Consider the following 72,089-nt stretch of genomic DNA (forward strand, 5'->3'; position numbering starts at 1 on the left):
GCACCAGGCCTCTAGTGTACATATATTTGAAGAAAGTCATCTGTGGCTAATAATAATAATCATCTAAGTGAACAGTTCAAGCTAAAGAAAAGTGAGCCCAGGGAGGAGGGGAGGGACAAGGTAAGAGATGGACCAAAGGACTTGTATGCATGAACATAAGCACTGTACAATGGCACTAGGGCAGTGATGGTGAACCTTTTGAGCTCAGCGTGTCAGCATTTTGAAAAACCCTAACTTAACTCTGGTGCCATGTCACATATAGAAATTTTTTTATATTTGCAACCATAGTAAAACAAAGACTTATAGTTTTGATATTTATTTTATATATTTAAATGCCATTTAACAAAGAAAAATCAACCAAAAAAATGAGTTCGCGTGTTACCTCTGACACACATGTCATAGGTTCGCCATCACTGCATTAGGGGGATGCAGGCATGTGCTGGGGGCGTGGGAGTGGCCAAGGGGAGGTCAATGGGGGGGGGGGAGGGGAAGGAGACATATGTGATACTTTAAGCAATAAAGAATTTTTTTTAAAAATGAGCCCAAAGGAAAACACTAAAATTCCAGAAGGGAGAAAAAAGAATGAAAAGAGTAAATATATAGATGGATACAAATTAACATTGACTGCAAAAAAACAATAATCATATGTCTTGTGAGTTTTAAAGCAGAAAATTAAGAGCAAAATATTTAAATGGAAATAACTTTTAAGTTTCTATCACTATCAATGGAGTGGTAAAAGCAATAATTAACATTAGAATCTAAGTAGTTATAATACATGTCATGATGTTAAAGGCAGCCAATAAAATATTATGTAAAATGTATTCTTGCCCTGGCCGGTGTGGCTCAGATGGTTGGGGAACATCCTGTGCACCAAAAGGTTTCCATTTCGATTCTAGTTAGGGCCCATGACCAGGTTGTGGGCTTGATCCCTGGTGTGGAGCATGCAAGAGGCAGCCGATTGATGTTTTGCTTTCACATCAATGTTTCTCTCTCTCCCTCTCCCTTCCTCTCTCTCTAAAAAATAAAAGAATATATATATTTTTAAAGTATTCTTACTAAGCTAATCCTATATAATACAGAGGTAATAAGCAAATTGACCATCACTCCAACACACAAGATGGCCGCCCCCATGTGGACACAAAATGGCCAGCAGGGGAGGGCAGTAGTGAGCGATCAGGTCAGCAGGGGAGGGCAGTTGGGGGCAACCAGGCCTGGATGGGAGGACAGTTTGGGGGGGGGGGGCAGGCCTGCAGGGGAGGGCAGTTGGGGCAACCAGGATGGCAGGGGAGCAGTTAGGCATCGATCAGGCTGGCAGGGGAGTGGTTAGGGGGTAATCAGGCTGGCAGGCAGAAGCGGTTAGGGGCAATCAGGCGGGCAGGCAGGCAAGCAGTTGGGAGTCAGCAGTCCTGGATTGTGAGAGGGATGTCCGACTGCCCATTTGACATCCCTCGAGGGGTCCTAGATTGGAGAGGGTGCAGGCTGGGCTGAGGGACACCCCCCATGCATGAATTTTGTGCACTGGGCCGCTAGTATGTGAATAAAAATAATAGCAATAACATGTATTAATCCTATAGAAAGCAATGTGATAGTGAAAACAACTATCTAATGCCAATAGAGTCCAATCTTTTCATATAAAGTATTTAAATTAACACATAGTTACTTTGAATTATAGAATATGCATGCACTGTGAGAGTAGTCACACAAACACATGCCATTATCTGATTCATGCAAAGACAGTGATATAGTGCTTCATCCTTAAAGTGCACCAGTCCCTCCACACCAAAAAGAATGGCCCTTGGGATATGCCATGAGTTCCTTAAGGTTCTCAAACACAATCTTCTCCAACGCCTCTACAGGCCCCTTATCCACGTGGGCAGGACACTTCTTGACTGTATTCAACATGACCCCAAGGAACAGAGAAGGCCAACATTACTCCTCATGTTTGCTACCAGAGTGGACCACACATCCTATCTGCTTCCACTCCGACTTGCCTCTGAGAAGCATCCTATGAGAGCACCGAAGGAGACCTCCAAGCGCTAGGGAGTCAGTGGCACATCAGATCTCTGTGTACAAACTCAAGATGTACAGCCCATGCCCGTCCACGTTTATTGTTTGACATTATGATTACACTTTCTGACCATAAGTTACGGTTCTCTACATAGAGAACAAATAAGTTAATTCAGTAGAGGGAATATCCCATTAGTTAGTATTTCTATTAATCCTACTGAATAAATTCAAGCAAGTTCTGACTGACCTTGAAAAATTATTCTTTTTCTCCTGGGGTGGCATTATTTTCTACTTGTTTGTTTAATTATAATTCCTGGGTCGTTTCAAATACAAAGGACTTTATCTCCAAGCATTTTGCTATTTGTCATGTGGTTTCCGTTACTGACCACACATTTAAACCAGATTAATCCCTATAAAAAGATAACTTTTTCAATCTTAATGAGCGTCATAAACTGGAAGCAGGGACTACAGAGCCAGATGATTTATTCATACAGCCCACACAATCTACACTGACATAATAAAAAGTATGTATTTGTTGGAGAGGCTGAGTTTGTCCTCATGCAGCTCCAACCCAACCCCCATAGGCACAAGTGCTAGTTGATCCCTGGTGCTCACCACCCTCAGAAGGAACCAGAGGTGGGAAATACAACTGACTAGAAAGGATGAATGGGGAGATAAACCAAAGAACTTATATGATTAGAGGCATAGCCCATGGACATAGGCAATAGGGTAGTAAAGGGGGGAGAGGGAAGATATCTGTAATACTATCAACAATAAAAAGTATATTTAAGAAAAAAGAATGAATGGGATGGAGGACAGGTTCCTAGAGAAGAAACTATATAGAAAAGGCATCTATGAGAAGGGGTAAGAAAGAGAAGACATGACTATCCACTTGTCGTCAACCAAGCTGTTCTTCCTTGGAAGTTCCTGAATTCAGATTTTAGTTTCCTCAACGCCTTGATAATACAAGCACTCTGTGCCACCTTAAGCTGCTTTATTATTGGCTTGTTCTTTTCCTGCCCTACACAGGTTAAGAATTCAGCAAATGCCTCAATAGAAAAAGCAAGTGTCCAACTTCTCTACCTCTCAGCAGCCATGCTGTTCAGGAAATGTCTCGCTCCCTACCTCCCCACCCCTTTCCCACTCTGCTCAGCAAATGGCCTATGAAGGGAAGCCCACAGAATGTTGGATTCGTGCTCAAAGAGCCCTCTTTTGTCTGGATCCTGTTCCGAAGCCTGGCTGTCTCAGAGGCACTTTGGTGCCCTCAAAGAGATGGATTTTTGTAATTTATTCAGCTTTTATAGTTGTTCTCAGAAGGACCATTGGTACGTTATTTGCTACTCTATCATAGCTGAAAGTGAAAGCCTCCATCATATTTAAATTGTGCTTTACTCATGAAAATAGCTTTTCCTTGGTGGGTGACATGAGCAAATGAACAAGTTTGGATTTTTTTCCCCACTCTCCACTGAATTTGAAAAGAGAAAGGAAAAAGATACTTTATCACTACATAAGTGAAACAATCCTTGCACTCTATCTTGTTGGAGAAAAGTTGCATAAAAGGTTGCCCTTTTGAAATGTGGATCTCCATGGGATGAGAGACGGGAGCAAACCTCCTGCATCTCTCTCCATCCAAAAATGCTCCAGATTGTACCATCACCACCCGCCTTATATACACTAAATGTCACTACAGCAAATTGGGATTTGCCTTTTTACTCTTTGCCAGTTTTAAAATCTTTTCTGATTGGACTAAATATTGAGATCCATGGTAATATGTTTTATTATCAGAGTGACTTTGCATCATTCCTTGTTTGCAAGCCAGACTAAGTATATTTGGTAGTTGCTTACACACACACACACACACACACACACACACACACACACACACACACACCACTGTGCAGGACTCATCCATGATTTATTTAGAATTAGGCAGTCTGCCTAGTTCATTCTCAGACCAAGCAGAGGGCTTGCAGTACAAATACATGTCTCTGGTAACTAGAGTGAAATAAGACCTAAGCATCAGAATTCCTAACTGTGAGTACAGAAATAAAAAGAACGCATCTGTATTTATATTATGTTCTCTTGAGAATGTCAGATCATGGTTTCTACGTAATTAACCTGGTTTTACCTGTGTTTACAGATATATATTGTATGGTCCAATTAGTCTGTGCCTGAATAGTTTTGTAAAAATCAAAACACATTTCAAATTCTTCATTCTATCTAAAGGAGCCATGTGTTAAATCATTTTCTAAACTGGGGAAGCTCTCAAATTGCCATTCAGACATATATATTGCAAATGGTGTGTTAGATATTAGTCGCATCTTTGAGTTCTGTGCTTTACTTTTCATTTCCTTATTTTTTAGGATTTAATTAAAAGGCTTGGCTAATTTCTTATTAGTATATTAAACCAAGGCTGATTGATAACACTCCAGAGAAACCTTTTGGCAAGTTTTATTCACTAAATTACACCTTGCCTGACGACCCCTTTCTCGAGACAACCCTCCCACTGGTCAGCATTAATTCAAGAATGCACAGGAGAGTAGGACACACGCAGGCCGGAAAGGCTGACCAGCCAGATCCATGTCTAGGCTCTGTCCTTACAAGCTGTGTGGCGTTAGGGATGTTCCTTAATCTCCAAGATCTCAAATTCCTCACTACCAAAATATCATACACATTACAGAGATTTTGAGAATTACTTTAAAATACTCTAAGGATCTATTTATAAGCTGCAAATAATGTAAAAATGTAAAGAATGGTATTTTGTTAATATTATGTTTGCAAGCTTAATATAAAAGTACTAGAGGCCCAGTGCATGAAATTAGTGCACAGGTAGGCTCTCTAGGCCTGGCCGGCTATCAGGGCCGATCAGGGCCTTTCAGCTGCTGGCTGGGGCATCCCTTTGTTCTGCACCATCCCCTGCTGGTCAACTGACGTCATAGCGAGCGATCGAACTCCGTCTCCCGGTCGAACTCCTGAGGGGAACACTTCACATATTAGCTTTTTATAGAGAGAGATTGCTAGTTATCTAAAGAGTTATATATTGTAGCTACATCAACTACCACCATCTACCAATTTCTTTCAAGAAATATGCTGCAAAATAGTTCCTTGCAACAAAATAATTCAATTCCTATAAACTTTATAAGAGGTATATTTCTATTTTATGAGTCCTATTTAAATCCAGTTGCATAAAAGTGTGGTTGATTACATTCTAGGAAATAGCCACTTTGAAAAGAGGTAGGTGTTCATTAAGGAAACAAAATTCCATTTACCTCACCATCACACCTACACTGATTTCTCCTCGGTGTTCAAAGGAGGTTAACATGGTAAAAATATGCTAGAAAATGAGAATTGAATGACTTAAGTTCCATGACCCAATCCATGCCTCTAACTGTGGTTAGAGGTAACTTTTGCTCCCTAAGTAAACTCTAGGTTCAAAAACTAGTACCAAATCACACGTTCTATTTAAGACCAACCTCTAAATGCTGAATGCCTTCTTCTCTCAATGCCTCTTCTTTCTTCCTTTCTTCTTTTCTTTCTTTCTTCGTCTTCTTTCCTTCCTCCCTCCCTCCCTCCCTCCCTCCCTCCCTCCCTTCCTTCCTTCCTTCCTTCCTTCCTTCCTTCCTTCCTTCCTTCCTTCCTTTATTCTCTCTCTCTTTTCCAACTTTTATTTCTTGGATCAACTATTCAGGATCTGACAGTGATCTGTAAAGTCCTGCTTGACCCCAGGGGTCCCAGGGCTCTCTGTTCCAGGAACCTGAGTCTGCACAGGGATTCCTTAAGTGACAGTGACAGACAACAGACTCCAGGAGACCAGCCATTGGTCAAAACATCTGCGTGGAGTGCGTTCACTCACAAAACACATCAAACCCCTCCAGTGTGTGAGAAAATGTGAAAGTAGGAGAGTGTCTAAGAATAAAGAAAGTATTGCTACAAGTTAGAAATGTCAAAAACAAAAAACTGATTATCTCCAAGGCTGGTGATGTCATTAACATCAGATCATAGGTTGTTAATCAAAGTTAAGCAACATATCATCTGAGAGAAGTCGCTCAGTATCTTTGAGCCTCAGTAGCCCTCTCAGTAAAAGTTTCTGAAATCTATCCCATGTCAATAGCATCCTGGGTGCCTTATCTGATCTGATAGCCCTCAATTTAGATTTTTTTGTGAGAGTTAAATGAATATGTTGTTATATATTCTTAACTGTGAACTATTCCAAATATAAGTAGTAAGTAGTACGAATGGGGATGGAAAGAGTTTACCAGCTACTAAAATATTGATGAAATAACCATGTTTTTCTATTTTGGCTTAACCAAGATATAAAAATTAGTATAGTGCCTACAATAGAGTAGATACGAGACAAATATCTATGAAAATCAATTAATGTATTGATTAATAAGAAAATAATTCTTGGTCAAAACCCTTCTGTAGTAACTAAGAATAGCACCCCATTTAATTTTTTTTTAATTATCCAACAGGTTGCTTCGAATATTGACGAATGCTCTTCGACAATGAGTCACAGATACTATCATTCATATTTATAGTCACAGGAAACATTTCTGAAACCTGTAAAATATTCTTAGCAGTCAATGGTAAAAATATTCACATGCTCGTTTTACATAGGGTTCAGTATGTAGCTGTTAAGATGCTGGGAGGTCAGGGATTAAAGAACTTGGAATCTTTTTCTCTCCCTGCCCCTATATTTTTCCTACCTGCTAGCTAAATACTGTATGTCAGTTATATTTAGTAAAGATGAAGCTTTTAATTCCACAGTAAAAAAAAAAAATAGGGTTTAAGACAAAAACATCACTAATAGTAGTATTATGGAATTCATTCCACAAGTCAAATTACTAAATCAAGTGTATTTACAAAATTATAATATGGGAAATTTTCTGCCACAGATTACAAAAGTAGCCCGGCTGGTGTGGCTCAGTGGTTGAGCTTTGACTATGAACCAGGAGGTCAAAGTTTGATTCCTGATCAGGGCACATGCCCAGGTTGTGGGCTCAATCCCCAGTAAGGGGTGTGCAGGAGGCACCCCATCAGTGATTCTCTCTCAGCATTGATGTTTCTATCACTCTCTCCCTCTCTCTTCCTCTCTGAAAGCAATGAAAATATTTATTTTTATTAGAGTTCTGAAAATTAGAGTTCTGAAACCTAAAGAAACACCAAGGAGCAATACAAGCGAAATGATGAAAGCAACGCCCTAACTAACTGTATTTGCTTTGAGTGCTCAGAGTGCCAGGGAGGTTTGCAAGAATCAGCCTGAAAATCTGCCCTTGTCCCAGAAATCCACACTGACAAAGGAAAGGTTTCTAAGCTCCAATTTGAAGAATTTAATATTTAAAGACTAACTGCTCTATTTGTCCCCTTTGTTTGGCCTTCATTTCTTTTACTTCTGGTGGTCCTTTTTTAAAAAATGTCAAAATGCTGGTTGTTCTTATATTCTTTTCAACTCAGACATATTCTTTTCTTCCTTTCCCTTTCTTTCCACTTCTCTTTTTTCTCTTCTCTCCTGTCTTCTTCTTCTTCTTTTCCTTTCCACTTTCTTTTTTCCCATCTCCCTCTTCGTCCTTCTCCTGCTTCTTCATATTAATCTCTCTCTCTCTCCCCACCGTCTCTCTAAAAATAAAATAGGACCAAAACCACCCATATTGGTGTGGAAAGGTCATGTTAATGGTAAGCTTTTGGCTGAGAGTTGTCATTTCTGGCAAGATCCCTCAGGGTGCGCTTGAATTGCATCTAGGATAATAGCACTCCAACTTAAGAAAGCAGAATAAAGCTTTGTTCCTGGGCAAGCCCACCTGAGCACAGCGTCTGCAACATCAGATCATGCCATTCCAATTCTTCTGGGAAGGAACCCAAGTCACAAACAGGAAGATTTACAAACTCTAGTGTTGGAAGTTTAACTGTTTTTCCTTTAGTGACGTTTTTTTCAACACAAAGTCACCATGAACATTAGGAAATATTATATGCAAATAGTATTCAAGAAGAAACAGTGTTCTTTATTATTCAACTTCTAAATTTATTATTCAGAGGAAAGAAAAAGGAAAAGTGATTGCAAATGAAGCTGCCAGTTACACTTAGAATATATCTTTTAAATATTCCTACGATGACAGAGACATACGATTTTTTTTCTATCTAATTTACCAGATTCTGAACACAATAGAGGCCACGTTACAGAGAAGCATCAGGAAATAGCATAGAGGAAAGACCCAGAAAGTTATGGCTCTTAAAAATCAATCTATTGGGTTTTTGAATTTTTATTGAATTTATTGGGGTGATGTTGGTTAAATAAAATTATATAGGTTTCAGGTGTACAGTTCTATAATACATCATCTGTATATTGTATTGTGTGTTCCACCCAAAGTCAAGTCTCCTTACATCATCATTTGTCCCTCCTTTACTCCCTCCTACCTGCCCCCACCCTCTTTCCCTCTGGTAATCACTATACTGTTATCTGTGTCTACCATTGTTGTTGCTGTTGTCGTTAATCTCTTCACCTATTTTACCAGCCCCTAAGTTTTTTCAGTGTATGGTGGTTTCCTTAATGTACATGCTGGAAAGAAAAATACATTTACAGTGAGCTAACAGTATTACCTGTGTTTGGTATGAAATGACAATATCACATATTTTAAAATTAGAATGAAAAAGAAAACTAGGGTGCTTACGATGATAATCAAATCATGTGCCCAAACTCTAGCTGGAAAGTTGTTCCTAGCATTTACTAAAGGAGCTCTTCCTCTGGACACGGGTGCCAGTCATTTTTAAGTTTATTTCCAAGATTGAACCCCTTTTGGCTTTTTAATCCTAGACCAATAGTGGAAATGTTAGCACTAGGACAGTTAATGCCGATTTTCTCGCCTTAAACTAACAAGATTTCTGGATTGCACTGGCAAGCAATTCAATTGAAATTTAGAAAGGATATTTTAAGAGCAGGAAATCCCTCATCAGAGAAGAAAAAAAAAACAAAACCAGAGGCAGACAATTCTCATGTCCAACGACTTCTACATTAAAAACAAATGTTTCATACTATTGAAATCATTTCATTACCCAGCTCATTCCTCTTATCTGGAGGTAATTTTAAACAGATTCCAGCCTACTTTGCAAACACAAATTTCCAGCCACTCTCCTGCATCCCTCAAGAGGCCATTTCATAAGCAAGCTAACATCAATTCAAACAAGATTCATTTTTTCCATCACTTTACACCCTAGAAAACTGATACAGACTTCTCCAGATGAAGTTTAATACAGAACATAGGGTTATGAAGTGTGTAACCTCATTTCAAATGTACACATAATATATTGATATAGACTTTGGGAACATTTTCAAAGAATACATCCGTGATGGGTCCAAGGTTTAAGTGGTCCTTTTTGCTGAAATGAAGCTCATAAAAGATTTCAGAAGGCCAGAAAACTTTAAAATATAGTGCCTTTTTAAAGATTTCCCAGAATGTTCTAATTTAGGAACTAAATTGTATATCCACATTATAATGTATAGTATAAGCAATTCATTATACAAAACAAATTTGACAATTGAGGACCTGATTATTAATTTCAAAGCTTGAGTGCTTAGAGAAAAGTCACATAAGTGAAAACCAAGATGACAATAAATAACACACAATGGTTTGTGCACAATAAAATGTCCCCCAAACTTAAGAATGCGCTTAGTCTAAGTTAGTATAAATGCCTTCAGGTCCATGGTCATTCCAGTTTATATACTAACAAATGTCACTACGGGATCTAATGTAATACATAGATAGAATTGTTTCCTGCATTACATCTTTCTCAAAAGCTTGTGATGCTGCTGTAATTAACCTAGTTATTAATTAATAACAGGAAAGAGGCAAAGGGAAGGCTAAATATTATAGGCATGTCATTTGGGCAACTTCATCAGGAAGCAACAACTTTACACTCCCCCAGGGTCCAACAGAGGGGAGATAGATGCATGCCCAGTCAAGTTGGAGAGACTAGTGAGGGTGCTTGCTGTCAGTCACACCTGGGTACAGATCACTGGCCAGAATGGGTGTGGCCACTGCAAGCATGGGAAGATTTGGGATATTTAATCCCCTGAACAAAGAAACTCCCTCTCGTGTGCTCTTGTGCTCTTGGCTCCTCTTGGCTCTCTTGGGATACTTGTTATAGGGGCACACGCTCTCTTGGCTGCCCTGCATTTGCCCACACGGCCCATTCAGACCCCACACACAGTGGACCAATGGACTGCAACCAGCCTGAGACGGAACTGGACCTGGCTGAAAAATGGGACAAAAACTCTGGACTACGGGCTTTGCTTCTAGCTCTGCACTTCTTCTATAACAGGACTAAGGGAAATGGGACTTTGAAAACAGGGAAGTACCTACACACAAATAAAAGTCACTCATTTTCCCAAGTGAGTCTCAGGAAATTCTTTCCCTTGAGATATAATAAGGACTCCATCCCCAGTATTCAGTGGGGGAAGGAATACTTCAATGTCCCCAAGAACACTCGGAGATATACCCTCAATCACATCCAACGTTCTTTATAGGCATGATATCTATTACTGTACCCTTCCCATATGAATGTACTAGGATATCTTATCCTGAGTAATGAGTTCCATAATTAGACTATGCAAAACTACTATATCTTCTTACTTTGCCCAAACTGCATTTTTCTGTTTGATAATTTTCTCCCTTCAAGGTATGCATTCCACTTCATTCCCTGGAATCTAAGCTATACGATCGCTTGGTTAATAGAATAGTGTACAAATGATGATCCAGGACATAAGGAATGCACAGCTTCCATTTCCTGCTTCTAGAAAAAATCAGTCTCAGAACCCAGCCACCATGCAGTTAGAGAAAGCCCAGCTTGCCAGCCATGTACTAGTAAGTTGAGCCATCTTGGGAGAGGATCCTCCAGTTCCCAGGCAAGCTATCACAAGAGATGACACTCGGAACAAAGACAAATTACCTCTATCAAGCCCTACTCAGACTGTAAATTAATAAACAGTAGAATTGATCATTATAGTTTTGGGCCACAAAGTTGTGGGGTGGTTTGCAATGGATAACAAGGACACACTATATTTTTACTCCTACCTAATTAAACATTTCACACATAATCTTGAACTATTGAAAATTATTATAAAAGTAACTTATTTTAGTTTCTGCTGCCCCTCTATTCCTCAGTGCTTTTTAATGTAGGATCTACAACATGAAAGAGACTGATTTTTAATGATTTTTAATAGTTTTATTCATTAGAGAGAGAGAAAGATCCATGTGAGAGTGAAACTCCCATCCCTGAGTATGTAACCTGGGTATGTGCCCTGACCAGGAATCAAACCAGTGACCCTTCAGTACATGGGCCTATGCTCAACCAACTGAGCAACACCGGCAAGGGCAGAAAAAAGGCAAAATGTAAGGATACCAAGTCCGATGCAAAGCCTGGAAAATCCACAAACTGGTTAATCAATGTTGTGTCGTTGAAATATAAAGTATAGTGAGTCTGAAAGGCAGTATGTGAAGAATTAAAAGCATACATTATGGCAGCATATGATTTTTTGGTAAGATTTAGAATTAAATTGTGCTTTTAGTGTTGTCAGATTACTGAAAAGCTGGATAGTGGAGATTAGTCATCAAAACTCAAGATACTAACAAGCTGAAACCTTAACTCTTACTGGGTCACAGAACTAAGGTTTTGATTCCTGTAAAATATACTAAAGCATGTTATGGTATGTGTCAGTTATCAGATCACACGTTTTCACAGACATCTTTCTCATATCATTTTCTTACGATACTGTGTCACCTCATACGATCTTTTCTCAGAGAGAAATGTTTTCCTTCTTGCCTTGAAATTTCCCTGCATAAACATGAAAAAATCTAAGGACAATGTAAATATCACCCAAACCAAGATTACTGTCTTTTTCAATTTGGAATAAAGTTTTGTTTTAACAGTTACTTTACTATGACAATCATTCTGCCAACAAGTTACATTTGATCATCAGTTTTTAAATAGTAATAATCATAAGAGATGGACTTCAGAAGGGAAAGTTCCTTTAGAAAAATGTTGCTTTAAGACAACCTCTCATTGCAAAATATGGTGCTATTGTTTTCTGCAAGATACCACCGGGAGAGAGATAATGACAGCAGCAAAGGTAGTAGTGATAGTAAAAGTTAATGATTTATTCATAGACATAAGAAGTAAATACTTAAATAGCAAACCTATTTCTCTTAAAGTAAATTATACACACTTATTAAAAGTTTTCAAATAAAGTCAATAGTTAATATAAACTAAGGCCACATATTGAAAGAGACTGTATTTAGGAATTTACATAAGCCAATTACATTTTATTCCTAAGAACATGTACAAAACCTCAAAAGACAGGATTTATGCATCTGAGCTCAGAAATCTAATGGTCAGCAAGTGCTGATAAAAGCAACATGGCCTTTGATACAGAGTCTATTGAAATTAATAAATAATATAGAGGAAGTTATGACGGTCCCATATGCATTCTTTTTTGAGTCTTTATTTAAAGACTGCCATTTAAAAAAAAATGCCCAAATTGTATCTCATTTTCCTCAAGTTCTCATGAATTATATGACTTCTAGTCATTATATATCACCAACTGCTTTAGTTATTTTTAAAAGACCTCCAAGTTCAAAACAACAGCATTTGAAAATATTTGATTCAGCGGCTTTCGTGATGAGGCAGCTGGAAAAATAAAAGATGATTGATGAAGCGGTGACACTCATTTAAGCCACTGGTAAATCTCATGTTATCCCTTGAGATAAGTAGCAGTACCACCTTTCTCATATGTATGCACAGTCACACATACACATGTGAGCAACTAATAACATGTGTTAAAAAAAATAACTAATGTCCTATGGATGTTATTAAGTAAAAAAAAAAAAAAAGACTATTATATCACAAAGCAGAAAAAATTCTGTTACAAGTAAGGTTTTAACCAGCAAGGTATGAGTCTGGTTAATGTCATTTAAAGTGAAAATTAATTAGAGAAGCCATTTATCAATGACAAATTTTGAATGTGTATCAAAATATTTATGAAATAAAAAAGCATAAGTAAATGTGCTTAATTTGAAAATAGCTTCATGATAATAAAATTGGTGGTGTCAATTATAATTTTTAAGTATTTAGTTTCTGGCTTATTTTTTGATAATTTAGTTGCCCGGTTGATTTTTGTTTTTCTTGATGTCATTCAATGGAGTCAAATTTTAGTGCTTTATAGCTTCCCTTCTTAAAACTGTTAGTTTAGTTTTGCCCCTTTGTAGATCAATGGATTACTATGTTTTTTGAGTATTAACATCCCCAATACATTATTCTCTATCCAGAGCCCACAATAGGTTACTGGAACAGAGCATGTGCGGACTGAAACTCGAGAGGCACTGTGGGATGTGGGCAAGGACAGAGGCCTGAGAATCAGAGAGAACAGAATGAATTCCAGTTTTTCATGAATTAGCTTTGAGACATTGGGAAGATTTCATCTCCCTAATTTCTTCTTCCTTGTCTCCAAAATGGGCTTCAAATACCTACTTTGGTGGTTTTAAAATTAATTAAGTGGGATAAAGTTTGCTAAAAACTGAATTTGGAGCCTGGCACATGTAGTTGATGGATACATTATGCTACCATTTTAATAATTAAGGTATCAGTACTACTTTCATAGTACTCCTAACAATAAGCCGGTATAATATCAGTTAAGAACAGAGATTCTGCAGCTAAACTGCCTGGGTTGAAATCCTGGATCACCTACTTACCACCTGTGCAACCTCGAGAAAGTTACTCTTTCCTTACCTGTAAAATGACAACAAGAATAGATACTTTATAGGCTTGCTTCAAGGATTAAGTGCTTAATATAAGAAGAATGTCTTAGGTAATGTCTATTACATAGTAATCCCTAATAGCTGATTTCTAGTATTTAAATAACTAAGGCTATCTTAAATTATGATGTTTTAGAATGTCAAAACACCAACTGGGTTTGAATCTCAACTCTTTCTTCCACTTACTAAGTGGGTGACCCCTTGGGCAATATATATGTACTAAGATAATTCCTGGGAACTAGAGGAGTTAAATAAATGTTACCTAATATTATGAAAATAAAGACATGATTTCATTAGTAAAAATATTAAATTCATAATATATCTAAAGTGAACCTCTCCCCCAGACTTAAAGAAAAGGAATTGCTTTATTAATGGTAATTATAACAATGAGGTAGATCATTTGGCTCGTCATTGTTTGAGGCAGGCCTTAGCTTCCATATTTTTCACCGGGGGAAAATGTGTTTGAAATTAAAATACGAATTTATGTTCAAATAATTCCTTATGTTCAGGAGCAAATCTTTTCCAAGACTCTTGACAGGTATTAATTAAGACTACAGGACAAAAATGATTTATTTAGGCTTAGCCCATGTTTAAGTTCTGCCTGATTACAGCACTGAGAATTTAATCCACCTGCTCAGGTTGGAAATCCAGTGTAAGTGTTGGGATTAGAAAACCAGATTAACTTACTAACTACCCAGGCTGCCTGCAAAGCCCTATCCTCAGGGAACATTTTTCCCCCAGGTTGGTGAGAAATACCATATGCCTATAGAGCCATTAGCATACAAAATGCTGGATCAAATTCCATTGCTCCTATGAGATTCTAGAAGGCCTTTCTGAACATCAGTGGAAACCATGACCCCAGGGTTTAGGATACAACTCTGAACTAGACAGCAAAGAATAAGCAGAAAATACAAACCAGAACTCTGGAATTCAAGCCCAAATGCTCATTCCATGACACAGGAGGTGGAAAGCAACCACCATGCCCAGCCTCCCTTCATGAATTCAGTCTGAGAATTTGAAGGGCTCAAATCTAAAAATGGGTGGGTTTCTTTCATTGCTTTCTGTGAGTAAACATTTTAATCTTCCTTTCTTTAGCTTTTTAATATTTTATCTGAATTCTTATTTGGGGAACTCTAAGCAGTTTCAGAAACAGTTATTTCTGGGAATGAGAACCTAAGAATAAAGGAAATCAAAGTCCCTGGAGCATGGTTACTACCTGGAGTGCAAATTATACTTGTGGATACTTTAAAACATACATTGACATATATATGTACTCCTTTTGCGTAATTGGTTTACTTGAGTAATTTTAAAATGCATGCTATTTGCTTCCCAGACCTATTGAGCCTTTTATGTTTTACTGTGACAACATAAATTGCTATAATGAAATTAATTTTTAAATCCTAATATGTAATCATCATCAAGAAGAATATATTCCAACAACTAAACAGCTCAGTGGGTTTCATTCCTTTCAAAACTAATTTAATGCTTTCTTTTTTAACCTCTTGATTCATTTCATCATCATTTTTTTCTGAAAAGTTCTCCTCAAGCATATTAGACTCGGTAGGTGTCTGGAAGCTTCAATTTGGAAGTAGAATTTACTAACATTTTTTTAATGGTGAATTATGATGAAAGATACAAAATAAAAAATATCTCAGCCTAAAAAGCTAAGAAACCATAATAATGTCCTGGATGCTGCCCTAAAAATGATCAAATGTTTTCATTTCCAACAGCACCAGAAAGAACTCAGAGTTATAGGTTAAGGTTTTAAAAGCGTAACTCCCCCAAATCCATACATGATGCCAGTGATAAATCATATCCATACATAGATGATAGGCAGATGGACAGGACAGACAGAAGATGGATAGATGATAGAGAGATGATAGGTGACTGATAGTTAGATATAGGTAGATAGATGATAGATGATAGATAGATAGATGATAGATGAAATATAGATAATAGATAGGTAGATAAATTAGATTTACTGACAACAGGCTGCACCAGGGAACATCTGCAGCAGCTCTGATTCTGAGAAATGGTTTGCAGGACAGACCTTCCCCAGTTCCCCCATGTGAAGGACTGGCACATGGAAGACTTCTCCCACGAGTCCCTGGGCTCCAGGAGGGTTACAAACACTGAGATGGTACGAATCCTGGGCTCCAGGAGGGTTACAAACACTGAGATGGTACGAATCGGCTCTGGGTTGTCCGATTCACGTTGGTTTGTACTTCTATGTGGTAATTATGGGAAACAGTGAGTGAGGACAGAAAAGCTGGCCTTCAGCATTCAGGTTAGCAGATCAGGTCAGGGGAGGAAATGGGGAAGCTCTGCAGTCTGCATCTGGGTGCTGGAGCGGAAGAGCACAGGCCCACAGTGATAGATGGAGAAGCTGGCCGGGAGAAAGCAGACAAGGACTACAGCTCTGCACACGCGCAGACAGGGAATGTTCGATGCAGGCATTTCTCTCTGAACACAAGCTATTTGCCTGGTGGCACCATATGGCCAAGCAGAACTACTGCTGCTTCACACCGGGGACGCCAGCTCTCCTGGACCGGCGGGAAACAGAGCAGAAGATCCGCTTCTCTCTCTGCAAGCTTTTACACAGTCATGTGACTCGGTCCCCTGATCTGAAGGTTAGCAAAGGTAGGTGAGGAGCATTTACCAGACAAAGTGTAGGACTTGAAAAAAAGGTTTATGAGTGGACACATCTTCCAGATTAGATATACAAGTTAGTACTTTTTTTTTTTCTCCAGAACGCAGCAGGGTTTAGGCAGTGATCTGGATTTTCTGCAAGCTTAAATTTGCCCTTAATCTTATTTTCTGGTAAAAGGATATGTTTTCATCTACCTGCATCAGAACATATCCATTCCCCCTACTGAAATTTCTAGAAGAGGTACATTCAAATCTATGAAACTCTCCCTCTACAATGAGAGCTTTCCGGAGGTGAGTTAACCATCTCAGAAATTTTGGTATTTCAGAGCAGGGCCTTTGATCCTTTTTTCGTGTCAATGGTATTTCCTAGGAGAAATGAGAACAAACTTTAGGAAAGGCTGTTGAGTCCTTGCAACCCAATAGAAACACTCAAACAGAGGGAAGATAAAATCTGATCCAACATCTGGGTGGTAAAAACAAAGACTTTGAGTTGTACTTTTTGTTTATTTTCTAAGGGTCCTTAAAACATAATAGAGTTAACAACTAGGAAAATTAATTTACAATTACGGAGAAAACATACATTGGGTCTCATTTCTCCATGCATATGTATCACTATATTTGCATTTTTCTCTGTGTTACTACCAGGTTGCCTTGAAATCTATACATGGCCATATATATCCCAAATGGAATCATCTCTATGTGGTATGCATACTTGCCACTTTCACAAAACATTTGATGCTGCATCTTCATGTACATTGAGATTTCCCTCATAATCTGTTGTATGAATTATTCATCTTTATAAAGGAAGAAAATCTGATGGATCTGGTGGAGTGGACAATCATTAAGAGAAACAAAAGGATTTGGTTCCTTTTACCTCATACCATCACAATCCTCCATGTAGCGTAAGGTTCTCCTGGCTTTCAACTCCTCAGCCAACAGCACCCGTGCTCAAAAACATAACCTCACCACCATGTGTCAGGGAAAACGACGCCATGCCTACGTGAAAAAAGCTGTCAAACTACTGCTGACATCCCATCAGCAAGCCAGGCAGAGAGCACCGCGTGGCTTTCTGTCTCAGCCCAAATGAAGTCCCCTTGGTACAGCGGATGCCCACTAAAAATCTGAGTCAGCATGCGCTGTTTCCGCTCTTTTACTGAACTCTCTTGGGAATCTCTCCTTTGTTTTATGTAGAAGATAGGAAACATTTGGGTGGGAAGAACCCTGTTTGCACCAGCTGACACGTAAGCCTTCTGTGCAACATTGACAAGCTTCCTAACCTCATATCTGAAAAAGGTAGTTATAATTTGACGGAGGACATCTATCACATTGCCTGCTCAGCACCCCTCGCTCTCTCTTCCGAGTCGAGCTTCTCCCACTTTGAGTCTTTGTAGGTTGGGGGCTGACCTTCACACCTGACCAACAGGAGTTCATCATGCCCCCGGCCACAGGGACTAATGAGTCACACCTTGGACCTTTGCTGCAGCCCTCAGAGAAGTGTTTTCTTTCCATCTCCAAGCTAGGTTTGCCAAGTGAGAGAGTGGGTTACCATGCTTGCTACCACATGGAGTGCATAACTGAGAATAAATGCAGGGAAGAGAAAACAGAAGCAAGAAAAAGAGAGAGAGAGGCTATATCCTGGTGGTATTATTTAGCCTCTGAATCCACCTCTGTCTGAAATGAGGAACTCTAAGATACTTATATAATTACATAAATTTCCATTTATTTGAGCTGGATTTTCTTTCATTTGCAATCCAATCATCTTAGGCCTAAAAGCGAAATCTACCAAAACATATCATCGCAAATGTAAATGATCTTTATAAACTCTAAAGTGCCATATAAAAGTGAGGGATCGTTTCTCTAAAACAGAATGTTCTTCCTGCACCAGTCTGTAAATCCTGCCCCAGATACATGTGCCTGGCAGTATCTCACAGTGGTGAAATCTAGCCTTGCATACAAATGAGCAATATTTTGTGTGTTTTTCCTGAAACACTACCTAATACACAATCCTAGTACAATGGCAACTGGCAGGTTTCTGTAGTTGTAAAGTTGCAATCACTGTTTCCTGGAATGCTTCAACACAGGTTTTGTTGTTTTTTATTTTATTTTTTTTTTACAAAACTGACTCTTGTCAATCTCAGCTCTTATGTCTCCTTCATAAAAAGCCCTTCAAAGGGTCCCCTCCTGACGAGTCTCTCCCACATGACAGCACTATAAGTGTCCTTAGCACATGTTTCTACCTGAAATCCCCACATGTATCTATTGACCTGCCCATTGTCTCCAACGTACAAAAGCCCCATGAAAGCAGAAACTTGGTCTCTCATCTTTACCACTGGGTCCCTAGTGACTAGAATCAGTCCTGGCACATACTAGATCCTTAACAAATATTTGTGAACTAAATGAATATACTCTCAGACATGCTGTTACCTCCACATAGGAAGCACAGAACTAAATCTCCAGACAGGGAAAGTCCACACCAGCAATGTGAGGAGAGAAATTGTCCTGGCAACCTCAGTGTTCTGGGTGTCCCCCACTAACAAGGAGGCAAAGTCAAAGAACACTTACCTGAGAATGACAAGTGACCCCCTGCCTAAACATATGACATTTATAGTGAGTAATAAGCTTTCTAGTTTAGTTGCTGGCAGAAACCACAAAGAGCTTTCATATCTGATTCTGATAGTGCAGGCTTGCTCTAATATATTTATCATGATTTAGGATATTAAAGATTGAGCTACTATTGCCAAAACAAATATTCAGAACTATAACTGTAGCAGCTTTCTAATTTATGAAAATACTAGAGGCCTGGTGCACAAAATTCATGCACTGGGGAGGGGGGGTGTTCCTCAGCCCAGTCTGCACCCTCTCCAATCTGAGACCCCTCAGGGGATGTCCCACAGGGATCGGGCCTAAACCAGCAATCGGATATCCCTCTCACAATCTGGGACTGCTGGCTCCCAACCACTTGCCTGTCTGCCTGCCTGATTGCCACTAACCACGCCCCTGCCAGCCTGATCGACGCCTAACTGCTCCCCTGCTGGCCCAATTGCCCCCAACTGCCCTCCCCTGCCGACCCGGTCGCCCCCAATTGCCCTCCCCTGCCAGCCCGGTTGCTCCTAACTGCCCTCGCTGCCAGACTGATCTCCCCTAACTGCCCTCCCCTGCATGCCTGGTCCCCCCCAACTTCCCTCCCCTGCTGGCCTGATCGACTACAACTGCCCTCCCCTGCTGGCCATCTTTAGGTGGCCATCTTGTGACCACATGGGGGCAGCCATCTTTTGACCATATGGGGGCAGCCATCTTGTGTGAGGGTGTGATGGTCAATTTGCATATTACCTCTTTATTATATAGGATTCCTCTCTCTGCTCTATTAACAAACTTGGAAATTCAATGTCCTTAAATGCTATCACTGAATAACCTAAATGATAGGTAATTATGTAGTAAAATGAAACATATATATTAATTTTGCTTCTATAATAACATGTAACAAGAACTAGAATATAATTAAATATACCATTTGTATATGTTTAGATATATTACCATACTTTAAAAACTGTATTATTTTGATGGCAGAAAATGGTCTCCATTCATAAAATCCTAAGTGACCAACAAGCTAAGCAAACTGGAGGCCCAATCCCTGGTTCAAGCATGCTGCTTGCGGGGCCACTGCAAGTCCCCTAAGTGCTCCAGGGTTACAGTGACCTCAGTGGGATTGTTGTCAAGCTGCAGAGTTAAACTTTCTCAACATTAAAGTCACTGGTTGCACTGATTTCCTCCCTGATTGCCATTTAATTTGGTTCTTCTATGATCATTAGAAGAAAAGATTTCACCAAGAGTTGAAAGGAAAGCAGATAGACAGGGAAAATGGAGGCCCAGAAGAATTCTCCAGGAATGTTAAGGTTGGTCTTTTCCTGTAGACTCCGAGGCCCTGTGTCTGTGCCCTGTATACTGCACCTAGTGGGTGTACTGGAGAGCTTGCTTAATGTCTCTGAACCCCTTTTCACATCCATGGGTTGGCAACAGTTGTTCTCTTAAGTCTTTGGAGAGACATGGCAATTAGTTAGAGATGCTTGATATCATTGAAATACGAGATGTCTTAATTTTTATCCTACCCATGTAATTTGAGCAACATCATCTTCTTAGTGACTGGAGGATGGTCTATGATTTAGTCCTCAGCTTTGTAAGTCCAGAAATTGGAAAAATAACAACATAAAATTACATGACAAATGTTACAAAAAGGGACTTCCCAAAACTAAGTTCACAGGGTTTATAAGCTAAGCTGTTGGTTTATTTATGATCACAATTTCGGCATGCTGTATTATACTTAACTAGAGGCCCTGTGCACGAAATTCATGCACAGGGGGGTGGGGCGGGAAGGGTGTCCCTCAGCCCGGCCTGCACCCTTAGGGGATGTCCAACTGCCAGGTTAGGCCTGGTCCAGCCTAAACCAGCAGTCAGACATCCCTCTTGCAATCCAGGACACTGCATGCACCAGTGACCATACTTTTCATACCAGTGAAAGGCATCTTGCTGTTGTATAGGCAGCTATATTTTTATGCCCTGATTATAAAAAAGTAGTACATAACATGATCCTTCTGAGGCAGTAGTACCATTTTCCCCAATTTATGGGTGGAAAAACTGAATCAGAGAGAAGTTAAGCAATTGGCTTTGTCACACAGTTATAATTGTCAGAATCAGGGCTGACCACAAAATACGCAAGCCAGAGTCCATGCAAGTCATCGCTGCATCATCCTGTTTTTTCAGTGTTAGAGTAGCCTTGCCAGGTTTTATTTTTTAAATCTGAGAGACTGTTCCCAATATATAGGGTAGGGTCCCTAGGCCTGGACAACAATCAGGGCCTATCTGTGGGGCAACTGGTGGGCGGGGTGATTGGCGGGCCCCCACTGGCACCCACCTTGGCTGGCGGCCTGGCCCGCCCACTGGCCGATCCTACCCTCGGATCACCACCAGTCACCTCCCTCTCAGGATGCAGACGCTCAAAGCAGGAGCTGCCCCCGACTGGTCCTGCATTGAGCATCTGCCCCCTGGTGGTCAGTGTACATCATAGCAAACAGTCTTTCCGATGATTGTTCCACTGCTTGTTCGATTTGCATATTAGGGTTTTATTATACAGGATAGTCTCATCTATTTCATGATCTCAATTTTACTGAGAAGTTTCTGTTTGAACCCCAAAGTCTTTTTTAGTGTGTCTGGAATGAGAGCAAGAGAAAGGATAGTCCTCTTACCAGACCCCACCCATTCTGATTGAGAGTCACTGTAAAATCCTGGACTTGGCCAGTGGAAGATGTGCTCCCACTGGGTGATTTACAGCAGAGACAATGTGGTCTTACTAGTGTTTTTAAATGATCTCTCTGATATGTGTGATGATTAAAGTCACAAATGCATGAAAATAAATAATAACTTTCTCCAACCTGTTCTATTTAAGCTCACACTGGGAGCCAGTGGAAGGTAGTTTAGAGTAATATAAAAATAATACATTTTCAACTACAGGAACGGATTAAATTTTGAAACCTACTAAAACAACAACAATAATAATTGCAACTTTTAAGTGCCTACCAATGTGGTACTTAAAATGATATAATATCTTATCATATCAATTTAATTTTACAACCTGCCTTAAAGTGGCAGCTATTAACTCCATTTTACAAATGAAAAAACTGAGTCTCAGGAAGGTTATTTGAAGGCTCACAGCTAATAAGGACAGAATACGGATTTTAAAATTCTGGTTTTCTAGCTATTAAGGCTCATGCTGTTATGTAATAACAATAATGCTAATTATTATAATAAGCACCCACAAAATTTTTTAAATATAGTCATAGTCAGTTTGGTTTTTTTCTGCTTTATTAGGACAATATCACAGTTTCTCACTCCCTGTACTTCCTCACTCCCCACAGAAAAACCAGTGTTTGAGCTTGAGTATAAATATTTATATATAGTATAGAATATATCACTACAAGTACTCGTAAAGTACCAATCCAGCAAAATAAAAACCCGGTGCTTGCTTCCCCCTCACCTGGCTTAGCCACCCCCCTTGCCAGTGGGGGAAGAGATCTGAGCTGGGAAGCCCTGGGGAGCACTCGTGGATTAGTCACTGCTACCCAAATTGGTGGCTGGATCTAAGATCTTTCACCACCAGAAGAATTTCAATTCTGCTCAGCATGCTCGGCTCTCTCCTTGAAACACTGAATTAATTCCCCATATTTCATCTTCTCAGTCTAGACCCAGATGATGTTCTCTCCTCCAATTCTTTTCTAAAAAGGAAGCCCTCTGCTTGTTTGAAACTCTGGGCCCATTAGATTGTAGGGAATGCCACAGCTCTGCACCAGGGTAGGCAGGGAGGAGGAGGAGGCATGCCACCGCTCCTGGCTTGCCTGGGAGCTGATGGGAATCAGGGGGTCCTCAACAGTGGAGTTTCCTGGGAAGGGTGTCATAGGAGAGTGAAGAAGATCAAACTACACGGAATAAGTGAAATCTGGTGTCCATAGGGCTGGGCGTGAGGGACACTTCTCATAAGTTAGAATGAAACTGATCACTGCAATACAGGACACGCCTTTAGACTTCCACTTTACTTAAGCTGCTAATCAATTAACATCCTGTTTTCACACCATGTCAACTGAGAAACAGAAACCTCAGGTCTTGGCAGGCTAAGTATTTTACCAATAAGTAATTTCAGACAAGAAATGTGGACTCACGTAACTTCAGAACTAGGAAGCCCATCAGAGAATTTCAACCGATATCCTCTAAGGGACCAATGAGAAATCTAAGGACCTTTGAATGAAGCTTCTTTAGACTTAAGGGTTGTATTCTTGTATGTCTTTGTTTGTTTTTTTATAAAGTACAATAGCTTGTGTTTTCTGTAATCATTAAAATGGAATATTTTTAATTAAAATGTTAAGGTAAATAGATTACTGTGATTTCCCTGAAAACTCGTGTTAATGAAATAACCTTGGTCTTGTCCATCGTGAAAAAGCTGACCTTGACTCCATTTCAATGTGGCATTGTGTGTGCTCCACACGGAAGCCACCAGAAGGGTCTAGATCAGGGGTGGGCAAACTTTTTTACTCGAGGGCCACAATGGGTTCTTAAACTGGACCGGAGGGCCGGAACAAAAGCATGGATGGAGTGTTTGTGTGAACTAATATAAATTCAAAGTAAACATCATTACATAAAAGGGTACGGTCTTTTTTTGAATAGTTTTATTCATTTCAAACGGGCCGGATCCGGCCCGCGGGCCGTAGTTTGCCCACACCTGGTCTAGATCTTCTCATGAAGACAAGTATGAGAACAAACTTACACGCAGGCGCCTGGCACAGCAGTGGAAGGAAAAAGCTGCCATCAGGCCCAAAATGCTTGGAGAACTGTGTAAAGAACAAGTCACGTGATAGCCTTCAGTTTTGTATAGCTGAACGCTCTTGCCACATTTCTTATTGATTTTTGTATCTCAAAAAGACATTTTTAGTCTACTTTCTTCTTTCATAAGAACAAGACTTCGCATTCACAAAAGCATCTATTTCTTGCAAACACTTCACATCACAAATTTTTTTATTAATCTTATGTGTTTTATGGGTAGTTCCTGTCTCCTTACTGGGCCTGAAATGTAATTTTTGACTGAGTGATGCATTTTCATTGATTTCCATTTTCTGATCTTCACCCTTTGCTCTGCAGATCTGCCAGACTATCCCATTCAATCCGAGGTATCCCAGTAACCCTTAGTAGTAAAGATGAGGACATGGTTACAGAGCTCATGAGATGTTCAGGGAGACTGAAATTCACCTGCAATTGTAGTGTTGGGTTCCTGGCAGCATTACACAATAGTCAACAGGTGGGCACAACTCAAGTGTTCATTGATGGGTGAATGTACTATACGAACAAACTGTGTTATATGAAAATATTTATTTCAAGTGACTTGACAGTCTCTACTTCCTCTCTCAATTCTTTTTTCTCCCCTTGGTTTCCATCCCAGCCACCTCAGGGCCTGTCCTTGCGCACTGTGACAGTCGGCCTGTACCTGCTTGTTCCTGGGCCCAGATGCCTTTGTGCCCATTCTCTGGAGAGCACCTGCCCACTGTGCAAAAGGCAGCTCCTCCCACATGCTGCCTTGCCCCTGCTCCCCGCCCCCCCCGGTTGTGGGCCTTCTCTCTACAACCTCATGGTCCGCAACATGCTTTTATGATAGAGCTTGTCACGTGTTACTTTTATGTTTAATTCCAGTAAAGTACACAATACAAACATGACCATCTTGGCCGGTTTTAATTTCAGTAGTGTTAACTACATTCACATTGTTGTGCAATCACTCTCTAGAACTTTTTCATCTTGAAAACCTGAAACTCTGTTCCCATTGAACAATAACTCTCCCATCTTCCTCTCTCCATAGCCCTGAGCAAACATCATTCAACATTCTGTTTCTTTGAATGTGATTACTATAGATACTTCCTATGAGTGGAATAATACATTATTTGTCTTTTTCTGACTGGCTTATTCAGTCAGCATAATACCTTAAGGTCCATCCATGTTGCAGCATGTGTCAGAATGTCATTCCTTTTTAAGGCTGAATAACATTCGACTGAGTGCATAAAATTCCTTTTGTTTATACATTCACCCATTAGTTTGCTTCCACCTTTTGGCTATTGTGTAATGCTGCTGTGAACAAGAGGTTATACCTTCCGAGGACCTGCTTTCAATTCTCTTGGCTACATATCCAGAAGTGAAATGTGTCATCATGTGACAATCCTATTTTTAATTTTTTGAGGAACTACTATATAAATGAATGCACCATTTTACATTACCACCAGTAGCACCCTCATCAACATTTTAATTTTCTTGTGTGTGTTGTCGCATTACTTTAATTATCTGTTGCCTGGCACTAACTTCCTTCCAAGGGAGAGAACCATGCCTTGTTTAGCTTTATGTTGCTAGTGTCCAAGCATGTGCCTAAAACATAACAAGTCTTCAAAAAATGCTCATTCAAGTAATCCATGTTGCTCATGATTAAACCTCGAAAGAGCCTTAGGGCTCTTCAGGAACAGAAGAGGACAGGTGACTCACGGCCTCCTTTCCTCCAGCTTGTCAAGGAGTAGAGAGGTCATGGCTGGAAGCTACAGATGGAAGCGTTTAAAATAGGAGCAGGAAAGCCAGTCCCATGAATCTTTAGGGCTAAGACAAAACCAGGGAGTTGACCCACGGCTGAGAAATAGCCCTGAGAGTATTTTGGAAGAAATTCCAAATTGCCCATAATGCTCAGTCCCTAACTTCCAGGAGTGTCCATCTCCACTCACCTGGACACACTGCAGATGCTCCTGCCTCTGGCCATGAGCACCATTTGATATGTAGGAAGGGGGCACATCTGTGTTCGTGGCACCCCAAGTCAGAACAAAACCAGAGAAACACTGTATCTCCCTTTTAATGAGATTTTAGGACCCAAACTATATTGGAGCATAGCCCACTGGCAAACTAGAGAATGCCATGGACTTCGTTATAATCTTACGTCTGACACAACCAAGATTCGTTATGAATATAAACAATAGCACAAGATCAAAGATTATATTCCAATGGTCCTGATTTCGGCTCAGTTATGGAGGTCAGCCTTGCAAACTTTATCAGCAATGTAAAGATGCATTTTGCACATTTCCTTGTCAAATTGTTAATATATTCCTTTTCTGCAGCTCAGTTTTTCTAAGGCAGCCTAATTTCTTTTTTATATTCCTTCTCTTACTTATTACTACAGCATCAGTAGTCCTGAAACCTCCTATGGCTCAATGTTCCACACTTTCAAAGCCCTGGTCTTCCATTCAATATGTTCTTTAAATAATTACAGGCCTCTTTTATAATAAACTCTTCCCAACTTGTTACCTGTCTACATTTTTATCTGCTTTTGGTCCTGCCTTTAAAGTTGCTTCAGCAATACTAATTATAAGGAAAAAGATAAAGTTGAATTGCTTTTCTTCGCCACTCATAGCAGTTCAGGAAATGAACTGTGGCACTCGACTTCCTTATTTGTGCAGGTAATGATGTGTTCATTCTAGCGGTCTTCACAGATAATAAAAATTACATGCTTTTTGTAGATGTGCTATTTATCGCTTCTTGATCAAGAAAAAGAATATTGAATCAGCTTCTAACTACACAGTTTAATTTACACCCACATTTGATGTTGGCAAGAAGCCTGGGTTGTTTTGTATTACTTTTTCTTTTTTTCTTTTTTTCTTTTTGCTAGACAGTAAAAGTATTCTGGAAAAATTATTATTAAGAAGTGTTTAAAGCAACTAATATATATTATTGATTGTGGAAGATCACCACCGGTTAAGTTGTAATGCCCATGTCAATTCAGAGACTTGGAGAGGATACCAAAGGACAAACAGGATGCATGTTTGCAGTATCTAACTTGAGCAATGACAGCTACTCCCATCTATTGTGGACACGCAGAGATAGCTCTGATATGAGATGACTATTTGCACCGGGAAGGAGCAACCTCTATATTTGTAAGATATAAAGACTACATCATTCCCTGGCGACAGAAAGAGGCTAACACTGTTGTGTTGCTCCATTCATTTATTTCTTTGCGCTTGTCCATCATTAAGACCAGAAGTGCTTGCAATTGCAGACTAGGTTACCAGATCCTGCTTCTTCTGATTACAGTTCTTTCTAATTTTATGAGAGCTTATTTATTTTTGAAGTTTTTCATAAATCACATTCCTGAAGGGGAAAGAAACTTTGACTTTAAACTTAATTTGCACATTTCAACTTCAAAGTATTCAATAGCATTTGTGTTTATAAAACAATATCTTCACTACCATGAACAATTGCAGCTTAAAAACCAAAATGGTTTTCACAGTCAAAAGAGAGAAGATGAGAGAGGGAAAGAACTTGCTTTATGTGCTTTGGTTTGGTTTGGTTTGGTTTGTTTTACTGGGAACCAGATTCCCTTTCATTTTAACCAGTGAACATTTTCAAAATAAATAGAGAAAAAATGGCTGGCCTTTGCCTCTAACTCAAAAAAGTCATAAGCTAAGTAATCCACATTTTTCTTCACTTTCTTTCTCTCCTAATCTTATCTGTGCAGACACACAGACTTCCATAACATGTTGGTGGGACATTTACTATAAGCCCCCTGCAAAAATCAAAGGGCTTGGTTGGTCTGGATATTGGTGCCCTCGGGTTAAAAAACAATGATAACATAAAAGTAAGAAATGGTGCTAAAATTAATAGTCAGGTCTTTTGATTTACCAAGACACTCTAGTTTCATGACTTTTATTAAGTCTTTCAACTTTTCAGAGTTTCTGAGTTGATATCAAAATTAATATAATAACACTGACCAAACCTATTCGTTGGGTTGCTTTGACATAACTTACATTTACATGGAAGTACAATCCTATATAATAAAAGGCTACTATGCAAATCGACTGAACAGTGAAATGACTGGTCACTATGACGTGCACTGACCACCAGGGGGCAGACACTCAATGCAGGAGCTTCCCCCTGGTGGTCAGTGCGCTCCCACAGGGGGAGTGCCACTCAGCCAGAAGCTGGGTTCATGGCTGGCAAGCGCAACGGCGGTGGTGGGAGCCTCTCCCACCTCCCAGCAGCACTAAGGATGTCTGACTGCCGGCGTTTCTGACTGTCCTGAACTGTGAAAGGGCACAGGATGTCTGACTGTCCTGAACTGTGAAAGGACGCAGGCTGGGCTGAGGGACCCCCTGAGCACACAAATTTCATGCACCGGGCCTCTAGTGTAAAATGTAAGTATAAAATATTCTGCCCTTGAAAATAATAAAAATCTCAATAACAAAACATTATGAATATGCCACTCATACAAGCATATAAACCAGACTTCACTCTGAACTGATAATAGTAATAACTTGAAACAACTTCCATGAGGAATGAAAAGTGACAGACTAATTCATGTGCCAATCCAGATATATGAACTTGGCTTGTGTTCTGGCCAAAGAATCCTGGGTAAGAGCTTGTGCTGGTTTCTTGATCCTGGAGCCAGATTGCTTCTGCTGAAATGAGACTGAGGGGCCTCCTGTGAGGCTGTACCAGGCCCCTTATATCGCTCATGAACTGCCCCTGATGGCACCCATGTGACACCTATGTCATGCACCTCTTTCCTCCTTCACCAGAGTTTTTGTTGATGCTAAAGTGCAAGATGCCACAAGCTTTTATCAATATCCATATCATATATGTGGCACACAAAAATATGAGGGACATGAGATCCCATGGGGTGAAATTTGACCAATGAAAGACCGTTACTAGCAGGTAAATTCTGGTACCTTCCACTCTCTGGATGGGCTGTTTGAAGAGGCAGTACCTTCTTATGGCTTCTCAGTAACAACTCCAGTGTATTTTTAGTTTCTCCATCCCTGCTTCACTCATATTAGTCACCCTTATCCTCAGCCCCAAGTTGAATTACCTAGCTCAAGCCTTCCTCTTCTTTAGCACATATTTTAATAAATTTTAAATAAATAGGTTAATGGATGAATTAACAGTGAAGTCTATATTATCAAATCCCATCCTGTCCAAAGATTTTTTTATTTCTATGTCTAATTTGATGTCCTGAAATGATTTTTGCTTCAATACCAAGGATGTAAAACAGAAGTCTCCTATCTCTCAAAATTTACCTTGGACTTCTCAAGTATCCCAGAATATGTAATAAATCACGTTCTTCTAACTCATGGAGACTCCATTTCAGAAGAAGGGACAGCCATTTAACCAATAAGTAAAGCACATCTATACCAGGAAAGTATGTCTAATGGTTATATGTGCGCTGGAGAAGAAGTAACAGAGCCTGAGGAGTTTGTGTGAGTGTGAGTGTGTGTGTGTGTGTGTGTGTGAGAGAGAGAGAGAGAGAGAGAGAGAGAGAGAGAGAGAGAGAGAGAATGTGCATGTAAATTTTCACAGGGTGAACATGGATGGTAGCATTGGAGGGAGTGAGCCAGGCATCACTTGGAAGGGAAGAGTTCCAGGCACAGGGAACAGCTAAAGAAAAGCCTCTGTGCAGAAGGGAGCCTGGAATGTTTGGGGAGCAGGGGAGAAGGCCTGTGAGGCTGGATGAGAGCGCGGTAAGGGGAGTACAACAGGATGAGATCAGATAACTAGCAAGCAACCTGGCCATGCTGGTTGAGAGCCACTGTAAAAACCTGGACTTGGCCAGTGGAAGATGTGCTTCCACTGGGTGATTTGGAGCAGAGACAACGTAGTCTTACCAGTGTTTTTAAACGATCTGAGTTGTGTGATGATGAAAATCACAAATGCATGAAGATAAGTAATAATTTTCTCCAACCTGTTCTATCTAAACTCACACTGAGCCAGTGGATGGAGTTTAGACTAATATAAAAATAATATATTTTCAACTACAGGAGTGAATTAAATTTTGAAAACTACTAAAACAACAATAATAATTGCATTCCTCAGATTACACTCATAACAAAGTGTAGCCCCTAAGAGTTGCCACAAAACACTATTTTCTAGGGAACCTGGGCAGAGACACTATCCAACTAGGAATAATAAAATAGATTAACAGTTCATTAAGGGCCTTTGTTGAAGATAGAAATTGTAATTTATATTTAGTCAGTAAGTAGAGTGATATGATTATTTCTCCATCATCCCAGGAATAAAAGTAGAGAAAACAAGGAGTGAGTTTCATTTATTCATTTAAACATTGAGTTTCTCTTAAGTGTCAATTTCTAATCTAGACATTAGGGATTTCAACATATAAAAAATAACCATCCATAGTCTTCTACTTAGTTCTTCTTTAGCAGTTAACATTATATGGTGGAATTTTAAGTTAAGATAATCCATGATGTCGGTGCAGTGGCATTTGTGAAGTATTAGGAGGGAAGTAAATAATACATTGGAAGATAAGGAGGGGTGAGGACACTGAAGGTCCAGCTGAGACCAGAGAACAAGTCAGTAAGGAGCGGAATACAGGCAATAAAAGTCAGTGGGAAATATGTCAGAACACATTTCAGATATTAAGCTATTCCAGGTGACAGCAGAGTCCAGTGTATAAGCAGAGGATTTCAAAGAATCATAAGATAGATGTTGTGTGTGATTCTTCAGAGTGAAATGAAAATTCATAGGAAAATATGTCATATCCCACCTTAATCTTCACTCTTCCATAAAGTTGGCTGAGATAGGAACAACCTACAACTTGAAGGAAAAGTGCTAAACTCTCCAATTGTTCAATTATAATAACCTATCTCAGTCCAGTGATGGATTAAATATGATTTCCCAGGTCTTTTCTGGATATAAAGATCTTAACCATCACCATGCTGTTAAGCCAATTCCCATGGCGAGAAGTGATACAAATAAGAAAAATAGCAGGTGGAAGGGGGGTGGGGGGGAAGGGAAAGAATAAATTATTAGGAAACAGAACAGAAAGTTTATACCTGTATCATAAGTGCAATAAACGAGATGGGAAGGTGAAGGAGAGTGGGGAGGATTCAGTGACAAGCAGCTGCACAGAACACGGTGTTCTAGGGGTAATGAGAAATGTAGATGAGAGCCACCAAAGGGAAAATGGTAGGTGAGCCTTCCCATTCTGACTAAATTACACTAGGAACGTGGTGCCATGCAGGGTTTAAGGTTATTGCTTTCTTTAATTATGCCATTGCCTTCTGTAAGCAATGCCAAAGCCTCAAACTGAGAGATACCTGACCTTATTAGAAGACTCAAGGGTACTCCTAGTAAACCATGCTATGGCTTCTCGTGTGACTACCCAGCACTGCCCTGACCCTCAGCCGCTGCCCAGCATCAGTTTGGAAGCCTAGAAACTATACTCACCAGCATCCCCATGCGTGTGGCATACGTGAGGTTTTTTTGTTTTTGTTTTTGTTTTTTTTATTGCTTAAAGTATTACAAAGAGTATTACATATGTCTCCTTTTTTCCCCCCTGCCCTTGACAATCCCCTGGCCTTCCCTACCCCCCAGTGTCTTATGTCCATGAGGTTTTTGTGGTTAACATAAGCATTCTCCTGAAAATGGCCTTCCTAAATGTCGGAGGAAAATACGATCACTGGCATCTGCTTGATGGGTCTGTGACCCTTTGATTCTCGAAAAGCTTACAATGCACCTGAAGGTTCACATGGTTAGCCCTGTCCGTCACTGTCCCAGCACCTCATAAAGACTCCAAGCATTTAATTCCCTGGATGGAGTGCCATCCTGGTTGGAAAACCTAGAGTGTTTTCTGTTTTTCAAACAGAACTCTGACCGATACACTTTTTTCCTCTTTATATTACACTACACATTTTAACAAGAAAACTGGTCATTTTTAGTCCAATAGTATGTTTTTAAGACTTTATTTTTATAAGCTAGAGTTATTTTTTACTACTTCCAATGAAAGTACCTGAGATTAAATGTTAAATATCTCTGAAATATTATACAAATATTATTAGAACTTGCTAATATGCTATTCTTGCTATCACAAAAGCAAATGAATTAATAATATACTTGTTTTCTTGGGGTAAATTGAACTTTACAAGTTTTGGACCTGAATTCTTCATTGTGAAACTTAATAGAAGCCATAAAATTCAAGAACTGGTTCTTTTGTAATAGGTGAGAAGAAAGAAGTTAAAGAGGGCTCTGGCATAAAAGAAACACTTCTTCATCTCTTTCTAGGAAGTACTGTTGGATCCAGGAGAGAATTGCTCAGTCACTTGATTAAGGCTACAGTGAAAATTTTTAGTTAATGTCATGTTATCATCTTTGTAATTTTAGGCATAAGTTTAACTCATTTCCATTACCTAAGCTGAAAATTGCCAAATTATCCTTTAAGCATTTCTACATTTTTCTCACCTTTCTATTAGGAAAATGTTTATATTAATTACCATTTCTGATATTTAAGAAAAAAAGCAGTGGTTTATTATTTCATAAGCACCTTGAAAGCTATAGACCAAATAAATCACTCTACCCAATTCCAACAAGTGCAGTACCTTCCACACAGAGAAAGACATGACCCATGCACACAATAGAACCAGAGGGTGGGTCTTTGGCCTCTAGAATAGCTGCTGCCAGAGCAGACCTGGGGGAAGGGAGAGTGGAGGTGTCTAGCTAAGAAAAATTCTGACCTGCCTCCCTACTTCATCCTCCTGCCTGCGTGAGTATCAGACCCAGTTATAATAATCATTCAGCTTTTCAATGAACGTAGCAAGAACAACTTAAAGAACAAAGTTGGCACAACAGGAATGAGGCAGAGACTGGAATATCCTGTATTTCATTTCTGAAGTTGAATCCATGGGATTCCAGAAATGGAGACAATGAGAAAAAGGATGCTGACCTGCCATGGGTGCAACAGCCTTGAAACTGTCACAGCTAGCTCCCTGAAAATGTCCGGGGTTCCATTCTGAGAAAACGAATGAATGATGTCTTGTGACTAGTTTTGTGTGCGATGTCATAATTTGTAAAACTCTAAAAATTATCTTGAGATAAGTTCAGAAAGAAGGGAAGAAAGCTAATCACACAAGCACATGATGGAAAAATTCCACCATCTGTGCGAGGTCACATTTTCCACTTCAAAGAACAGTCATTGTGAAAGTACCATCATTGCAACACTACTAGAACCACTGCAGCAACCTTCAGAATCTACACTGGGCAACCAGATCAAGTTTCCAGAGGGAGATTTTTTCCTGATAAATGTTATTGAGTTTGGGGGTCACTACAGAGTCTAGTGATCAAAAATTTAGGGCAAGCTTGAGGCAGGATCCTTTCTATTTTATTTACTCCATTATCAACCAAACTGTATATTCTTCACAAAGGTAGTTTTAAAAGAGAATGTTAACAACTACTGGTAGATGCTCACCATCATGGCTAATCTGTGAAAGAAAAAAAAATATCCAATAGAGAGAGAATAAAAGAGCTAACCCCAAAAAGCAAACAACTTTCCATTTATGAGATCCCTTTCTACATAAAAGTCATATGTAAACAATATTTCATCTTTTCTCTTTATATAATTACTGTTCCGAAGTTAACAAGGCTCAGGTGCTATGGTACCAATCTCCAGCCCATGTGCAGCTGGTGAGTGAAAGCTGACCTGAGCAATCCCGTTCATGAGCACAGACACAGCATCTGGAACTGAGGGAGTTCTTGAAACTGACCATACAGGGTGGGGCAAAAGTAAGTTTATAGTTGTGAGCCCACAAAACACAGTTTATCCTTGAATTATTATTTATAAACTAGAGGCCCAGTGCATGAAATTTGTGCATGGGAGGGGGGTCCCTCAGCCCAGCCCCTGCACCTTCTCCAATCTGGGACCCCTTGGGGGATGTCCCACTGCCAGTTTAGGCCCTGCATGGATGGTCCCTAAACCGGCAGTCGGACATCCCTCTCACAATCCGGGACTGCTGGCTCCTAACTTCTTGCCTACCTGATGGCCTGATTGCCTGATCACCGCCTAACCACTCCCCTGATGGCCCCCAACTGCCCTCCCCTGCCAGCCTGATGTCCCCCAACTGCCCTCCTGTGTTGGCCGGATCACCCCTAACCGCCTCTGCCTCAGCCCCACCACCACGGCTTTGTCCGAAAGGAAGTCAGACGTCCAGAAGATGTCCGGTCACCCGGTCTAATTAGCATATTACCCTTTATTAGTATAGATTATTGTATTATTTTCCATATGAACAACTGTAAAACTACTTTTTCCCCATCTTATATTGCTGCATTTTCTAAAAGGTTGAGTAGGATAGAGAAAAGAGAAGCTAGAGAGAGTTTCTTAGGTTCTTAGTGAGTTCAACCACTTGCAAGATATTTGCTCTCCTAAATGATTAAAGACATTAACTGAATGGCTATTATCATGAAGATAGAAGGAATTTCAGGAAACCTACTATCAAAGTATATGGAGATTTTTCATCCCTTAACTCTGTTTAAATATGAAGTCCCCATCCAATAAACCATAAAAATATACATGTCCGTAGACTCATATATTTATATTAAATGAGCTATCTATTTTTAAAACATGTGTTTTACCTTTGATTAAAATTCCTATAAGGCTAAGACAATATCTATTTTATTAAAGTTGGACTATAGCCAACCCAGCACTTCATAAAGCTGGGCATTCAGAAAACATATTTGACTGTGACTAAAATTAACTCGTGAGACTTAAAGATCAGACTTAACCTATTAGTCATCCTGACGCTCAGCCTCCAGTTGAATTACCTAGCTCAAGTCTGCCTGTTCCTTAGCACCTATTTCAATAAATGTTAAATAAATAAATAGATGAATGAACAGTGAAGTCTGTATTTTCAAATCTCATCCTACCCAAGCAATTTTTCTCAGAGACTATTAATATCCATGTCTAATCTGATGTCCTGAATTAATTTTTGCTCCGAAACCAAGGATGTGAAACAGAAGTGCCCTGTCTCTCAAAAGTTACCCTAGACTTCTCTGAGGTACATCTTGTACATACCCTGCCTAAGCTCAGACCATCTCAAGTCATCGCAACACACTCAGGCCTGTTTTCATCTAATTAGCTGATAATAAATCATAACCCCATAATAAAACTTCTTTCTTCACAACTTCTAGATCTGAAATAGAAAATTTTTTATGGTCCTACTACATGAAATTATACTCATGCAATTTGTTCAATTAGTTCAACTAGCCTTTACATCAGAAGGACTGACAATAAAGTGGGTACATCTTTTTCAATTCTGGATGTAGCTGCCAGATCTGCTTAGCTTTGTGTATCTAATACTTTTCTTACAGGGTGCTATTCCATTTTGATTAGATTCTTGCATTTCAGTGGACTATATTAATTTAAAATATGAAATAGTTGCTACTCTCTGAAAGATACAGATAAGAGTAGATATATAATTAACCTCTTTAAACCAGAAAGACATAAGTAGGCCACATTCCTAGGGTGACAGAACAAGTGAAGGATTTCAAAGATGAATAGGAAAAGCCAAAGTTAGCTAATAAATAATATTCATTCATTAGCAAGTGGTATTTACAAGCCATTCAAAATATCTCTCTTGCTAAATAAGTCAGGAGATATGTTTTTCTCTGAAACCAATCTAAGACAAGGTGATGAAGTCTAGATAAAGAGTTGCATCAAATCACCGCAATGCACTGCACACCTTTAGAAAGCTGAGAATGAGAAAGGTAAAGAGAAGTAATACCTGATTTACATATTCTGCTAACAAAGTGACAAGGTCTTAAGGAACAAACACACAGCTGCAAATTATGTAATTACGTATCTGTATGCAAATTTGAAGACATCTCATAAATGCTGGAACATTATTTGCAATGCTAATTAAGTGGCTTTTATTGCCGCTGCATAATTTCTACATGTGATTTGTTTCCAGATGTCATTGTAGCTTGTGAAACCTTTATTGTCAGGTTAGCTGAGGTAGCACACATTAACACCTCTCATAAAACTCTCTTTATAATTAAATTATTTGCAGTGACTTCGTAATTTTTCATCCTCCTCTGTCCAACTCATTTACTCATACAGCATGTAGACAGTTGTAACTGGAAGCTTGGGCCAGAGGAAATTTCTCTGTATCTACATTCCCATACAACTGGGTAATTTATTTAATCTCACCCACATAAACCAAGCTCATGTGTCTAAAGTGGTGGGAAAGTTCGGGTAACAGACTGAAGCCAATGTGGATTGTTGGCAGGTGCTATGAGGTTTTATTTTAGCCTTTATAACTAAAAGAAGTTTTTTTTGCTATAGTCTAATATCAGTATTTTAATAGTCTGAATAATTATTATTTCTTTGTAATTATATAAAACACGTTGAAAACCATATGGAAGGGAATTGGTACCATACTTTTAATTCAGAAGTAAGAAGGAAATGATAAGTAAAAAAAAAAAAATGTATACTGAGCACTTACTATGTGCACAGCATTATAGGAGCTCCAATGAATCATAATACTTGGATTTTCAAATAGCTCATAAATAGTTGGGAAGACAAGACATAAAAAGATTAACAATATAATACAAGAATATGAGACCTGATGGTTCACCTGGAACTAAAACATATAAATGAAAATCAGAGATAATCATCATAACTGTTTAAATCTAATAATTTATTTGGGGGGACCTTTACTGTAGGGAAACTTTCATCAGCTAATGTCAGAAACATAAACTAGTATTGTCACTGCTCCTTTCTCTTTCTTCTAAGATGACTCTAAGAAATTATATAATCGGCCTTTGATGTTTTCAGGGTTGACTTTCAGATGATGGCATAATGAACATACATTATAAACTATTGTAAGCACAACTACCCTACATAACAAGGTGCTGAGTGGGGATCTTCCTGGTTCCTGGAGATGCAGCTAAGGCCCCAAAATAAAACCAAGGCACTAATGAACCCCTACTCTAAAGAGGAGTGCCTGATAGCCTGGTGCCTCCTGGTGCCTCCTGGCAGGGCTTATAAGGAAGCAGCAGAACTAGAGGTCCTACCTTTGACTCTCACCCTGCCACACTCTCCCCAGGCTACAAAAGGTGACTAACAGGGGTTACTTTATGTACTGTTCTCCTTGGGAGAGCAGCATTCTAATTCTTAGTCTGGAGGAGAGACTGGAGATGAGGGAGTGGCTAGAATGGGAATGTGAGATGTCACTCTTAGGCTTGATACCTGCACAGCTGAAGAAGCTGCAAGGGAGATCAAAGCTTCAGTTGCAAGAGGGAGGAATTTAACTCCTGTGTGAGTGTGAGATTCATGCTCTAAATGAACTTCAATTAAATTTTAATTTCAATGAGCAAAAGTGATCATACACTTGATTATGTTGTATGTGGGGGAGGGGGGGCTGCATATTTAATATGGGCTTTTGGAAAATATTAACTGAAAACCAATCATTTTATTTTATAGTCCAACTAAAGTCCCAGTGCATGAATTTGTGCACAGATGAGGTCCCTCAGCCTGGCCAGTGATTGGGGCCAAACAGGGCCAGCGGCCCAGGGGAGGGACTGCGGGAGGTTGGCTGGCCATGGGAGGTTGGCTGTGGGAACGCACTGACCACCAGGGGTCAGCTCCTGCATTGAGCGCCTGTCCCCTGGTGGTCAGTGTGCATCATAGCAACCAGTTGACCAGTCATTCAGTCGATTGGTTGTAATGGCCACTTAGGCTTTTATATATATATAGATGATGAGAATCAAGAACACTGAAACTCCTAGTGTTATACCTTCTATTATCTTTTAAACTTACTTCATTGCTACCTTTCGAATGGTCTATATTCATGCAGAGCAGCAGTGCCCCGAGGTTAGGAAGCAAGTGAAAGCTTTGCAAACCAAAAGGTCAGTATAGTTTTTAAAATGAAATTAATGAGATATGCTTCACATACCATCAAACTGACTCATTTCAATCTTTGGTTTGATCTGGAACTGATGCTGATGGTCTATCTGAGATATCTATACAGGACATAGTCATGCTTTCCTCTGGCCAGTGTTCCACCTCAACTCCGCCATATCTCCCTGAGGAGAGGACAGCCTAGTTTTCCTTTGGCACCAGCAGTGAGTGGCCCATGTCCCCAAGTCCTTGTCCCTGGGTTTGGGAGCTTACCTCTAAGCAGCAGTAGAAAAACATACAATTCAGTGGTTTTAATATATTCACCGAGTTGTACCAGTATAGTCACCACAATCATTCTAGAAGACTTTTATCACCACCACCCCCCCAAAAGAAAGCCATACCCATCAGCAGTCACTATTTTCCCCAACTCCCCACCTTCTACCTGGGGCTCCAGGCAACCACTAATATACTTCCTGTTTCTCTGAATTTGCCCATTCTGGACATTTTATATAAATGCAATCGTAGAATATGTAGACTTTTGTGTCTTGTTTCTTTCCTTTTGTATAATGTTTTCAGGGTTCATACAGATATTATAGCATATATCAATGTATTATTCTTTTATATTGACAAATAATATTTCATTGCATGGATATAACACTTTTTTTAATCCATTCATCAGTTAGTAGACATTTGAGTTATTTCTACTTTCTAACAATTATGAGTAATGATTCTATGATTAGTCAAGTACAAGTCCTTATGTGTATGTATGCTGTAGCTACTCTTAGGAATAGAATTGCTGAATCACATGGTAACTGTGCTTAACATTTTGAGAAACTGTTCAACTGCTTTTCAAAATGCCTATAGGTATGAAGTGGTATCTGATTGTAATTTTAATTTGCATTTCACTAATGGCTAGTCATACCGAGAATCTTTTCATATACTTATTTGTGGCTTGTGTTCTTTCTTTGAAAACATTTATTAAGTATTTGATCATTTTAATTGAATTATTTGTTTGATTACTAAATTACCAAGTGCCAAATTAATGTCCAATTTATGTAACCTTTCACTTCTTGCTTGTGCTCTTGGTGTCATAGGTAAGAAATTACTGCCTAACTCAAATATATATATATATATATATATATATATATATATATATATATATATTCCTCTGTTTTTTTCTAAGAACTTCATAGATTTAGCTCTTAAATTTAAGTCTCCAATTTTTTTCCTTTTTGTCTGGTGTGAGTTAAGGGTTCAGTTTTACTTGTTTGCATATGAATCACTAGTTGCTCCAGCGCCATTTGTTAAAATGATTACTCTTTTCCAAATTTCTTAAAACCTCATCAAAAGTCAATTCACCACTAATGTAAAGAATTATTTCCATAGTTTCTATTCTGTTCTATTCTAGTCTAGTCTAGTCTAGTTAGTCTAGTCTATCTATTCCACTATTTCTTTAGGCCAATACCATGCTATATTTTTTTTTTCTTTTTAAAGATTGCTTTGGCTTTTGGGTAGGGGATGTTGATATTGAGAGAGGTCATGCATGTGTGGGACAGGCAGTATATGGGAAATCTCTGCATCTTCCTCTCAATTTTACTGTGAACCTAAAACTTCTCTAAAAAAATTAAATCTTTTAAAACAAAACAAAGAAAATTAAAGCAGCCTAGAAGTCCTGGGATAAACTGCCTTTGATCAGAGTGTAAAATTCATTATGTATGGTGTAGATTTGGTTTGCTACTATTTTGTTGAAGTTTTTGCACCTTAATTCAAAAGGTCGATGGCTTTCTTTTTGCGTGATATATGCCTGGTTTTAGTATCAGGATAATCCTCGTCTAATAAAATGAGATAGGAAGTCTCCCTCTTCTTCTTTTTAGTGGAGGAGCTTATAAAGGTTAGATTAGTAATTCTTTTAAATGTCTTCTAAACTTCATCAAAGACAGCTGGGCCTGAGCTTTTCTTCTTGACAAGTTATTTAACAAAATCACTTTACGTATGATGTACCTATTTTGATTTTTTCATTTCTTCTTGAGTTAATTTCTGTAGCTTACGTCTTTCTAGAATGTGTTTTATTTTTTTTCTAAGTCACATAATATGTTGGCATAAAGTTGTTCACAGTATGCCCTTATAAACATTTGTATTTCTGTAAGGTTGGTAATGATATCCCCGCTTACATTCCTGATTTTGTTAAGTTTCTTTTTTGTTGTTGTTGTTCAATATTTCTTTGTGTGGATTCAGGTTACCGTCTAGTGTCCTTTCATTTCAGTCTGAAATAATTCCCGTATTATATCTTGTCAGACAAGTCTGCTATCAATGAATTCTCAGTTTTTGTTTATCTGGGAACGTCTTAAGTTCTCCTTCACTTTTTAACAATTGTTTTCTGAATATAGAAGTCTTGGTTGGCAGTTGTTTTTTCTTTCAGCATTTTGAGTATGCCATCCTATCATTTTCTATTCGTCATGGTTCCTGAAGAGAAATCAGGTATTACACTTATTAAAGATCATTTGCACACCGTGAATCACTCTTTTCTTGATGTTTTTAAATTTTTTCTTTATTTTTGGCTTTCTATAGTTTAACTACAATATGTTTATGTATGGAATTCCTAGGTTTATCCTACTCAGAGTCCATACCTATTTGAATATACAGATTACTCTTTTTTTCATTATATTTTTCAAGTTTTTGGGTTTTAATACCTCAAATATTGGTTCTGTTCCTTTTTCTTCCTCCTCTTCTTCTGGGACATCCACTATGTTTGATGAAGTCCCACAGGTCTCTGAAGTTCTGTTTGTTTTTCTCTATTCTTTTTTTCTTTCTGTTCCTCAGACCAGATATTTTCAATTAAGCTATTTTCCAATTCTTCTTTCTGCTGCTATTGCATATCAGCAGTTAAGCAACTCTAATAAATTTTTCATTTCAATTATCGTGCTTTTCAACTCCAGAATTTCTATCTTTTAAATAATTTCTATCTCTTTATTAATATTACTTCCTCCTTGAGACATAGTTATCGTACAGTTAATCCTTAAACAGGGTTTTCTTTAATTTTTAAAACATATTTATAATAGCTGTATAAAGTCTTCATCCTGAGAGTCCAACATTATGCCTTTTCAGGAACAGTGTCCATTGGTTTTTTTCCCCTGTGTATGGCCTTACTTTCTTTTTTTATGGCTTGTAATTATTTTGATGTTGTTGTTGTTTGAAACTGGATATTTTAGCAGATATAAAGTGCCAAATATATAAATCAGATACCTCTGCCCAGATGTATTGCTGCTGCTGTTTGTTCAGTGACCTTCCAGGGCTGATTCTGTTAGCCCTGTTACACCTGCTGGATGAGCTAATTATTTTGAAGAGACTTTCTTGAACCAGTGAGTCTCCCAGACTTTTCAGAAGTCTCTACGTTTGTGCTGGAACATGCATTCAACATTCAGGCAGTTACAGCTATCCCTTAGGGTATACATTTTGCTTGTACAAAGCCTCAAGGTCAGCCAGAGGCAAGAGATGTGGGCCCTCGCAGGTCTCCTTGTCATGCACACAGCTCTGTCCATGTCCCTGGCCTTCTAGATTCCTAGGCGTATAACAGAGCTTTACAAAGGTCCCTGTGGGCATCTCAATCCCCAGATATTTTTTTTAAAGATTTTGACCAGGCTCTGGTTTGTGCCAAGTGCTATCACAGACTCCGCAGCTGCAAGTTAAGCAATTCTACTGATTGTTTTTAACAAGTGCCTTGTGGGTAAGTCTTTTCCCACTAAGGGAACTCAGAGTCAGGTCAAATAATGAGAGCAGCCTGCAAATGGAGCTTTTCAGGGAGATGCTAGACAGGTTAAATAGTGGCAATCCTTTGGAAATGGGGCTTTTTGGGGAGCTCCAAACCCAGTGTGACCCTCCCACTTATAGCCAGGCCAGGGTGACGACAGAGCTGGGGAGAAGAAGGTGCGAGCAGGATACAATGCCACAAAATTTGCTATTCTCACAAAACTTCTACAGTGTTCCTTGAGTAAACACACTTCACATTATTGCAAGCCTTTGGTTGATTTCCAGGTTTCTGAAAAAGCTGATGTTAACTATTTTTGCCACCATTTTCATTGCTTTTATATTAAAATGAAAGATACCAGATGGTAACTTGAGGTCTTCAGTCCACTATATTGAAGGTTCTGCAACAGTTAATATAAGATTAATTTGGGGTATAAACATTTAAATAATTTTTCTGTAGATTTCTCAGTTCACCAACTGTGACACCATGATTTTGCACATAAATTGCTTCCAAATAGAATCTTCTGAGAGATTAAAAAAAAATAAAGTTTGTAATTTATTAAGCTATTATAAGAAAAATGAGATTTTGTTTGGGAATATTATCTTCTTTTGATTAAAAATTACATAATTACATATAATTTTTATTAATTTCTAGGAATTTGAATAACTATTTATAAATATTGGCTGAATGCTTTACCAAGACTATTTTATCTGATGATAAATAAAAGACAATGAATTCATTTATGATTGTATAACTAATAACTTAATATATTAAGTAAGATTTTTTTATCTACATTGGACACATTATCCTTCAGTAATTCTGATGTATTTGCCCCTCACCTTTGTTGCCTACATATATCACAAATTCTTGAAATGTCAGCTGGGATTTTTAGATGTTTATATGAACCACATGGAAGTGGTCACTTTCTTCTCTCCCCTTCAGTATATTTTTTGATTTGCACTTTCCAAAAGGTTTACTACAGCTTAGCTCTAAGGTGGTAAAGGCAAAAGATGAGATACTTAAAGAAGAAAGAAATGATTGATAAAGATATTGGAGAATTATAAAAATTGATCTACATACCAATTTAAAATAGATGAAGTAATATCTGGGAAACTGTCCTTACCATCCCTGGTTTTTGGCTTGTTGCACAAGTAGCAGATAATTTCTTAATATAAGCAATCAGTCCTGGCTAAGAACAAAGTAATGTTGATCTGGTATACTGCCTCTATCAAAGACGTTATGGTATGACTGTGCAAGCACGTCATTGTAGTGTTCCGTGATGCTGAGCTCGAAAGATTAAGTTTTCTCCTGAGCATATTAAATGAACCTTTAATAATGCCATATAATCTCATTAATAATTTTGTTTAATTTTTTCTTAATTCCATAGATACTTAACCCCTTCATGAAGTAAAATTCAATTTGATTTTAACCTTAAAGTAGTCACAACTCCTTTAACACTTAAATGCCAATATGTCTCAAATATGGCTCTATATAACCAATAAGGATATGGGAAGGGATCATTTATTTAGAGCCTGGCTTAAACGCTCAAGGCACAAGCTTATCTATAGCCACAAGAACCATAAAAGGCCACAGAAGCTATATGCTAGAAGGCCCATTGAATTACCAGGTTATCCAAGCCTCACGTTCCCATCTCCTTCCTGCTCAGGTTCTATATTATTGTAGAATTATTACCACTTTTGCAGCCATTATCTACCCCTGCCCAGTCCTTTCAGAGTGATGACTTCTTTGGATGATGTACCAGCTATTATGATTGTTTATTGCTCTAAGACTTCCTTTGAGAGTAGCTAGTGGGCTCCACTGTTTGCAGTTCTGGTCTAGGAGTGGTATCATTTACCACTCCAACCTTTTCCACATACTGTTGCCAGAGCAACTGTCTCATAGTGATGTTTAATCAGCTACATATCTGCTCAGAAAGCTCCAATAACTCCCCATTTCTTACTGTACCGATGTAGACCCGCCATGACTTTGAACTAGTTCAGATTCATGGTTGAACCCTAGTTAATCCAATTGCTTCTACTTCATAGCTCATATCACCCAAAGCAGATAAACTGGTCTTTCGGTACCCTTCCACCCCCCACTCCCAGACTCACCTTAAAGGTATTCAAACTAGGTTCCTCCTCATCACTCTCTAAGTACTGTTTTGAAGTCATTGCTCGTATGAATAGAGTTTTAGAATTTTATCTACTAATGATGGATAAATACTGTGACTACAAGATTTATTGTCCAAACCAGGGCACTTTTGAAAGTGAAGAAAGTGCTATTCATGGTACACCTGGACAAGAGGCATAAACCAGATGCCTCAGGCAAACTGGGACTGTCACAAAAAGCAGGTCTCACAGTAACCTTATAAGATAATTTATATATAAACATACAAGAATAATATCGAACTTCTACAAATTAAAAATTAATGACCAAATTATAAACTCTGATCATTGTAACTTTGGACTCACATTTAATGACCAAGGAAAGAAAAAAGCTGCTACAATCTTAACAACTTAGAGAAATGCAAACCTGATTTTAAAATAGGTATTTCCCAGCCATAGATGCTTCCTGTGTGTGCCTACTTTTACCCACCTAAACAAGGTGGTATATGGCTAGTGAGAAAGAGCTCCCGAATCCATCTGCTAACATTTCATGTGTATTGGTCCCTACTCAGGTCATTCAGAAGTGAGTCTTCCCCTACTCAGGTCATTCAGAAGTGAGTCTTCCCCTACTCAGGTCATTCAGAGGTGAGTCAGCAAGAAACAAACAAGGTCATCCTCCCACTTGCTCATTTCCTAAACTGAATTAGGTTTGTATAGACACACTGCACAACGCCAATCACAATTAAGAAGGAGGTATTCCTCCTCTTGATCACCTCACCAATGGGAAATGGGTATACCAGAATGCTCTCAGTCCTCCACAACGGGGGAAACGTGAATTTGGAGCAGCTGTTCCAATCATCTATCAAAGGAAATATAATTACATTAACAAGGAAGACACCCTTTCTTAAAGGGTATCCAATTGGAGATTCTGTCCTTCAGAACCTGAATGCAGGGTTGAGAGAGCATGGTCTCTGGTGTCAGCCTGCCTGGGCTCGGAGCTTTGCTCAGCTATTTATCAACAACGTGGAATTAAGAAATTTACTTAACCCTGCCTTCCCAGAGACATTCTTCAAAGTTCAAGTCCTGATCAAAGATGAATTAGTCAAATGTCAATATAAATTTGCATATTAGTAAAGGTTAATTCAATTAAGTGAAACTAATCTAATTTATTTTGTTCAAGTTTATAAAATGCCAATAGAAACGTATCCATAATTAGTCTTGAGACATCAAGCATTGTTACTCCAGACAATATTTTTTTTAAATCAATTTGTTTCAATGGCATGTAAGATGCTGATACAGCTCTCTCTTCCCAAGCCACCCATCCCGGAGGACTGAGGAGGAAGAAGGAAAGGCTCATGTGAGACACCGGCCTGAAAAGGGCACATTAAGGGCACCCAGCACTCCCCCCATGACAGCCCAGGGAGAAAGACTCCACCTCTTGCAAGAAGAACAGCCAGGAGAAACCCACCTCAGAGAGAAGATATGGCCTCAGGTGGACTGCTAACAAACCTTCTAACAAAAACACCACTACCAATAGTAACTATTTAACATTTAGTAAGCACTTATATATTTCAGGCAGCGCTAAAACTTCAGGGCTTCCTTCTATGATGCCTAATTAGCATCTGAATGTGTCCTTTATTACTTCAGTACCTGGAGACTCCCTTGATCAACAACTGTTTTAATAGGTGGGTGGAAATGAGTTACTGAGAACACCGTGGAACACCTGTTTCCACAGCTATTTAAACAGTGAACATGCCTGCATGACCTTAGGCTTATTAGGCCCTACCTCATAAGTAGACATGCATTTTATAGAAATTATGACTCTGGTGCAAAACTAGTTTGAGGTGTGTTATAAATAGCCAGGCACGGTATGCGGTGTCTTCATCTCTGTGATGTGCTCGTCTCCTGCTGGCTTTCATGTTCCAACAGAAAACCAATTCTCCCTGTTGTGGGAGCATGTCCAGGTGGGAAAGACTGTTAATTCTGCATGAAAGAGAGGAATTCTTTTGAATGTTCAGCTTTTAAAAGTCAGCGCTTTAGATCCCTCTGGCGCATCGCACAGTTTTCAGGCAACCCCAGGGAAGAGGCGTCTATTGGAGCCTCTTCCTGCAGATTCATTTGCACAGAACGCAGCACAGCGGAGCCACCCGTCCTTTTTTGCCAACACACTGGCTTCTTTACAAAGGAGCAGAGTCCCAAGCCCGCAGGACATGCCTCGGAGAGCAGAGGCCCCTCCTTCTCGAGGCAGCCACTCCTTCTTTGTTCCAAGGTAGGTTTACTGCGAGGACACTACTTTCTATCAAGTTCATCCAGCACGTATCTTCTGAGCTCAGTGTGTTGCCTTGGAGTTTATAAAGTTCAACTCTGGTCCCATCTCTAAATGAGGAATGGAAGAAATTAGGAAACAGCAGAGGGAACCTAGATGGCAATCACCACAGGAGTCTACCCCCAAGTCCTTTTCTCAATTCACACTAATCTACAAAAAAGGAAAAGCCCAGGCAATCACTATCCGAGTCTACTTTGCATGACTACCTTGGGAACCATGAGAATCTTAGGAACTGGTTTGCATATGTGTTCTTGGGCTCTGGAAGAAATGAGGAGCACTGCCAAGTTCTTTAGAGCCCTGAGCTTGCACACTATTAGCTGAATGTCAGAGGCTCAGCCAGGGAATGGTCTAGGACAGTGGCTCTCAACCTTCCTAATGCCGCGACCCTTTAATACAGTTCCTCATGTTGTGGTGACCCCCAATTTCATTGTTACAAATTGAACATAATTAAAGCATAGTGATTAATCACAAAAACAATATGTAATTATATATGTGTTTTCTGATGGTCTTAGGCGACCCCTGTGAAAGGGTCTTCCGACCCCCAAAGGGGTCGAGACCCACAGTTTGAGAACCACTGGTCTAGGATGTGGGAGACAGAGGAGCAGGAGCAGAACCCCTGCTGAGGGGAGTGGGCTCCATCGGAGAGCATGAGAAGAGCAGCCGGGTCCTCAGCACACTTGGCGCCCTAATGCAGCCCAAGGGGCTGTAGATAGATCCTTGGAAGAGCCAATCACTGAAGTCAGGATACTTGCGAGCTCTGAGGGCACACTGCTAGGACGGCCCTCCAGCGGGGCACTGATGATGACCCAGGCACCAGCCTCAGCTCAGTGAGATGCCAGAGACCGGACCGGGTCCAGAAACTTCACACTTGGACATATTTGCATGTCGAACAGCACCAGCACTGTCTGCCTTTCTTCCTGCACAGAGAGGACCATCTGCAAAGGCCTTAGACTAATAGGCCACACGTAATAGAACCCATATTGGCAAAATGTGTTCTCCTAAATACTAAGGCGTTCAGATCAGGTTCTGCCAGCAACCTTCTCCTAGGGTTTAGGGACCCTGCTCTCCCGACTCCAGGCCTCCGTCCCTCCAGCTGCTAGATGCTGCTCCCCCTGAGGACTCTGCCCCTGAAGAAGTTTAGGAAGAAAAGCCATAGGTTGCTTTTGCTAATAAGTAGATTTCCTGGATTAGCCTCTTCCACCGTCATTCACCTACCCAGTCTCTACATCCTTCAATCGTCCATTCATCACTGAGCACCTAGTCAGTGCCAGGCACGGTGAGAAGAGCAGCTGATAAAACAAGGAGCAAGATGGGCAGACAGCTCTCTGGGAGTGTGTGGTCTAGAGGTAGAAGTACACAATGAAGACACCAGCAAACAAAACAGATACCCGTGGTGACAAGAGCTATGAATGACTGAATAGAGCTCTGAAATAGAGACAAATATTAACTGCTTTAGATAAGTGGTCAGAGTGGGTGGCGACTCTCTGAGTAGTTGAGATTTAAACTGAGACCAGAAAGACAAGATGCTTCCAGCTATTGGAAGGGGAGGGGGAGGATGGAGCAATTCCATAAGGGTGGAAAGTTTGGTTCAGGAAGGAAAACAGCGTGCCTGAGCAGTAGAACTAGAGGAGAGATGGCATTAGATGAAGTTGAGGGAGGAGGCAGGGACCATATCATGGGAGCCATGAGAATCTAGAAGAGAAATTTGTTTTACACTCTGGGGCTCTGATGGCGAACCTTTTGAGCTCAGTGTGTCCGCATTTTGAAAAACCCTAACTTAACTCTGATGCCGTGTCACATATAGAAATTTTTTGATATTTGCAACCATATTAAACAAAGACTTATATATTTTTGATATTTATTTTATATATTTACATGCCATTTAACAAAGAAAAATCAACTAAAAAAATGAGTTCGCATGTCACCTCTGACACGTGTGTCATAGGTTCGCCATCACTGCTATATGGTATAAAAAGAAGAACCCTGAAAGCTACTTCTCAGGGGAGGAACCAAATTAGGATAAATATTTGCTAAATGAATGAAGAGATGAATTAGTGGGTGGCATTACCTCCTCCTAACCCGACAGCTTCAGGTGTGATCTGTGACTCTGTGTCCTGTCTGTTTCCCACTTCCTCTTCTCAGTAATACCAACCTCATTGTCGCTTTAGACAGTATGAAAACCAACCCTGCGCTCTCCCAGAAAACCCACTTCTTTCCACATTCAGACCTCACGGGGAGAGGAGAGCCATGTGCCATCACGGAGGTACCCTTTGAAAGATGTGGAGACACACAGAACTGCTTGCTAACTTTTGCATTTGATAAAAAAGCTATTTTGCAATTTGCTTACCCCCCGCTGCTGGACTCCTCCCTAGCCACGGGAATGGTTGTATACTGGAAGGAAAATTCCATGGGAACAGATGTGCATCTTCTTTACTTCAGTTCTGTGTGCAAATACGTTACCTCGCTCTGCAAACCCAGCTGAAGTGTCAAATGTAACCTCCTGTGCCTGCTCACAGGTGTGCTTACAGCCTCCAGCAATTTCCTAGCGCCTCTCTGAGAGAAAAAGCAACAAACCTAATCACAAGGAGCTATTTTTATTGGTCAATAAAATTGAGGCTTGCAAGCAGTCTTTATACGTACCAAATTCCCCACCCCAGCGCCCCCCCCCCCCCCAAAAAAAAAGCATTAAGAAGGACCAAAAGAAAATGGACTTAAGTCCCTATATCTTGAAAAAAAAATACCTTCCCTCTCCAGCAGGGGGAGGGTATAAATGGTTTTAATAAGATGGATTTTTTTTGGGGGGGGGGGCCAAGTTTGTTTCACAAGATTGGCATGGAAAACTCAACTGGTCCTAACCTTTCTGCATTTTGAAGCATCGAAGCTCTGACCTTGTCTCTCCATGGCCCAAGGCAAAGAAAGCCCTGTGGTGTCTGTCTGGAACAGTTCTTCAGGGGAGCATCCTTTGCATAAGTTAAATAACTAACGGGCTGCTCAAGGGTTGTATAATGTTCTGCATTTGTTTTTCTTCTCTTTATCCTTTTTTTTAATCTCTTCTAGGTGATTCATCAGGCACACTTCTTGAACCAGCTGTGAGAGATTAAGAAATGTGATTTGCATTCATGGCCAGACCTCTCAGACAAGGAGCAATCTGCCTGTTGAATACATTCATGTAAATAGAACAAATGTTTGAAAGCTGAGCAAAACGAAAGCAAGGGGCACATGGGAGGAAACACAAGAAAAGAGACCGCCTCTCAGCATGAACCAGGCAGAACTTTGATCATGACTTCAAATGAGACGAGAGCGCACACGTGTGACAAGGCTCTGGATCCAGCTTTCTGCTGAGAGTTCAGGCTGGTACCAGCCATGCTTCCCTTTCTCTTTGAATCCCACCTTTCTAGTTATGGAAAACCCTACTTTCATCATGCAGCTCGAAGGGGACTGCGGGGTGCTAGGGGTGTGCAAAGCAGGTAGGAAAAAAACTGAACCTGGAGTTAGAAGACCTGGTTCTGCTTTCAGCTGGGCTGATGATAAATATGATTACTATTAATCAGATGAAAACTTAAGGCACAATTTTAAGAAGAAGAATGCAACCCCACAGTCATTAGGAGCTTCACGTAGGTCAAATATGATATAAGGTATTTCTTAAACATCATCTTACTTTTTTCCCCAATAGCCCCATGTATCTTTTTAACAAATGAGCAATCTGAGACTCTGAGTGGGTAAGTGATTTATCCACAGCCATTTTGCTATGGGATTTTGATCCAACCAAGTAAAATGTCCGGACCTCAGTTATTTGTTGGTGGGGGTGACTTCTAACCCAAAAATGCAGGGTGGGGATAGGTGCACTCTAAGGTTTTTTCTAACTCCACCGTTATTTGATTTGACAGGTTCTCTCAGCCAGAAAAGATGTGTTCTCTCTCTGCAACTTGAGTTCTAGCAAACTAGCTCTGCCCTTTCCTCTGTGTCTCTATCACTTGGGCAAGGTAAAAAGAAAAGAAAAGAAAGCAGACGTGATGTAATGGAAATTCCTCACACTTCAACTTCCAGTAATGTAGCATGTGATGCAGAGTAAGCGTTCAATGTTCCCTCTTCCTATCAGACGTGGTGTGACTCCAGTCGACTGGTTCTTAATTTTCCACCTAGTTCCTAATTTCTTCATTTTCTGAAGCTATAGGTCCAGATGATCTCTAGAGTAGCTGTACTTCCTAGTATTTAACACCTAGGAAACCACAATGCCAGGTTGTAAAGTGCCGAAATAATCAACATCAGGTTCAGAGCAGGAAAAATTTCCATGTACTCTGACTCTTTCCTAGTTTCTTCTTCCTTGCTTTGCTTTCCAAGGGAGTCTATAAACCACATGTGGACATCTTTGTTCTCAAAGCTTAACATTAAGAAAATTATAAAAAGTATTATGCAGTTTGTCAAATTTTACTAGTCAAGTAGAATTATTGAATGATCTTTGAAAGCTAAGTGAGATGTGAATGACAAATGCAAGGATGAGGGGGAGCAAAGAGTTATCTAGATTTTCAGGGGATTATAGTCATTTCATTTCATGGCAACTCATTTTATTTCACTCTTCACACACTGCATTTTTTACAAATGGAAGGTGTGTGGCAACCCTACATTGAGCAAGTCTGAATTGACACTATTTTTCCAACAGCATTCACTCACTTCCTCCCTGTGCGATATTGTGATAACTCTCCAAAATATTTCACATTTTTTGTTATGATTATATTTGTTATGGTTGCTCTGTGATCACTGATTTTTTGTTTGTAACAACATGAACCATACCCATAAAGATGGCAAACTTAATTGATCTGTATATTGTGTGTCCTGACTGCTCAACCCACCAGCTGTTTCCCCATCTCTCTCCCAATCCTCAGGCCTCCCTATTCCCTGAGATACAACATTATTAACATTAGGCCAATTAAGAATACTATAATTGCCTCTAAGTATTCAAGTGAAAGAAAGAGTCTCATGTTTCTTATTTCAAATCAAAAGCTAGACATAGTTAAGCCAGTGAGGAAGGCATGTTGAAAGTCAAGTTTGGGTAAAAGATAAGCCTCTTGCACCAAACAGTTAACCAAGTTGTAAATGAAAAGTTCTTGAAGGAAATTAAAAGTGCTACTCCAGTGAACACATGAATGATGAGAAAGAGAAGCAGTATTATTGCTGATGTGGAGAAAGTTTTAGTGGTCTAGATAGAAGATCAAGCCAGCCTTATATCAAAACCTAATCCAGAGCAAGGCCCTCTCTTCAATTCATGAAGTCTGCGGGAGATGAAGGAGCTACAGAAGAAAAGTTTGAAGCTAGCAAAGGTTGGTTCATTAGGTTTAAGGAAAGAAGCTGTCTCCATAACATGAAAGTACAAGGTGAACAGCAAGTACTGATGTGGAAGCTGCAGCATGTTATTCAGAAAGCCTATATAATTAATGAAGGCGGCTACACTAAACAACAGATTTTCAATGTAGAAAAAATAGCCTTTTACTGGAAGATGTAATCCAGCATTTCACACCTAGAGAAGATACGTCAATGCCTTATGTCAAAGTTTCAAAGAACAGGCTGACTCTCTTGGTAGGAGGCTAGTGCAGCTGCTGACTTTAAGTCAGGCCAATGCTCATTTACCATCCTGGAAATCCTAAGCCCCTTATAAATTATGCTAAACCTATTCTGCCTGTGCTCTGTAAATGGAACAACAAAGCCTGGATAATAGTACATCTGTGTACAACATGGTTTACTGAATAGTTGATAAAACAGCAGCAGGGATGAGAGGACTTGAGTCTAGTTTTGAGAGAAGTTCTGCTGTGGGTAAAATGTCATCAAATAGCATCACATGCTACAGAGAAATTGTTTGTGAGTCAACCCATTCAGCAAATATTGTTGTTTTATTTTAAGAAATTGCCATTGCACCCCAAACTTTAGTGACCATCACCTCGATCAGTCAATAGTCACCAATATTAAGGCAAAACCCTCCACCAGCAAAAAGATTGCAATTCAATGAAGGCTCAGACCATGGCTAGCATTTGGGGGGCAATACAATATTTTTAATTAAGGTATGTACATTGTATTTTAAGACATAATGCTATTGTACACTTAATAGGCTACAGTATAGTGTAAACATATCTGCTGTATGCACTGGGAAACCAAACACTTTCTGTGAGTTGTTCTATTGGATTTTTTGCTTTATTGTGGTGGTGTGGAACTGGACCTGCAATGTCTGTATATAGAATTCTGATCTGTTTGCCACTCATAAGCAGCTTACAAGAAAATACCAGCTCACCAAAAAAAGAGAGATAACAGTGAAGGTTATTGTTTTTATATGCATAAGGATATGAATATCACTATGGATAAATATTAAAGGATTTTTGTTTGTTTTCTTCTGCTTAAGGAATAACCTAGATGGCACACAACTAAATTGTGATGCAAATCCCACAAACGCAAATGGAAAGAAAAGCTTTATTTTTTTTGAAATTGCAAATAACTCATGTCCTCAAAGATTGTAGGCTAATCCTTTATTTATGAAAGCTTGCCTACCAAATGAAAAGCTTCATGTTCTGTAGCTTTGGGTTCAGACTTGTGGTTGAATTTTTGCTTGCCGAAGGTCAGAACTGTGTCAAGGTTAAACAAAACCCATTTCATGTTCAGTGACCTGAACTTTCTACCATGAACTTCATGCCCTTCCTATCTCTTTTACCGCTGCTTTTCTTTCCTGATTAAAGTAATCTGTACTTTAATAAACCCTTAGAGTTCTAATTTAGAAACTTATTTTTTGTTATTGTCGTTGAAAATAATTTCAAACTTAAAGAAATGCTACAAGAACCTTACTGTCATCTACTCTTTGGTGAACGTAATGCATAATGAAATCCACTCAGAGGCAATCAGAATCAGAAGAGAGAGAAAGATTACCAAGGCTATTTTTCCTGAAGTCATATTTAACTTTATGCCTGGACTTAGCTACATGAGCCAATAAATTATTTTGTACTTAAAAAAAAGAAATGCTGCAAAAATACAAATAATACCCAAACACCTTTGATAAATAATGAAATAAAATCACTAGATAGAGAGATATTTGTACACCATGTTCATTGCACCATTATTTGCAATAGTCAAGACATGGAAACAACCCAAGAGTCCATCAACAGATGAATGGATAAAGAGGTGGTATATACATTCAAAGGAATAGTATTCAGGCATAAAAAGAAGGCAATCCTGCCATTTGTAATAGCATGAATGAAACTTAAGGGTACTATGCTAAGTGAAATAAGTGAGAAGTAGAAAGATAAGTACTGTATAATCTCACTAATATATGGAATCTAAAATCATCAAACTCATAGAAACAGAGAGTAGGTTGTTGGTTGCCAGGCATGGGAAGGGGAATAGGTGGTCCAAAGGTGTACATTTCCAGCTACAAGATGAATAAGTTCTGATACACAGAACATATACCTAATACACAGCATAAATGGTTAACTATACAATCATTATATGTATTGTGTATTTGAAAGTTTCAAAAAGAGTTATATTAAAAGTGCTAATCCCAAAGTGGTAATTATGTGAGGTGATCATGCATTAACCATATTGCAGTAATCAGTTCACAATAGATATGTATATGAAATCATCACAATGTACATTTTAATTTACACGTGTCAATTGTATCTCAACAAAGCCGAAGAAAATTTAATTAAAGTCATGGATTAAGTGGAAAAGAAGAAATAATTTCATGGATACACATATCGATTCACAAATCTGTGTTTCTGCGTAGGATGAGGCTTTCTTTGTCTTTCACTGTGGAAGTAAAACCAAAGCTCTATAAGACAGCTTTGCATTTGAACTTCTAATGAATACTTTCAACAGTTCTTCAATTGAAGTCCTAATATTCAGTCATTAAAAGCAATGATTCCTCTCTACACATAATTTCTAAATCATTTAAATTAGTCCTTTAGAGTTAAAAAATCTTCTATAAAAGTGATAAGGGCCTCCCATATATGAAACTCTAAAGCACTTTCTAACTTAAAGTTTGAAGTAAAAGTACCCATTCGAAAGCCTTCATATACAACGGTTCTAATTATCACGGCTATTTACCAGACTGACCCAAATAATCTGAAGTAAAGGCAGGTAAGCATTCTATTTAACTTATAATGTAGTTAAGTTAATGTATTTAGAAACATAGAAAAGTCTACAATCTGTGTAGTTTAGCATTAAGTCATCAAATTAAAATACAACAAAAGTTACAGAAAACTTCATTTGGTTGTAATTTACACTTTTCTCTCTAATTCCAGGGGGAAAATTCTTCATCAACTTTAGTTTAGTATCTGAAAAAAAGGCTTTGACTTACCTTGTAAATTTTTATATGGGCCATCTGCTCTATGTGATAAAAAAAGGTATAGATATATTTATATGTCTTTGCCATACGAATAAAACACTGCTCATATTTGCATCAAAGAGCAAAACCAATTAATTATACATTGAGATAAATAAAAATTCAAATTTTCCAGCATCTTAATGAAGAAAATGTAGCCTTCAAATGATTATAGTTTAAACCATATTCTGGTCAGGTGTTTTTTTATAACATATATGAAATTAAAACAAAAGAAGTACAAATTCTAATAAGATTCTCCAACAGAATAAAGTATATGCCAACCTGTGACATAATCGTTAAGTTACAATTGGATACCAATAAATAAATAATAAATCAAAATATTTTAAAAGTACCAAACAATCTGAGAAGAATCACTGGTACATCTAATAAAATTCTTGGGTGTTGCTCTAAAAAGATAAAAGAAAGAAAATAAAGATAAAAGAAAAAGAACTTCATTTGAAGGCAGAAATTGCTTTGTACTTTTCTGGACATCTAAGGAAACAATGATTTGTTTCTTTGACTCTGAAATTTGTTTATATTGCCAGATTCTTCCAAATACCAGCAAGTTTTAACACAATCAAATCATAACAAATACACATTTTTGGACATTTCTCCTGAATTTGGAAGTCAATAGCTAAATAAAGTTAACTTAATGTTTTTGTTTTGTCTTTTTCCCCCATTTACCTCTAATACTAGCTCTCATTGTTTCTCTACATCAAAGAAACAAGTTCCTTTGGGAACATAAAAGTAAATTACTGGTCTACTGCTAACCTCATAATGATAATCTTTTAGTAGTCTCTACAGCATTCAATAAAAAAATCGCATTTGGTTGACGTTCAATCATCTCAGACTTTCAAGGTTTAATATGCTTTCTTTTGTATAATAAAACAAAAATGATACATCAATAGTCATCTGTTTGAGCCGCTTTTCAGATAAATGCACTCTTAACATTTCCATTCTAGTTGTACTCAGGAAAAATTAAGTTGTTTGAACCTACATAATTAATAAACATAATTTATAAGTATTCATTTTGGCTTAGCAGCTCTCTGGGGGAAAAAATGCTAACATACTAAAGGCTCTATAAACCAAGAAAGTTTGGTAATCTCTGTTTTAAAGAAATTATGGGGAGAATAACATTCATGACCTTGGGTAGTCCAAAGTTTCTTAAAGAGGAACAAAAACCCCACTACACATTAAAAATTTAATAAATTTAGTTGCATTAAAATTAGGAACTTCTATTCACATAAGACGCTGAAAGAGCGAAAAGGCTAGCCACAGACTTGAAGAAGATATTCACAATACATATACCTGAAAAAGAACTCATATCTAGAATATATAAAGAACTATTACAAATCAGTAAGAAAAACAAAGAAGCCACTTTTTAAATGTGCAGAGAACTTAAGTATTTAATATCTGCTTAAGCAAATCAGATATTAAAATAATAAGTAAATATACCAAGAAAGTCACCTTTATTAATCATAAGGGAAATGCAAATTCAAGCTTCAGTGAGGTATCACTACATTCCCACCAGAATACCTAAAAGGAAAAGGACTGTTAATGCCAAGTGCAGTTACAAATGTGAAACAATAGAAAGTCTAATTGGTCCCTATGAATATATAATTGGTTTGACCATTTTGGAAAATTGTTGGCAATATCTACTAAAACTAACATACACCACACCATGACCCCCAGGAATTACAGTCCTGGATAAATAACCATGAAAAATGAATGTGTACATCCACCAGAAAACATCAAAAATGTTTATAGCAGCTTGATTCATAATAGTCAAAAACCAAGTGAACAAAAATGTCTGTTGACAGGAGAATGAATACATCAGTAATTGTATCCTCCAAAAGTAATATATAAAAGAATTAACTACTGTTGCACACAACACAAATGATTCACAGGCTTTATGTTGCCTGTGAAAACAGAAGAAGCCAGGCACTACAGAACATATACTCTATGATTTCTCTTACGTGATGTTCAAGATCTGGCAAAACTAACTGCTGATTATTGAATTCAGAACAGTAATTACGTTGGAGGGAGAGCTATTGACTGGGAATGGACCTAATAATGGTGCTGAAAATGTTCTATATTTTATCTAGATGGTGGTTACTTATTTTGTGTATATTTTAAAAAGTTATTGGGCTGCCATTCTATGCACTTTTCTGCATGTATATTATACCTCAATAAGAAAATAATCAGAATTGAGCTTTAAATTAATAAGACAATTGTAAACAAATTATTAAAATACTGGAGGCCTGATGCACAAAATATGTGCAAGAGGCTCGGCCTTTGCAGCCCCAGGTTCACCCAGAAGATTGTCTGGAAGGATGTCAGAAGGACATCTGGAAGGTTGTTCAGCTGTCTGGTCTAATTAGCATATTACTCTTTTATTATTATAAACTAGTGCCCCAGTGCACAGATTCATGCACATTGAAAGGAAATTAATTAGAAGATGGCCGCAGGGTGAGACTGGGTGAGATGGGCTGGATACGCCCTGGAGCCAAACTCCTGCAGTCCCTCCACACCTGGGGTGGTACACAGCTCAAAGGGCTTCTGCAGAGTGAGCGGGGTCCCTCCAGCAGGTGGGGTCCCTCGGCCTGGCCTGCAGGGATCAGGCCAAAACCGACTCTCCAACATCTTCCCAAGGGGTCCCGGATTGCAAGAGGGCAGTTCTCAGGTTACGCACCCCGTAATTGGGCTCCCTCCTTTCTGGTTCCAGGGTGCATCACCCAAGAACCACAGCTGCCAAGTCACTGCAGCTGGGCAGCTCCTGTGTTGAGCATCTGTCCCCTGGTGGTCAGTATGGATCATACCTATGGGCCAGTCAGATGGTTGAACAGTCGCTTAGCCTTTTATATATATATACTAGAGGCCCGGTGCACAAAATTTGTGCACTGGAGGGGGGTGTCCCTCAGCCTGGCCTGTGCCCTCTCGCAGTCTGGAACCCCTCAGGGGATGACCACTTGCTGGCTTAGGCCTGCTCCCCGGGGTATTGGGCCTAAGATGACAATCAGACATCCCTCTGGCAGCCCGGCAGCCCTTGGGGGATGTCTACTTGCCAGCAGGGAGCAGACCTAAGCTGCAGTTGGACATCTTTAGCACTGCTGAGGAGACAGGAGAGGCTCCCACCACCACCGCTGTACTGGCAGCCATCAGCCTGGCTTGTGGCTGAGCAGAGCTCCTCCCATGTGAGAGCGCCCTGACCACCAGAGGGAAGCTCCTGCATTGAGCGTCTTCCCCCTGGTGGTCAGTGTGTGTCATAGTGACCAGTCATTCCCAGTCTTTCTGCTGTTAGGGTCAGTTTTCATATTACCCTTTTGCTATATAGGATAGAGGCCTGGTGCACAGGTGGGGGCTGGCTGGTTTGCCCTGAAAGGTGTCCCGGATCAGGGTGGGGGTCCCGCTTGGGTGCCTGGCCAGCCTGGATGAGGGGATGATGGCTGTTTGCAGCTGGTCGCACCCCCTTCAGGGTGGGCATCCCCACTGGGGTGCCTGGCCAGTCTGGGTGAGGGGCTGAGGGCCGTTTTCAGGCTGGTGGGCGACTGAAGTTCCCAACCTCTCCTTTTTTTCTTTTTTCTTTTTTATTCTGGGATTTATTTAACTTCTATGGCTGTCACTGGAAGTGAGAGCTGGCTTTAGCTCTGAGGCCAGCTCCAGCTTGAGGCCTTGGCTGCTGAAAGCAGGTATCTGAGGTTTGTTTAGCTTCTATAATCCAACATTGTTTCTTAGAGTGCAGCTCAGAGCCCAGCAGCGGCAGGCGGGGAACCTTGGCTTCCTCCATCACCGGGGCAACCAAGCCTCCTGTTTGCTTCAGCTGCCTGGCTGCCGGCCGCCATCTTGGTTGGCAGTTAATTTGCATATCACCCTGATTAGCAAATGGGAAGCGTGTCAGAGGTACGGTTAATTACCCTATTTGTCTTTTATTAGAATATATATATATATAATTTAATCTTATTGAACTGTTAAGTGCAGGGGCATTCAACCTAGCACAGCTGACAGCAGTTATTTACAGATTAAAACTCTATCTTCAGACCCCCACAATTTGACACCCCTCAACATATAAGTCAGTAAGTACAATATAGCCTGTGGCTAAAGTATGTGCTGTTGGGTCCAAGCCATCCACTTATTATCAGTGCAGCCCTGATAAGTCACCCAGTCCCTCTTTAAAACCTACCATACTGGATAGTTGAAAAAAATTGAAGGGGATACGGTGTGCCTGGCAGAGGGTGAGCCCTAAATAAGTTATATTTATCACCATCATTTTTATTTGCTTTCCACAAATCTCTAATAAGCTTGAATATGCTTTTCTAAATATTTTATGTATCAGCAACAGTATCATTTGAAGTGTGAGCACAATTTAGTTACTCTGATTGAGATAAATTTAAGACAAAGAAACCAGGTGGGAGTTGGGAAGGAAAAAGGAAAGTAGCATTGAATGGATGAGGATGAACATGAGTAGGGGTATTTGGAATAGAGTTTGGAAAAGGGGTAAGTAATGCTAAAGTATAGCCATCTTCTTCCTTAAAACAGCACCCCAGTGTCTGTGTGCAGGAGAGCCTGATGTCCTGATAGTAGAACAAAAGCAACATAACCTGATCTATTAGAGAAGAGGGTTGAGAAATATCTACTCATCCCAACCAAAATTATACATCTCGCGAGTCTGAGTTGTCCTTTGTTTCTGACTCCAACATGGTCCCAGACCAGTGGAGAGGAGAGGAGTCATCGTCTCATAGTCGTGAAGTAACAATGAGGATGAACATTTAAATACCTGACTAGTGAGAAAAACATTGGATTCTGTACATATCTGTGTCTAAGCAAAATTAATTTAAGTCATATTTTTGAAAATGCAGGAATAGAGTTTAAAATTTTTCTGGTGAGTTTTGGAAAATAAATGGAAGTAAATCATACTGTACTATTACATTAAGATATGTAAACTGTTTCTGTAATCACTGTGCTATCTCACTGATTTTTTAAAATTTATCTTTATTATTGAAAGTATTACAGATGTCCCCTCTTTTTCCCCATTGACCCTCTCTATGCCAGTCTCACCCCCCTCCCCAGGCCTTCACTGCACTCATTTATTTTTATAGAAAGAAAACTTATTCATTGCTTCACTCAAGACCTTAGTCTTTCAATTATATTTTGTCCTCATAATACAAATTTCTCTGCTGGGAATTCTTTTACTATATGATTTTATTTCAGAACCACCCTCAAGAAAGGGGATATAATACTTTAGCAAAATAATATCTTGAGTCAATATCTACAACCCTAAGATTTCTAAGTCCACTTGAGTCTCTACAGTGTCTTTAATTCCTCAATATTTATGTTGAAATAATGGGCCTATTCTCACTCTCTTTGACTACTAATCAGAAAGGTCCCCTCCCTCCTGCCAGGTTGAGCTAGTTGTTAATGGCCAAAACCCATAGCAAGTGTATATGTCAGCCTTAGGAGGCATAAAAGTTTTAAAGAGATGCTTTCTCCATTTTAAAGATAGAATTTAATGAGTAGTATGATGAATATGATTAACTTTTACCTATGGGCAGGTGAAAACTAGCTGGTTATGTTGCCCTTTCAAATTTCCCCTTTTCGTATCCCTTATCCTGGCCCCTTCCTATTCTGACTATTTTTTTAGCTGTTAGGATCATATCCAGTTAGAAATGACCTCTAAGGCAAATGTGGACAAATTAAAGGGTAAGAGATCTGGAAGGTATTTGATACATCCCTCATGGGCCCTAAACTAATAAAAAAACAAAGAAATGTAGGAGACCAGCTCCTTGGAAAAGAATGTGAGGACTGTTTGACGTTGCCCAGGATGGCACGGCCGAGATGAATGCGCTCGCTGTTCTGGTACAGGCAATGGGATTGCAGCCCCAGCTGTGATAATAGAAGCTCGCTGACCTGGGCTACATCTTGACTGAGTTGCAGGCCTTGAATCTAATCATTATGTTAAATAGAGGTGTTGGACCTATGAAAGGAAGGCAAGTCTGGGAAATGAGACACAGCGATATGTGAAAACCAAACTATAACCTAAAACCCACAAATACATGTCATCCCACCTGCTCTTTGTTTCTGCCAGACCTGTCATCCAGTGATCTAGAAATGAGAAAGGAGAGCAAAAGCTTTTACAAGAAATCATACTGTGTGGTGTGAAATTGTTTCTGGGACTGAAAGGCCATATTCCTCATTCTTTCCGTTGACGCTCCATGAACTTCAACTTCTATCTGAAAAAAAACAAAACCCCACTGGTTCAGCAAACTAATAGCATGCAGATTTCTACTCTTTTTCTATTTGAAATAAGAAAATGAGCCCAACCTGCATGGCCCAGGGGTTGAGCGTCGACCTATGAACCAGGAGGTCATGGTTTGATTTCCAGTCAGGGCACATGCCCAGGATGCAGGCTCCATCCCCAGTGGGAAGCATGCAGAAGGTAGCCGATCAATAATGCTCTCTCACCATTAACATTTCTCTCTCTCTCTCTCTCTCTCTCTCTCTCTCTCTCTCTCTCTCTCTCTTCCTCTCTGAAATCAATAAAATACATTTTAAAAAAGAAAATGATTAAGCTGCATTCCTTAAATCTTGAGCTATATCACACACTGAGAACTATATCCCACTAAAAATAAACATGTATTCTCCCACAAAGGAGGACCTGGGTCTCGTACATGTGCTTGGTAAATTCTCTGGATATATCAGTGTCCTCAGAAGGTGTCTAACACTCAACAGGAACAGTGGTTGCCTCTGGGCAGTGAAAAGAGAAAATTGGAGAACTGGGAAACAGTGGGTAGAGGTGACTTACATGGTGCACCTTTTTGCACATGCATGTATGACCTTGTATTAGACCAGAGACTAGTAATTATAATTCCTTACATTTATATCATACTTTGCAGTTCTAAAAATCCATTTATATCAATTCTCCCAGTGGAGACTCTGAGTTGCATGAGTTTGTATTATTAGCATCATCTTACTGATGGGGAAATTGAAATCAAAGAGCTTTGGAGATTTTCTATAAGTAAATTATGGAGGCCAAACTAAATGCAAGCTTCCAAACACTAGTCCAATCCTAATTCTATTACACCATGTTACTTTCAAGGGAGAAGGGAAATGAGAAAGAAAAAAAGTCAAATTCTTTCCTTCAGAGGAGGGTAGTCAGAATATTAGTTTTGAAGATTATCAATAAACCAACAAAGGCAATACCCCTGAAGCTACTTCAAAATCTTACTCAAAAAATGCAATTCAAATTATTTAAATTATTAGACAATACAAAATATCTTCCCTTATATTTACTTCACCAAACATAACAACAGATATTTATTATCTGGGAACAGCTAAGAACAAATTTCTCTCCTATAATTCATAGGGCCACATTTCTGATGTGAAGCCTAATCTGTAAACTTTCTAGGAAAATGTCCTTATAATTAGTTAATTTCTAAAAATATTTTGAAAATGTGACCTCTAAGCATCATTTAGGAACAAGTTCTGATCTTCACCTCAGTCATTGTCATGGCTAAGACAGCAACACTAACCCAGAAACTGCAAATAGGAAAGATAATGACTAATGGAATATAGGCTCTGGTTTCCATAGTAAAGAGGAACAACCATGCTCCTAATCATGAGTGAGGGCCCCATAAACCTCCCAAAGACATTGAACACAAGAGGCCATCAGCCCATCAAGTCAGGTGGTAATCTGATTTTCTTCCATTTCTTTCTCTAGTCCTTCTGGGTAATTTTGGGGGCTCATTAACACTGATTGTTTGAGGCCTGAGAGTAAGACCCAGGTTCTAGTTTCAGTCCTTGTGTTGGTGCCCTTATGATAGTCTTGAGATAGAGTCAAGTGCTAAACAGCCTTGCAACCTCGTGCCTTGCTTAAAGAGGGCCTTGGGCACAGAGTGTGTAGGAAACCAGACAAATTTAGCTATACAACTGGAAACACCATCCAGGACACAGAGCAAGAATGGTCTCACCTCTGAACTTTATTTAATACAGTTACCTTCTACCTCTTAGCAAGCTTCTCCTCTACAATCAGCTGTTTCCATCCTATTAGCAGAACTTAGGAGACTCGCTCTGCTTGGGAACTCTGAGGTAGGACTTTCTATCTTGTTCAGTGTTACATTCCCAGCAATCCACATGGGACAGTTTACATAGGAAAAATAAAAGAAGTGCTTCTTGAACAAAAGATTGTGGTTGAAATTAATCTTTGAGGGGAGAATAAATTTAGAAAGAACAGAAAACATATACTGACATATTTTAGGTAGTTGAGATTATAAAATGGGAGTGTAATGAAATTTTACAAATGCATGGGTAGTATAAATTCTTCTTATATAATACCTAACTTTGTCTTTATTACTGAGAAATCAAATAACCAAAACTGGTCTCCCTCAAAGTGTCTTCCCAGATGTGGAAACAAATTATTTTACTTCATAGTACTGCTTTTTCCTGAAAACTGCCTGGCCATCTACTGAACATAGTCCAGTACTAAAGACTGTAGATAAAATTGCTCTGAACTTCACTGAACAGTATTTTCAAATACTCTGATTTAAAAAAAAAAAGGATAATACCTAGGCTTTTAATTCCTTATGTCAGTAATAATTAATATCCCCGAGAAGTTTAAAAGGGAAACACTTATAACACATCAAAGGATTTTTAAACAACCACAGATTATGAATATAATAAAATAATCAAATATTAAATATTTGGGCACAGACTTGTCTTTATACTGAATACTGGAGGAGCAGATTTGAGCGTAAGTGCTATTATTAACATTCTAGCACCCACAAGGGAAGACTTTTGTACATCACCTGTGGAACTCTCATGAATCATCGCATAGAAGCCAGTCATGCCATTGACTCCCTTTAAATCACCCAGGAAAACGCTTCAAATGTAAGCACGCACAATTGGTACTCATTTTGCTCTAGTCATCAGGGGAATGACCTTACAAGGAACTAATAGGCCTCGCTTCCCGAGAATCTCTATCAGGGCATGTAACATAAGATAAATCACAGTCAAGGATTTCTCCAAAGTTCTTGATGAGAGAACCATGACCTTTTCAAGTGTAAAATGATGGATTGAATGGAGAAGGCAATATGTAGATTTTTTTTTTAAAACAAAGCTGGCGAAAATACCACTGACGGATCTACAAACGTTAGCTAGAACACATCAGTGTCCTCAGTCAGGAAGCAAAAGGAAAAGGTTACATCTGTCGGAAACACAAGAACTTGTTAAGCAAGAAATGAAGTTAAAACCAAGCTCACTGTAAGAAAATGTTATATGGGTCACTTCTTCATCACCACTTCAAAAGGCCTCAGGGTTCCTGGAAAGGTGAGTGGCCAGGTGGTTGTGGCACACGGCCTGTCTTCTTGTTCTGGGGTCTCTGGATTGGCTCCAGGTGAGGAGCCTCCCAAGTCCATGTTGAAGGAGTAGTGCAAATCCCTTTAGACAACTTTCCGCGGTGTGAATTCATGGAGTCGCCTGCCGACTATGACTTTTATAAGAGTTTATTTTATGCAAACATCACAAATTCCATTATACGCTGGCCCTTAAAGAGTTTTGTACTTTGAAAGAAATAATCTAAATTCCTCAGTCATTACCTGACTCCAAATTCACCATCTTATTGTCCAGAGGGCAGTCTGAAAATGTGCACGGAGTTTATTTCTCCATAGGAAATAAACATTCACCAAGGAACATCTGCTCTAATTTTTTATTCTTACACAGTTAATATAATTGCTGGTTGCTTATTTTCTGTACTTGCCCACAGGATCCAGGCACAGCGTTCTGCTGCATGCTGATCACATTGGCAGTGTGCGAGATCAGACATTGCAAACAGACCCCAGACAAAAACTGGGGGCAGAGAAGGGTGGGATGCTCTATTGAGGTATTGACTCTCTGATAAGTAAGCTGAGGTATTTCTACTAAAAACACCTGTCTGGCTGCTAAGGTGAAATGAAAAGGCCACCTCGTGAGTAAGATCCTTTCCTTCTGATGGACCTGGACTCCCTCAGCAGAAAGCGGCCTGACGGTCTTCAGCTCTAACTCTCAGAACAGTGCTCTGACTCTACTACTCTGAATGGATCCCGTCAGGTTTGTTTTTCCTGCCCAAACACTCCCCTAGACAATCTGCTTGCCCTAATTCCCCACCAGGCCAATATTACTCCCCAAGTCCTGGCCTGTTTGCCCTCAGATCCCATTTGTGCCTCCCCCTTCCCTGTTCTGCTCTGTATCCCAGCAGGTGACACCTGGTGACTGTGTTTTCTGGGCTCAGGTGGCTCAGAAACTTCTGGCTTCTGACTGGGCTCAAGCAAGAGATTGGAGAGCAGAAGGAAGGGAGAACCTGTCTTCACCTCCTGCAGCACTGTGCATCCTCCGCAGTTAACAGAACGGATGGAAAAACCAAGTTTTTCCAGTCTGGTTCTCCCCTGAGTTGCCAAGGAAGCTTCTCCTTGGACATGTGGCTGCTCGATATATTTGCATTTTTTCCAGTCAGCTTTGAAGGATTCCACAAGGATTTAATATCAGAAAAAAACAAACAGAGAAATATGAAATGTGAGTCCCTGAAGGCACTATGGGTGGGGAAGGGCAGATTATAACACCACCTGTGGGAGGACACTCACACGCTCGGTGCTCTCCACCTGGCCAGGGGCCATGGCCACGATCTTCCAGGGCAGGTCCAGAAGAAACACATCTTGAGAACCAGTTCCAGGACGATGCTTTGAACAAGTCTCAGACCATTCTTCTGAACAGGAAAATGTGAGAATGACTTCGCTTCTCACGAGAGTCAAAAGCAGCAACAAAGGAACAAGGATGGAACTTTCTTTCTACTTTCTGAATGTTCCTACATAACAACACACTGTCTTGGAACAAGAAAATTAAAAGGTGCATCTATCTTGGTACAGCATGAAATAGAACAGAGCCGCTTTTCACTCACTGTAATGGGGAAAGGACAAAGAGTAAAAGAAATATGATGTGACACTGGCCAGAAAGATGGACATTACACTTGGAGTAGTTATAGATGCTCCAAAATTGCAACCATATAGAGAGTTATTACTTAGAAGCCACTGAAGAAAATTCTTTTTCTTCGCTAGGACTTTTGTAAAGAAACATTAGAGGAAGCTTTCAGTTATTTTTGTTTTCAGCTTCCACAATTCTAAGTCCAATGAAATAGTGTTCTACTTGTAAGAGACTTTTACTTTTATGGCATTCTCCTTCAACTGTTCTAATAAATATAGCTACTTACAATCAGCATGCTTCAAACTGGCTGGACCCATGGCCTATATTATGCCCCCAACAAATTGGCTTCTGGGAGAAATGTAGCTATTTTGAACACAATCCACTTGACTCAAAGGTGACATTGACAGACAGAGGATGGGAAACTCCTTTAGAGCATCCCCTGCTAACGTGCTCCATATTTCAAAATGGAGGCCTAATCTTCATTGCAACTAGAGTCTTTTTAAAATATATTTTATTGATTTTTTAAAGAGAGGAAGGGAGAGGGATAGAGAGTTAGAAACATCGATGAGAGAGAAACATCGACCAGCTGCCTCCTGCTCACCCCCTACTGGGGATGTGCCCGCAACCAAGGTACATGCCCTTGACCAGAATCAAACCTGGGACCCTTGAGTCCGCAGGCCGACTCTCCATCCACTGAGCCAAACCGGTTAGGGCTCCAACTAGAGTCTTTATAATTTTTGAGTTCAAAACAATTTTTTATCTGGCACAGGACATCGGATAACTTGAATTGGGTTTCAACACTCACTCTGCCACAAAATTGCTGTGTGAGCCACCTAATATTCCTGGGCCTCCACTCTCACATCTTTAAGGTAAAATGTGAAAAATATAAGGATACTTCCAGCTTAAAAGCATACCATGCCATGAAACATCAACCAGACGCCTTCCCAAATTCACATTCTGTCTTTCACTTCATCAGTACCTAATGCTAATTCACACAACAAACTGTGTCGTTGACTACTACCTAATTTTCGGTTAAGTTCCATAGTGAGTCAGCTAGGTTACACATGGCCCAATGCCATGAAGTTTGTTCCTGGAGGGGAAGATGGAGGATGCTGGAATTCATGTTAGGGAGGTGCCCTGGACAGAGACAAGCTTAGTGACTTGCAGTGGCCACCACCAAACCTATGAACTATTGTCTTCCCTGTGACTACCTAACAAGAAAATTCTCAGCTCCTAAGAATTACCATCTGATTGAGGGGCAGCTCTGATGCACCGAGTTCTACAGTGCAGCTTAGGACAGTCACAGAAGAGAGACACTAGGAGTGGTGATCCTGGACCTCCCAGCCTTTCAGGGGGTTCTCTGAGGAGATGGGTTCTTACCTGGAGCTAAGAACAGATGTTCTGTGGGGGCAGCCTCCAGAAACCAAACTGTGGCCTAGTCCAGCCCCTGGAGGTTAACTCTAAAATTGCTTTACAATCCTATACACACCCCAACAGTTTTCACACCAATAGAATATAGAATTTTGCATTTAAATCCATTAACAGTCTTTCAAGTCAATTCAGAAATACCTATTTGGATATATATGTTGGTATAAAGTGAACAACATTTAAGCTAATAACTGTTTTCCTAGACTACTTTTCCGTGATGAGGAGTGGAGGGATGGGGAAGGGTGGAGGGAGAAAGTATATAATTCAGTTTTGAGATATTACAATGGCATTAGTGCTGTTGTGTTCAGAAACCTTTGTTGTTTTAAATATTACTTTATTACGTGGGCTCAATCACTTTTAAACACATTAGTTAAAAATATGTTTGAGATTATGACTTACATACTTATAAATATGACTGCATTTCAACAACCACAGGAACAAGAATGAGGATGCGATCATATTCTTGGTTCACTCAAACATTGACTTAGTTTTCCATAGAATATTTTATTAAGGAATCAAAAAGTTGCGAAGATTCTGTTCTGCATGTAAACTAAAAGCCGCCCAGTAGTTGAGAAATTGAAAACCACCAGGCTTGGGAAGAAAAATGAATGCTTTGAAGCATACATTTTTCCATTAAATTATGCCAATAAACTTAGGACCTTGAAAGCTACTGTACTCAAATATTAAAAAGGGGGAAGAAAATGCTCTGCCTACTCTCACACTAGGACTGGAAACTGAATAAATAGAGAGGCAAGATTTATTAATCCTACTAGAATTAATCAATTTATTACTCTTCTATTACGTTAATATTAATCAGTATGGATTAAGTATAAACTTATTAATGTAGACAATAACTTTTCTAATCTTTCCATTTCAATAAAAGCCTAGACCTCTCTCAAATGTTATCTTTCCTCAGCTTTCCAGATGAATACTTGTTTTTCCACTGGTTGAGTAACAACACCAAAGATGAATTAAGGATGTTACATTAAATCAGAATGATAACAACTCCCAAGATTTAAAAACCACAGAAAGTTGCTGAGCTCCAGCCTTTCTGTCTTGAATGAGTTTTAATTAGTGACAATAGAAAAGCATGTATAATTAAGTTTGGATTATAGTGCAGGATGCCATGTTATCACAGCCATATTAGTATACTACTAGTCCCCTACTAATTCAGGTGACATATGGAATGGGAAAAAGTGAATTTATTGCAGTGACTATTGTTCCCCTATTTCTTTCCTCTCAGCCTAACAGCCTTTTTTTTTCTCTTTGTCTTCCCCTATTGAACAAAAATTAGATATTTATAGGACTCAATGGACAGGGTGTGGAGTGACAATCATTAATAATCAGGGTGTGGGTTTGCTAATAATTTACAGGATTTGGGGCTTTAAAACAATTTTTGCCAGTAATTAACAAAATAATCATGTAGTCATTTCATTTCACTCTGAACTATAGCAGTTGAAAAGATTAAGATTTATTAATATTTCTTGATTCTACATTTATAACATATTATTGTCCAATTTCATTTGCAGAAAAGATAAAATAGGAGAGAGTAAATAGAAGGGCAAGTGGAATTTTTTTTAAGCACCTTAAAGTAAAATTTGAGACATAATCCCAGTATTATCTTTAAAAGATCCTTAAACCTAGGATAGATTGAACTCAGACTAATCTATGGAGGCCCTCCTTCTGAGAGTTTATCTGTAATAGAAATATTGATTCCACTGAGACTCAGTCTCTTTTGGCTTTTAGAGCTCTACAGATGAGTCATCAGGAGAACTCACAAAACCACACTATATGAACAGTTTTGCTCAAGAACCATGTATCCAATGAATTCTCACTGATGTGTCTAAGGGAGTACCCTCCTCTGTGGATAGGGAATGAGTCAGTTCTAAGTTGTTAATTTCCACCCAAACATCACACTCTTCCCACCTCCTATCATCACCCTCCCTGCTCCTCTGCAATTTATGCAAATGCACAGCCCTCTCCTCCCACCCTGTTCCCACTTCTCCCTAAGCACACACTCGCTGCCTCATTCAGCCTCTGTGCAACGCCCTAGTCCTCTCTCTAGTGCTCTCTCACTTAAGCCTGACCGGTTCTGTTTTCCGTGCTCTTCTGCCTTCCCTATGCCTATAATCCTCAGTAAGTAATGACACGGAAGTTACCCAGACAGCTGGATGTTCCATGAACAAACACATACATTGACTTTTTAGTAAAGATACACCAGGAGTGCACCTTCCTTGGAGAAGAGCTTGAGAAGAGAACGCCATGGGTATTGGTCAGTAGAAATATTCCAGTTTTGGAAAACATGTCAGAAAAGGCAACATGCACAGGATGGGACTTGCCAAACTGCTGATTAAGGTTTCGTTTTCTTAGCCATGCGTGGACTAAATATTCCTCTCACAGCATCAGTATCTACAGTATCTGAAATACCAATGATCTCACTTTGCAATCCTTCATTATCAGCATATCCAACAGGACTTCAAAGAACGCTGTGCTCTGAATTGCATTATCTTCCCAGAAAAGCGTGGCAAAGAGCCAGCTCCTGAGGTTGCGGGACAGACAGAATTACCTTTGGTCTGCCATTGTGTGTTGGGTTTCATGAGCTGCTTTCTCACACTTGATCACATTCGAAATTGGAAAATGTAGCCATGCTGGTAGCTTCAAAAGGACACCAACTCACATACAATCACATATGACCAGTCTACTTTCTCAAATGACAAGGAGAAGAAGATAAATAAGGTAATATGCTTATCTATTTCTTACTGGGAGCAATGAGGGGCATCATTAATAGTAGTAAACCCTTTTCAAGAAAGAACCAAAACAACAACACACACCTAAAATGCCTAAAGCAGTCTTAACAACAACAACAAAGCTAAGAAAATATCTTTGTCTCATACTTACTACACTCCTCCCATAATGGGAGCATTATGACCATACAGCAAAATAATTTGGGCAGAGAGCACCTAGCCCAGGCCCTTTGTAAATAATGTAATAAGGGGAAGGCAATGGGGGCTGCTGTTTTTTTGCTTCAAGTCCCTTCAATCAGTTAATTTTTAATTAGCAACAATCACCATACACACACACACACACACACACACACACACATTTATCTTCTACAATGAGGCTTCTAAAATAGTGTTTTGTTTTGTTTTTATTCCAATTTGGTTAATGGAATGAGGAAACGGATTCTCCTACTAGATGGTGCTTAGAAGGGGAATTTTTGTTTTCTCTAGTTATGATATTCCTTCAAAGGGCACATTCTTGATTAAAGAGCCCAGGCAATACAATCCATGCTGAAGGAAGAAAATGTAACTTCAGAACATAATGAGAATGGGTTCCCTCTGCAGCTTTTCCCATCCTCATTACCATCTCTGTCATCAGAAGAGATTCATACTGTGGCATTTTCAACTTCTATTATCATCTTAGTCTCAAGCATGAGGTGTTGGAATTTTAATGCCAAATAAATTCTGACCGCAGGATCCTACGCTGCCACTGCTTAATGCTCTGGACAGGGGAAGTACTCAGGCCTCACTTCAAATCCCACTGGACACAGAGCTGGACACAGAGAAGGCTTGGAATGTTAGCCAATCAGATCAGTTGATGGGATTCTCTAAAATCAACGAGTCCTTTCCATTTTGCATCTTAGCATATAACGGCTACTTAAATCTGGTCTGATCACATATTCTGTAACAAATGAGAACAAGAAATGTTGCACCCCAGGACACACTCATAACCAAAACATGTTTTAATTTCTGGGAGAACACCCCATGGCCTCTGACTGGGAAGCAGTGACGCCAGCTTTTTTTCAGAGCTACACAAAGCTGACAGCACCCTGGTGGTGATACAGGCAACATAAAAAGATCACTTTTCTTTTTTTTTTAAAACCAGACATACAACATACAACTATTTTCTTTCCAGAGATAAGATTCTTTTTATCTTAAAGTTCAAAAATGTGGAACCCAATGCTGGCTTCACTAATTGTTAGCTTATTTCCTCATCCATGAAGTGGAGACAATAATACCTGCTTTGCATATTAACAGGATTTTGGCAAGAATTCAATAAAGCGATGTTTCTGCAAACACTTCCACAAGAACAAAGTATTTTCATAAACATAATATGATCAGCATTAAGTCAACTTTTTAAAATTTTTAAAATATACTTGTTGTCGATTTCAGAGAGGAAGGGAGAGAGAGAAGAAGATAGAAACAACAAAGATGAGAGTCATTGATCGGCTGTGCCCTGCATGCCCCACACTGAGAATTGGAAGTGAACGGTGACCTCCTGGATCATAGGTTGACGATCAACCACTGAGCCACACCGGCTGGGCAGCATTAAGTCCTCTTTAAGTTAGGTATCTTCCGACCGCTCAACGAAGCCCCCTTCCTCACGGAGGCCTGCAATTTCAAGGCACAGTGGTGGCATCCCCACTGATATACAAAAAATCACAAACTGAAGGGCAACACAGGTATAGCATAGGCTTTCCTCATGCCTTTGGGAGTTTTTAGCTCATTCTTAATCCTCTAGAGCGTGGACCAAGAGCCCTTCTGCAAGTTTTCCTTTAAATCACCTCTTCCTCCCTGACATGGCTGATGAATGTGCCAGCGAAGGACGATAATGCAAATCTTGCCTTGTCCCTGCCCCTGCTACCCTACACTGGCTCCGGGAAAACGAAAAGCCTCGGACGTATCGAAACGAAGCGGCAACCTTCTAACTGAGGTGAGAACAATGTTTTGTAATCCTCTCTGGAAACAGAAAGTGAATCGGTGGCCGGCTCGGCCTGATCCAGCTCTGTGTCCCTGGCTGCTGGGATGAGGAGCTGGGAGGAGGAGGCTGCTCTTGTCCCTGCAACCCTTGTCTCTCCATGGACATCCAGGGAATAGTGATCAGCTGCTCCTGCATAAAGATCAGCCTAGGTGAACTGGCATCAGCGGGGAGGGGAGGGGAGGGAAACACAGACCCACATTTGGTCTGGCATTTACATTCAGCTAAAAGTCATCAGCCCTGGTCGGTTTGGCTCAGTGGCTAGAGCCTCGGCCTGTGGACTGAGGGGGTTAGAGTTCCATTCTGATCCCGGGCACATGCCCTGGTTGAGAGCTCAATCCCCAATAGGGGGCTTGCAGGAGGCAACCAATCAATGATTCTCTTTCATCATTGGTGTTTCTATCTCTCTTCCTCTCGCTTCCTCTCTGAAATCAATAAAAACATTTTTAAAAAAAAGTCATCACGTTTACAGCTGCACTTGGGACATGATTCAGGCGGAGGTTTGACGTTCCTTCTCTCTTGTTGGCAAGGCAACACATCTGTATATTTCAGTCCATGCAACTCTGTCTTTTAGCAATTACATATTAAAAGCAGATTCTATTAACTAATAATGTTATGATATTATGGCTGTAGCCATTAAAAGTCCTTTCCAATGACAGTTAAAACTCGAAGGCTGTGGTTTCTAAACTTCAGTGTGCATAAGAAACATCTGGAAAGCATAAAATGCAGATTCTAGGC

The sequence above is a fragment of the Myotis nattereri genome (assembly GCF_964212035.1).
Source record: "Myotis nattereri genome assembly, chromosome: 2".
Taxonomy (NCBI): Eukaryota; Metazoa; Chordata; class Mammalia; order Chiroptera; family Vespertilionidae; genus Myotis; species Myotis nattereri.